The following is a 72,089-nucleotide window of genomic DNA, read 5'->3' as shown; positions in this document are numbered from 1 at the left end:
TGCCACGTTTTGTTTTTAAAATGTACATTTATAAATCAATAAAATATGTTTAACTGTACTATTAATAATTAACAGTTTTATATAAATAGAAAAATAGCATTTGTTTGTAACACAATTTCAACTTATCAATAAAAATATTAAAGCTTCAAGTACAAGGTTTAACCCTTTAGAACCGGTCGGAGCGGGCACGCTCTGTTTTGCGTAACTATTTTTAAATCCCGGTAGCTCTGCAACCACGTAAGCTAGCGCAATAATTTTTTTTGCATATGAAACCGGAGGAGTTGTACTTACATCTTATACCATCAGCTTGTCCTAGGTTACAGTTTCCTTCCACATATAGCTTTGCAAAAACTGCATAAAAAGCGCTTGCTTTTAACAGCATACTAAGTTTTCATGCCTTTCCGACCCATTCTGACTTGAGAAGACAATGGCTGGTAAACATACGGCGGGATCATTTCACGATTACCTCTCACACCAGAGTCTGCTGCAGACACTTTGCCAGTGATCAACTCATAGAGCCAACAACCCTCGACGGTCGAAGGCGGCTTATTAAAGGTGCTGTACCAACACTTTTTGAGTGGAATGGCTATAAAGTTGAACCACCGCGGCGTAGTGTTTGGGAGAGAACGGAGCGACGCCCTGAAGGAGTTCCTCCTGACGATCAAGAAGAGCACAGTCTTACAAGAGATCATGACTACTGCTCAGTCCCTGAGCCATCTGCATTGGACATATCTGCATCAGCTGCAGAAGACCTGTCCAAAGACGTGGAGACTCTAAAGAAGGAAATACAGGAGTTATGTGTCCAGCGAGAATTTGGGTTACAGCGTTTTGCTGGCTCCGACAGTGACATCCGATTCTATACCAGGTACACCTCAGTTCTATTCAAGCTAACTGTTTAAAATATACCAAGGTCACCATCAGTTAAATATTCGAAAGTTTTTCCAGTCTTAATGAAAACAAAATAGACATTTACTTTTTCTCTGCTGATTGTATGTTTCATGTAGATGCTTTAGTATTTAAACGATATCCTAATGCTACAGGTAAAATACAACACCAAATAGACTCTTAATCAGACTATTTTATACAGCATACCATTAGCATATTTGTCACAGTTCACATTATTTTTATGTCAGTGTGTAATGTTAATTAATGATTGACACATGTATGTCTCTCTCGTGAATAGATTTCCAAACTATGATCATTTGATGGCATTTTGGTTTTCGTAGTTAAACTAGTCGTAGTTGTGTATATATGATGCAGCACATAACTTAAATCCTTTATCTAATTTGCTGGCGGGGGTAGTCGTCACTCTGCAAATCCGATGAACATCAGTGATGTTTAATTTTGGGAGCTCTTGTAGGCAGCGAGTGTAGAACGTCGCCATGGTTTAACCGCACCGGAAGCACTGGGGCAGGACTACATAGAACGCGGAAGTGATTGTGCAAGTAGTCCATAGACGTCAGCACGAACTTTTGCATGTCCGCCATTACCTGCCCGAAACCAGAAGTGACGTCATTTTTGCGGAAATGTAGTCTTTTTTTTACCATCAGGGCCTCAGGGCCTATACTGGTCTTTTTAAAAGTTATGTTTGACTTTATGACTTTCTGTGTCGTTTCTGGGATGCTTAGGACTCATATTGCACTGCTGGAAATAGTTTATTTTGATGCATATGCTGCTTTTTTGCAAATTTGTAGTATAATATTTATTTTCGTTTTTCCTGCAGTGTATAAAAATTGGTGTATTTCAAAAATAAAACTATGAAGACACTCAAAATAAATTTCCTGTGGTAGGAAACTACTTTGTGCAATTTTTTTGTATTTACAGTTTTGAGGGATAAGCCTCTTAAATTTCTCTAACTAGAAATATATGTTAAAAAAGCAAAAACGATTTTCAATTTTTTTGTAGTTTATTGCACTTTTTTACATTTTATGTAATTACTATGTATTTAATACATACATATTATTAAAATTTAGGCTGTAATGGTTGTATTGATGTATAGCAACTTGAAATGCTCCCAAAAATGGCTCTACAGCATGTAAAAATATAATATAAGCTCTGGCGGACTTGGTTCTATGGTAGGGCTTAAAGGGTTAAGGCTCTAAATGAACACGCGTCTGAACTCACAGATACAGTCTGGCAGTTTTTATGAGATCAGACAATAAAGCAACAGATCACTGTGGAACACAAACACCACTTATTCTGTAAGAAAAAAACCCCATATCTTTCTGACTTCCATTATTAGATGAGTAGAAATCCTGTTTTCTATTCAGACAGTAAATGAATGAAAAGCAGCACAGAAGCAGCAGAGCTGCTGTCAGTCCACAGTAGAGGCTGATCTTTCCTGCACTTGATGTCTCAGGTTTTCTCTCAGGTTCAGAACAATCCCTCACTGCTGTCTGTCTGCCGTGCATGCTGGTGCCGAAATCCAGGAGGGGAGGCATGGCAGACCCAGGATTGGGCCAGCAGAGGGAGGAGGTGGTGAGAATGGTGGCCGAGCTGGCGGCCATGCAGTGAGAGCAGGTGGCGGTGGCACGCCGTCAGCAGGAAGAACTGCGGAATCAGACCGAGCACCAACTAAGAAGAATGTCGGAGATGTCTATTGTCGCGTTGTAACGTGCGGTGGAGATGAAGCCAGCCGTGGAGGTGTGCAGGTGGATAGCGAATGAGCAACAGCTTCTGACTTTCCAAAAGTACTCATTTATTTACAATATCAAGCTGAGGCTGAGGCTGGACCAGGCGAAGCTGAAGCTGAGGCTGAGGCTGGACAATATCAAAAATAAAAGTGCTACCTCTACCACACATTACACGAGAGCACACTAGTCCGCGTACACACGGGAGCATCCATTACAGGAGGAGTGCGAAGAAGAACAAAAAGGGGGTGACACACCAGTCATGAGACAGGAGGCGCTGCCATGTGGTCGTACACTGCATTACAACAGCAACTGTTACATAGTCCCCCCTGGTGATAAAAAGGCTGTCCTCAGCCGTACACAGCTGAAAAAGCACACACCACACCTAACAGTACCCTATACATAGAGGTTACAGCTAAGATTGGTGCACACACACAGGGCAAAAGACCATTTAAAAATGAAATTGGTGAAAATAAGACAAATATATACAGTGGAAAATCAGTTTTCCTAGTTTTTTCACTTTTTTTTTTTAAGTAAATGCCAAGAATGAACCTTAACGCACTACAGAGCCACAAAACTGGATTAAGTGGAGCAAACAGAAACATCTACATATCACGACTCAAAATAGCAATGCAACAAGACAGCATCAAACAGGTTTAGCCAAAACATTTCACTTCAGATCAAGCCTGGTTGTGTGAAAATCATTAGTCCATCTTTTGTTGCTCCAGCCAGACGTAACTCTTGGGCAACGTCTGGGCCTGAGATTGTAATGTCCACCAGCAGCTTGGTGCTGGACAGATCTGGGTGAAAGACTGTCTGAAACAGCGCCCACACCAGAAGAAGAGTCAATGTCCGGTAAATCAAAGGGGAATGGCTCAGAGTCAATGTCAGTGTCTGCAGGGGGGCCAGGGTGGGCCTGAGAGTCAGAGTTCAGATCCTCTGCGGTCTCTCTCCCAGCAGGCGATGAAACAGAATGTTCTTTGGAAGTGAGAGAGTCCCAGGTATGGACTGCATGTTCACAACATGATAAACACCTGCATCCACCCAAGTGAGCCTGTAATTAACATCACTGAGTCTTTGAGATACACGCAATGGTCCCTCAAACAGTGGTGCAAGTTTAGCAGTAAAGTTAGACTGAGCGTCTGACCTGGGGTGCGTCTTAACTTTCACAAGGTCACCAACACGAAACGTGGCATGTCGATGTCTCAAGTCATAGTAATGTTTTTGTCTGTCATGGCTATAGTCCAAAGCTGCTCTGGCGTGGTCGTGAGCTTCCTGCAGGGAGGCTCTCAGAGTCTCAGGGTAAGGCACACCCGGTTCATCAACACCTGCTGTAGAAGGCTGAGTGATAAGGTCAAGCGGGGTGTCTAACTCACGACCATAAAGCATCATGGCAGGAGTCATACCTGTACTGTCATGGGGGGAGGTACGCAGAGCAAAGCAAATCTGAGGGAGAAACTTGTCCCATGATGTGTGCTTATCACCTACATAAGCTTGGATTGCAGTTTTCAGAGTCCGGTTGACGCGTTCAGTAGCATTTGTCTGAGGGTGATATGCCGTAGTGAGTCTGTGCACCGAGCCTAAGGCAGAAACAACATGTTCAAAAAGCTCACTCACAAAAGGAGACCCTCTGTCAGAAATCAGGTAAGTGGGTGTACCATGTCTAGCAAAAATGTCAGTGACGAATTTATCAGCTGCTACCTGAGAGGTAGCTTCTTTGACAGCACTGGCTTCAACCCACTTAGTCAAATAGTCAACAAACACGATCAAATATGCATTACCAGTGGGGGTGCAGGGAAGTGGCCCAACAAAATCCACACCCACATACTCCCAGGGTTTCTGAGGGACAATGGGAACCATAAGACCAGCTGCTTTTTTCTGACTTGGCTTGGTGAGTTGGCACACTGAGCATGACGTGGACTTGGGTTCTCTGTGATACAAAAGAGAGTCATACACAACATACTGTAACAAGGTGGCATTGTCCCAGCTGTTCAGAGAGTCTGCTTCAATGTCTCTGAGGAGTGGACCTGTGACATGATCGTCTAACTGCAGCTGTCTCAATTGTGAACGATCAGCCAGAATGACGGGGGGTAGAGTACGAATGTCCAGGCTGCCCATGACAGCATGATCTGGTAAAAGATCAGTCAGCCTGTCACAGGTCAGAGGCAAAGGGTTTGTCATGGTCCTGGGCCATGTTGGCCCAGTGTTCTTAGTTTCCTTGTATGTTTGTATTTTGTTCCTTGCTTAGGCCATGTTTTCTGAGTTGCCCTGTTGTGTTGTTCCCTAAGTGTTTTCCCTTCATGGCTTTTACCCCCTGTGTGCCCCTCTATGTATCTGTGAGCCCTCGTCTCTCCTTATGTTTTATTCCATGTTTCCCCTGCCCATTATGTCTAAGTTCTCCCCGTGCTCTCTCTTCCCCCTGTGTGCCCTCTATGTATTTATGAGCCCTCGTCTCCCTTTGTGGTTGTTTCATGTTTCCCCAGCCCGTTATGTCTGTGTTTTCCCCGTGCTCTCTCTCCTCCTGTCTGAACCTCTGTGCACTTCCTGTTTACTTTGTGACTCTCACGCCCGTACATGTCATGTTCAGTTCACCCCGCCCTGTCTCGTTATGATTATCAGTGTCACCTGTGTTCCCCGTGTGTTCCCACTTTCCTCGTTAACCCTCTGTGTATTTCTGTCTGCGTCTCCCTCTGTTCAGCGTGACGTCGTCCCTCATGCTGTGTGTGGATCTCCCTGTGTCTCGCTGTAGTTCTTAGTTTGTGGCTTCCCAGTTTAGTTTAGTTTGTATGTTTGTTTTACCAGCAAATAAAGCTGTGTTTTGAGTTCATTCCCTCGAGTCTGTGAGTCCTGCATTTTGGGTCCAACTCCCGCCTGCCACACAGCGATTCATGACAGGGTTGTGTGACAGTGCATCGGGAACTTTGTTTCGTGCACCAGGTTTGTGCACTATTGTGAAATCAAAGTACTGCAAACGAAGTGACCAGCGGGCGAGTCGGCCCGTTGGGTTTGACGAGATATGAGCCACCTGAGACTGTTGTGGTCAGTGAAGATGGTAACATGAACACCTTCAACATATGGGCGGAAGTGTTCCAGAGCCCATATCACAGCAAGGCACTCCTTCTCTGAAGTGCAGTAGGGGAGTTCAGCTTTGTGAAGGGAGCAACTAGCAAAAGTCATAACATACTCACGACCCTTGTCATCCTTTTGCATCAACACTGCCCAAGACCAATGTCACATGCATCGGCGTGAATGGAAAAGGAACGGTTGAAGTCTGGAAATGACAGGATCAGGGCTGATGTGACATGGTCCTCACAGAGTTCGTGAGTCTCTGAAAAGTTGCAGGTGCGTTGCAGAGTGAGAGATGAAGGCAGTTTTAGGCTTCGAGTCCTCTGCTACAGCAACCTGCCAATAGCCTCGCGCTAAGTCCAATGTGGGGACAAACTTTCCCCGTGCCAGAAAGTCCAAAGACTCATCTACACGAGGCAGGGGATAAGAGTCTTTTCGGGTAACTTGGTTGAGCCCTCGAAAGTCCACACAAAACCTTGGTTCTGCGGCCGCTCTATTTACAATGACTACAGGAGCTGCCCATGTAGACTGTTCTAGTGGGAATGTGAATAGAAACAGAAGCTCTTGCCATAAAATCCATTCCCAGAATGAAAGGAGAGGACAAATCCGGTATTATTGCAAAATGCCGGTAAAAGCTCTTGTTCATGAATCCAATATTGAGCCAAATAACACCCTCAGGGATACAGGGAGCATTATTGGTGAGGTTAACTGCAGGACCATTCCACTCACTTGTGTTTCTAGGGTAAGAGTCATTTACTTGAATGAGATCTGTTCGTACAGCCGAGAGGGAAGCACCCGTGTCGAGGGTAGCATCCACAGATGAAGCATTGAAGTTCACTTTTGTTCTTAGTGGGGTATTCCAGTGGACTTGTGAAAAATTGTCTTCCAAGTGTCCAAGACTGTGTCCACCCTGTGGTGAATCAGGCGTGTGAGGCTCCAATAGTAACTGGGGGAAGGTTGGCCTCTGTGAAATGTCCTCCCCCCCCCTGTAGTTTCCCGACTGCCTGTATTGTGGCTGGGATGTGGTGCTGCTTAATTCCACCTTTTCATGGCCAGGGTCAGAGGGGCCAGGTGCCGGCAATGGCTGGACTGGGTCATGCCTAGTGGTGTTTGAGGCTCGTTGTGGCAAATGAGGTTGGGTGTTACAGTTTGGGCAGGTGCGTGTAGTGACTGAGAGCATTTGAAGCAGTACGGTTCAGGCTTATAGTTGTCTTTGCCACATAAAGCAGGCTGTGGTCTTTGTGGTCTAAGCACTGAGTGAAGCTCATGAGCACGTAGCAGCAGGTCCATTACAGAAGTGACATTAGCGCCATACAGGGCAACTCTGTATTTTTCAAGAGCATGTTTACTAATTAGGTCGATTCTGTCTTTTTCAGGTGGAGGACTCTTCAGTTTGTCAAACTCACTCAACATGTGGGCAACAAAGGTTGGGAGCGGTTCGTCCTGAGCCTGAACACGATCCAAAATTCCTCTCAGGATGCGTTCTTGGCTGTCGGAGGGCAGAAAAACGGTCTTAAACAGTTGACAGAATTGAGCCCATGATGTGATGTGGGAGCTCAATGCCTTGAACCATTTCCCGGGCTCTTTTGCAAGAAAGTGTGGCAGTTCGTTTAGCAATTGCCCATCGGTTAGGTTCAATGAGGCTTTGTATGTGTAACGGAGCAGAAAGGCTGATTTTATTTCCAAGGTGGTTTGTGTTTTTTTAAAAGGAAGGAAACCTTCCTTAAAGCGGGCAGAGCAGTGGAGCCGCCAAGGGAAAGCACACGATAAAAAAAACTGTAGAATTAAAAATATAATTTATTATATTTAAATAGTTAAAAATGTAAAATGAATTAAAACAACCTTGGCCAAGGGATAACACAATAAAAATCAATAAAACACAACATTAAAAGTCCAGTGGGATCCACCACGGCATAAAAGTCCCAGGGAGTGAAGAAATCCAGCGAAGTAAAAGGGAAACCCAGCAGAGTCCTCTCCTTCCTTTCCGCATTCGCGTCTTGATATGCTAGAGAAAGGGAGGAGCGGCAGTCACTATTCTTCCGGCAGTTTTTATTCAATAAAAGGGGATAAGTCGAAGACTTACCCCGGGTGGGCAGAGCTCTCAACTCCGCCCGCCGCTTCTTTAAAACTGCAAAGCCACACAGCCGTCCCGTGCCTTCCGCTGGTGCTGTCTCCGCTCTCCCCGCTGGTACTGTCACTCTCTGCACTGGTGCCCTGTGCGCTGGTCCTCTGCGCGCTGGTGTTCTGTCCTCCCCTAACGCCCAGCTCCACCAGCCCCTTCGGCTTGCAGGCGCTGCCGCCTGACACCACTTACTCCTGGCCGTCTCTCTAGCCTCTCGGTCGAACTGCTTCCTGTGGTCTGTCAGGCCCTCTTATTGGCCTCTCTGGGATCTCTCGCAGGTGTGATCAGTTTATTATCAGGTAGGGGCGGAGTCTTTCCAGGACAAGTCACCAAATAAATACCATTAAAACATGCAGTAAAACTCAAAAATAAGCCAGTGTACAATATTAAAATATTAAAAAGGTAAAACACAGCAAAACATGCATAGTAGAAAAACTTAGATAACTTGTCCCTTTCCACCCTGTGACATCTGTGCAAACTGCATTTAACCAGTCCTCAGGTTGCACTTTGCCGTCCCCAGCATACACAGGAGGCTCCAGTTTGGCGTGATGTAAAGCTGCCGCAATCACTCTGGAAGTGCTGCTGAGCTCGAGTGAGTGAGATGGGAGGAAAGGATTTGTAGGTTGAAATAGGTTGCTGGGCAGGAATGGATTGGTACTGTTGGTGGGTTCAGTTTTGTCCCTAGCAGGAACATGAGGTGTCGATGTGGCCATTGGGAAAACAGGAGACTGTGGGACTGCAGGAGGGGGAGAGGTCCCCGTTGTGAGTTGGTCCCACTGCTTTATTAAACTCTGCTGTATGTTCAGTGAGTCATGTAAACAATCACTAAGCTTATTCACCTCAGTTCTTAACTCCACCACTTGTTGGCTAAGGCTAGGAGTCACATTTTCAACTATCTGGCACATAGGTAGCGAGTTAAGTTCCATGTCTGAGTCAGAGTCGTCTGGGTAGTGTGCCATTGCGATTTCAAAAAAAAATTAAGCCGCTTCAGGGCACAGCGCAGTTATTGATATAGCAGTAAAAGAGTCAGTTAGGTCAGACTAGAAAGACAAAACTGCAAAAATGCCATTCAAGATTAAATTTAGAAAAACCACAAATAAAATTTCGCCCAACAACTGAAATTAGACTGGAGTGATCACAACCATGTTATTACAATAGCATGTCTGCAACACTAGAGCTCAATCCAAGATTAGTTCTAAATCGTTTCGTTATACTGAGCCGAAGACCAGCACCATAAGTTGTAGTCGGCCAAGTTATCACTCACATGTGCTACAGTCAGTCTAGTCTCAGCAGAGGGAAAGGGGAATGAAAAGCCAGCAGAAATGTTCATGTCCAGGCTCTCCACAGAAGAATTAATCCTTAGAAGAAGAAACCAACAACACGTAAAAACAACAGATCCACAGAGTCCATTCGCGTCGCAGAGTCAGCTTCTCTCTTTTTCTTTCTCCCAAGTGGAGCAGCGGCACACACCGCGGTATCCAGAAATAGTCGGCTGAGGAGCGGCCGGGCCAGCGGGCGCGGAAACCCCTGGCTGAGGAGCGGGAGAGCTCGCAGCTGGCTCTGGATGCTGTGGCTGCAGGTCAGGGAACTGAACAGGATGGTGAATGAGTAACTGGACTACAGAAGACTGGACTACAGACGGCGGGAGAATGGGCGACTGAGCTACAGGTGGCCGGACGGGAGGCGACTGGACTGACTGGACGGGAGCAGACTGGACAGGGGCAGACTGGACTGACTGGACTGACTGGACAGGGGCAGACTGGACTGACTGGACAGGGGACTGGAGGACAGAAGACTGAACTGGAGGGGACTGGAGGACAGGAGACTGAACTAGAGTAGACTGGAGGACAGGAGGAGACTGACCTACAGGGGACTGGAGGGCAGGAGACTGGACTACAGGGGACTGGAGTGAAGGCTGAACAGCAGGGGAGTGAACTGACTGGACTGAGGAGACTAATGGATAAACAGAGGTCGGTGAGGCTAATGGCTGAGCTGAGGTTGGTACGGCTAATGGCTGAGCTAAAGACTGAGCTAGTGAGGGGGATAAAGCTGCAGCTTGGGCTAGTAAGGCTGGTGCCTGAGCAGGGGACAGGTCAGCTAGCCTAACTAGAGATAGTGCTAGGGCATGGAAAGCTGAGTGAGGAGATGGATGGGCTGGCGAATTAGCAGGTGGACAGGTTAGCTCTTCCGTGCCTCCGGAGCGTGAGGGCGCTGGCTGGAGAGCCTCAGCCGAGCCTCTAGGGGGGTCAGGTCAGATCCTGGCCGCCCTCAGCCTGGGCGCTGGGACAGGTGCGGGAGGTGGCTGGACACCAGTCACCCCCACCCGAGAAACAGGAACGGGTGTGGAGGTAGACTGGGTCGCAGCTGCCCTCCTCCTGGGAGCTGGCACTGGTGTGGGTATAGGCTGACTGACGGGAGTGGAGATAATGACTGGGTGAGTGATACTGACAGGTTTGGGTGCATGAGTATTTTCAACAGTGGCCGGAACTGATGAAACCGGAACAGGCTGACAGGTGGACGAAGGAGCAGGCTCGGATAAAACGGTCCTAGAGTAAGCAGGCCTAGGGTTTGCATACACACGGACTGTAACAGATTTATCGGAGATTGCTCTGGCCTTTCTGCCATCACCATTTACAGTCTTTAGTTGAACTGTCTCCGGAGGTGTTGAAGTGCGGGGGTTGTCCTTAATGAATCCCAGCTCAGAGGGAGCAGAGCAGAAAAAGTCTTCCCAGTCCACATCGTCCTCTAGGAAGGAAACTCCCCATGAATCAGAAGTGAGTGTACTGTGCGTTTTAAGGGAGTAATCAGACGAAGGGTGTGGAAAACAGTCACTGGCACTCACCACCAGGAGTTGCTGAAAATGGTCCATATTATGGCGGCGTGTGCACCGCTTTCTCTGGGAAGAGGAAGCAGCCGGGGTAAACAGCTGAGCCTCTGGCGCGGTTGCCTCCGTTGAGCCGAGGTGGGAGGCGTAGCCGCTGTGCCGTGGCGAAGGTGGAGGTCCGGCGAATGAGGCGGCGGGTGTGTGAGCGAGGAGCGGAGCGGCGAGAGAGGGAGCAGCCGAAGCGCGGCGTGAAACGTCCACTCTCCGCGGCAAATGTTCCGGTGCAGGTGAGGCAGCAGGTGGGGGAACGCGGCGTCTCCGAGGCCCGCCCAGAGCCAGGAGAGTCCCTCGAAGACGTGCTCTCTCTCCGCGAAGAGCCGCTGTTTTCCCCTGAGCTCCTCTGCCCAACGGGAAAGCGCTGCCTCCTGCCGCTCGTAGAGGTCCGAGTCCGCTGGGTTCCAATCGTGTCTTCGTGGCACGGGTCGTGTCATTCTGTCAGGCGTTGTGTGGAGGCGAGGAAGAAGGAACCCAAACGCAGGACTCGCAGGTAGGTGAAGACTGGTGAAGGTTTATTATAAGGAGAGGATGAACAGAGGGTGAACGGACACTGACTGGCTGGATCACTGAATGACTGACTGAACTGAGAGAACACACGGGAAGGACAACATCACACGAACATCAACATCAATGACACGACAAAGAACTGGTGAACCCGAGGAACTTAAATACACATGTTGAATGATGGCAATGATTGGAAACAGGTGAGTACAGGGCTGAACATAATCTGACTAATGACACAAGAGACAAGCTGACACAGGGAAAAAACAGGAAGTGAGAACATTGATGTGGCAACATAACCTAAATGTGACAAAACTGAAAACACTGGGTCACCAACCCAGGAACCCTGACATAATAAAAGCATATAAACAAATAAAAGATAATAATGAATAACCTGGTTATTCAAATAGCATAATCCAAACGGCTCCTCAAAATAACAACCAAAAAATGTACACTTTACAGAGGAAACAAAGACATTTTAGAAGTATACTTCCTGACTTATTCTGAGTCATCTGTTACCAAGCAAACTCAAACGCAGCAGGTTGCTGAATACACTCAGGCCTTTGCTCAGCTACTATTTTTACTGTAGGATTAACCTTCTAAGCTCCACGTCTCTTACACTCTGCTTAGTTTCACTTTCTGGGTGCAAAAGCACGCTCTGCAAAAGCATGTTGTTTCCTGTCAGGACTTTTTGGCACAGAGTGTACTCAGAGTTGGGCCTTTCTTATAAAGTAATATAATCAGTATATAAGCATTTAAGATTATAAATTTAAACTCAACAGTTTAAAGGGGTTATTGTCACGGACCCGGTTCCGGGGACTCGGGGTTCGTGAACAGTGTGGACCTTTATTGTTATTAGTGTATTGGATGTATGTTTGCTGCACTGTGTTCTTGTGTTCAATGCTGGTGTGTGTATGTGTGTGAGGCTGGAGGATGAAGGACAGCCACCTGCAGGCCTGATGGGTGTGGCCCTGCCAGCTGCTGGTCACGCCTAGCTTACCACACACCTGCTTCTGATCAGGATCGTCGGGGGAGCTACTTAACAGAGCGATGGAGCTTCCTCCGGCGCAGGATCGTTGAGTTAGACTCCATGTCAGTGTTTGTAGTGCTGGTCAGTGTATGCCTGCTGGAGTTGGTGCCATAACGGCTGTGTCTGTGTTTTTTCCTCAGGAGAGTGGAACACAGGACTGCAAGACACACGGGGTGTGTGAAGGCACAGGGGCAGAGAGCACGGGATACCAGCACTTGGGAGAAGACACGTCACGGGAGTCGAGGGAGCACTTTTGGAGATTCAATGTGTGGTGTACATTTACCTCACTGTAAATAAACCCACTGTTCATTTCATTAAGTCCAGCGTTTGGGTCCTTTCTCCAACATCCCCCACGGTCTGCCCCCCAGACCGTGACAGTTATAAATGCACCTGTAATAAAGGCTAATTGGGTGCCAATATGTTTAAACATGTGAATGAAATATCAATGCTGTAGATTATGAATAGTAGCAGTAAAATATTTGGCTCATATCAACACTCCCTCTCTTGGTGACCCTCCACACTTTACTAGTGTCATCGCTCTGACCCTCTCTAGCCATCCTCTAGCTCAGGGAATCAGACAACCAACTCATGTCGTCTAGTTGGTCCAGTAATAAAACGCCAGCTCCCACTTGAGAACGCTCCATGCTTGAGGTTGGTCACACCAAATGTATCAGTGAGCCTAAAGTTGGTCAGTGAACTTGTCAATCTCTAGTGGTCTGTCCTTTTTCTCAGTCCCTCTCTAGTGGCTCCCTTCGGTCTCCAGCCTCCAGGATCCTCGCCACCCCTGTGGTCGCTTTGGTCCCGACATCTCCTGCAAAGGAAACAAAACACCTTTTCCTACCACGCCTCAACCTATGGTTGGGACTCCCTAATCAAAAGCATGAACCTAATTATGTTTTTTGACTTTTATTTATATAATGTTAAGGTTCAAATATTGGGGAAGGAGAGTACAAACAACCATGGTCCAGAACTTGGTCAAACAATTGATTTTAATGAATACACGCGTGGGAAGATCACTCTGTACGCAGACAGGAATTGATCTTCGACTTAATCAAAGAACAAACAATTATTTTATAGCATCAGGGTTTGAATTAATGACACCCCTTCATACGTCACAGATACATTTCATACATAGGTCAGATCAAAACCACAATGACTTTTAACACAGTTCGAAAGAACATTGTCTTCTATCTTCATGGCCGGTATTTCCTGTCAACCTTTTGACTTCCCGTTCAAGCCACTCATCCTGTCAGACACCATTCCTCATTTTCAGAGACAACAAGAAACGGTTCCTCTTTTGCAGAGCCAATTTCGCAGTTACAACCAGACATGACTAACCTCTCACCTATAAATGAGTCTAACTAATGTGTGTGTGTGTGTGTGTGTACATGTCATGACCTCACTCGGCCTCTATGTCACCTCTCGCCTACTAACGCTCACTAACTGTATGTGTGTCTCGTCCTTAAATGCTCTCTCATCTCACCCGTTGCACTTCTGACCTTTCACCAGAACAGAGGCTCATCCTTATGTGTAATAACTGAAACTATATGTACTATGTTGAATAAATGTTTTAATCAAGAACCTCTACTAAAAGCTTAATAAAAGAATATAAAAGTATAACAGACAATTTGAATACCCTAGTTATTCACATAGCCTCGTCTAACCAGCTCCTCAGAATAACCTGCACTTAGATTCTGCTTTCGGTTTCACTTCTGCAAGTCTCTGCAAGCCTGCAGTTTCCTGTCACTCTGACTCTGTACAGGGTGTACTCAAATTCAACAGAATCAGCACATACACACTTAAGATTATAACAAGCATTCAAAAGCATTTAAGATTATAGATTCAACTCAACAGTTTAAAGTGGTTATAACTGCACCTGTAATAAAGGCTAATTGGGTACCAAAATGTTTAAACATCTGAATGCAATTATATTATTAATGCAATGGTAATGATGATGATTGTTAACAATAACAGCAAAATATCTCTCCACTCTCAATACTCCCTCTCTCGACCTCTGGAACACCAGAGGTCGCAATACATTGTGTCCTCGCTCTGACCCTCTCTAGCCGTCCTTTTGGCTCAGCGAATCAGAGAACAACCTCATGTCATCTAAGTGGTCCAGTAATAAACACCAGCTCCCATTTGAGAACACCCATGCATAAGATTAGGTTTTTCTCAGTCCCTCTATTGTGGTCCACCAGGCCTCGGGCCTCCAGCATCCTCACCCCCCTGTGGTCGCCAAGATCTTCTGCAAAGGAAACAAAACACCTTTTCCTGCACCTCCCTAACTTATCATGTTTGGGACTCTTTAATCAAAAGCATGATCCTAATTATGTTCCTGACTTTTTACTTCTAGTTATATATATATTCTTCAACGTGACTCATCGTTTTAAAAACTCTTAAAGCTCTGCTTTCATGTCCGGTTGCTCGCTCTATTTTTCCTTATCTGATCATCAACATCCTGTACACAAACTGTCGCTGCTGCAAGTGCCTTAACTCTGACCTAAAGTCACCTTTCACAAGAAAATCATTATAAGCGCCTTTTCTACTAAAAGATCCAATACAAAATAAACATTTTATTCAATTAAGTTTAAGCATATAAGCAATTACGTATTCGTAAATTTTATCATAGCTAAAAGCTACCTAGAAACAACACCTGTGTGTTAACACTAATTTCATTTAAAAACTCACATTTCCTGTGTTATAACATGTTCTTGATATAGCATATTTTGATTTCATTTTGCTCCTCTTAATGTAATGGTACATTCTAATTATACTTTATCAGACTTAGCCAAAATATATATGCTTTCCTCACTTTGCTCCTGCTTTAAAGCAAGAAACCTTGGTCACTTAGATAAGCGTTCGTTATTCTATAACTGCATTTTATTTTATTTTAAGTCTAGCAATCTCCGATGTGACTCATAAATATTACTTTTGTTTTAGTTATTTTTCTCTATAAATTTTAATTGACTTCTAGAGTGGCCTGCTTTGGTTAATGGTAACATGAGTAACGTCAAAATTTTCTCCCCTTTAGCATTTGGCATTTTCCCAACACTATAATCTAGTACCATAATCTAAACCCAGTCAATAACACAGAGTTTATTTAAAGCCAACACCAGTAACCCAAAATCAGCATCCCCAAAAGTAAGTCTCCCGCTCCTCCTGCTCATGGCAAAAGCAAAGCAAAGCAAAGCATCCCCTTTCTCTTGCCGGCATGGTAAATTGTTTGTCCACATTTATTCATCCTAACCTTGGTCCAGTCACACACATTCACACCAGATACATTGACACGAGATATTGCTGATAGTGGAGACTCCAGCAAAAATAATTTGATTCTCCACCCTTAGCAACATGAGCTCATTCATTTATTTTATTTTGTTTTGTAGGACAATAGTTCTTTATGCTCTTGGACTGGATTGGCTCGCGGCAATCCTTTTAGACAGGGACTTACAACCTGATCAGGTCCCCACAGGTAGCCTTTCCTCCACCCATTGTAATCTGGAAAGCTCACCTTATGTTTGTTCTCCCAGAAATTTTTACAGCGCTGTTAATTCACTCACTTCCAGGCCTGCTTAGAACAAAAATTAGAAAAAGAGAGCTAATTATTAGCTCATCAAAGTACAAAACAAAATCACTTGACAGGTTTTCTAAGTGCACTGTTACAAAAATAATGGGCCCCTCTAATACATGTCCATGTTTAATAAAACTCCCTCTATTAAAATAAGAAAACAACCCAAACCTAACCGACAGAATCAAGGTAGGCTATGTCAGTTTGAGCTCATACTTCTGTCAGTTTTGCAAAGTGTGTGTTACAAAATTGCAAACTGAGTGCAAAGCAGTTTTTGTGCTTTTAGTTTTGTAAACTGTAAGCTCTCCTTAGTATGGCTGGCTCCGTTTCTCCAAAAGCGCACTCACAGGCAGCAGCTGCCCCGCCCCCTCGCTCAGTCGCTTAGTGCCTGAGCTCGGATCATACCAATATCAGAGGGGGATTCACGCACAGTCGTAAATTCCCACAGTGTGCACTATGTGCTTCGAATATTGTGTGTACTTTTTCTTTTATACAGTTGTCAGCCAGGCATCTAACTATGAAAAAATTACACTCCAAAAGACCCCGGGCTTCTGACAAAACAACCCGGGCTTAAGCCCAGTAAGCCACCCCCACGCTCCGCCCCTGGTCTTGAGCGATCTCGCGCAACAGGCGCTGGAAGGGCAGCTTGCGGATCAGCAGCTCGGTGGATTTCTGGTAACGGATTTCTGGTAATTCACTCTGTTAATCACACAGAGGCAGTCCATCAAATCCTGCAGCACTTAAAGGATTTTATTCAGCACAGATGCTGGAAAATCACCCTCCACTCCATCAACCTGTACACGAAGCAACTGGTAACAGAGATGTTTTATATGAAAGTTTCTACTTCATACAAACCCTCCTTTATTATGCAGACTCAGCACAGAGTCATGAGTGGAGAATAGATTTGTAGTCCGTCACATCAATGTAGTGTCACCATCCTGTTCAACCATCTTTATAGTGAATCCTGTAAAATGCTGCCATTCATATCAGTGCGCTCTGTTTATCCACTGGTGGGCCCATTTTACATGTGCTCTTTAAATGACTGTAACTCCGTCATTGTGTATGTTAGAGACATAATATGAACGGTTTTTAAAAGAAGAAAAGCTGCACTTTACGGCGATATTTGGTGTATTATGGTAGCACAAACTGTTCACAAGCTACTGCTGTCTGGAAAAAGAAAAGTCAATTCCTCTTAGGTGTTACCATGGGTGATTTGTACCACTGTAGCTCCTCGACCAGTTGGGCAAGAGAGACATTTCAGACGGTTACTGGAAGATGAGAAGATGTGCTTTACGAAACTTTACGGTGCATCACTAGAAAGCACGAGTAACAATGGTCCAATCACAAGTAAGAATTGATGACGCACGGAGCAGAGACGCAGGTGTGGAGAAGTGGCAATGCCCCCCAAAAAGGCCTGGAGATTTAAAAACCTGAGTGGCCCAGGCTAAAAAACGTTTTTGTACGTATTTATTATAATGCATATTTAACGTTGATGTCGTGTTACATTTTGTTCCTGCTGAATATCAGTTTCTACTTAACTAAATATCTGAAAAAACAGAGAGAATTAAAAGTTTCTGGGATGAAGAGGACAGGAAGGGAATCCACAGCTGCCCTCAGTGCAGGAAGACTTTCACACCGAGGCCTGTCCTGGAGAAAAACGTCATGTTAGCAGCTTTAGTGGAGCAGCTGAAGAAGACTGGACTCCAAGCTGCTCCAGCTGATCACTGCTATGCTGGACCTGAAGATGTGGCCTGTGATGTCTGCACTGGGAGGAAGCTGAAAGCCATCAAGTCCTGTTTAGTCTGTCTGGCCTCTTACTGTGAGAAACACCTCCAACCTCACTATGAATCTCAAGCTTTTAAAAAGCATACGCTGGTTAAAACTTCTTTGAAGCTCCAGGAGAACATCTGCTCTCGTCATGATGAGGTGATGAAGATTTTCTGTCGTACTGATCAGCAGAGTATCTGTTATCTCTGCACAATGGATGAACATAAAGGCCATGAAACAGTCCCAGCTGCAGCAGAAAGGACTGAGAAGCAGAAGGAGCTCGAGGTGAGACGACTAAACATCCAGCAGAGAATCCAGGAGCGAGAGAAAGATGTGAAGCTGCTTCAACAGGAGGTGGAGGCCATCAATGGCTCTGCTGATAAAGCAGTGGAGGACAGTGAGAAGATGTTCACCGAGCTGATCCGTCTCCTCCAGAAAAGAAGCTCTGATGTGAAGCAGCAGGTCAGATCCCAGCAGGAAACTGAAGTGAGTCGAGTCAAAGAGCTTCAGGAGAAGCTGGAGCAGGAGATCGCTGAGCTGAAGAGGAAAGACGGCGAGCTGGAGCAGCTCTCACACACAGAGGATCACAACCAGTTTCTACACAACTACCCCTCACTGTCAGCACTCAGTGAGTCTACACACTCATCCAGCATCAATATTCGTCCTCTGAGCTACTTTGAGGATGTGACAGCAGCTGTGTCAGAGACCAGAGATAAACTACAGGACATTCTGAGAGAGGAATGGACAAACATCTCACTGACAGTCACTGAAGTGGATGTTTTACTGTCACCACCTGAGCCAAAGACCAGAGCTGGATTCTTAAAATATTCACGTGAAATCACACTGGATCCAAACACAGCAAACACACGTCTGTTATTATCTGAGGGGAACAGAAAAGTAACATTTATGAAACAACAACAATTTTATTCTGATCATCCAGACAGATTCACTGCATGGTGTCAGGTCCTGAGTAGAGAGAGTCTGACTGGACGTTGTTACTGGGAGGTGGAGTGGAGAGGGGGAGGAGTTTGTGTAGCAGTCGCATACAAGAATATCAGCAGAACAGCGTGGGGCAATGAATGTTTATTTGGAAACAATGACAAATCTTGGGCATTACGTTGGTATCTAGGAAGTTTTACATTTTTTCACAACGATGTCCAAACTGTCCTCTCAGGTCCTCGGTCCTCCAGAGTAGGAGTGTACCTGGATCACAGAGCAGGTATTCTGTCTTTCTACAGCGTCTCTGAAACCATGACTCTCCTCCACAGAGTCCAGACCACATTCACTCAGCTGCTCTATGCTGGACTTTGTCTATATGAATTTGGAGCCACTGCAGAGTTGATTAAAGTCAAACAGAGAAGACAGGTTCATGTTGATCCCTGACCATTATATGTACTTGTGTAGTTTCTAAATGAGGCTTTACATTTTAGAAGCTGAGAAGTTCAGTGGTCCATTGATGTGTGAAAATAATATTGCAGTGATTCAAACTGTACTTACATTTATATACCTTACATCAATATAAATCTGAATTTGTTCTTATGGCTGATAATCATGTGAGTTTAAATGATACTACTCTTCATATTCAGCATGTTTGAAATCTGTCATCAGTCTGGTTAGTGCTTTTATTCTGTAGTTGCTGTAGTGGGTTGTCAAATGCAACAATATATTGGAGCTGCAGTGATTCATCAGTTAGTCAATGATTAGAGAATTGATTGTTTTATCATTATTTTAGTCACATTTAAAGCTGCTTCCAGTTTCTGAAATGTGAAGATTGTTGATTTTCTTGATCATATATGACTGTAAACTTAATGTGTTTGAGGTTTGAACCTTTAAAATGTAAAAAAAAATTAAATACGTAATGTTTGACTTTTAATATTATTTTTAATATTTGATCATTTATACATTTAAATACAGACAATAAACGATACAGGCCTGTATATTGTGGAGTATGGACATGTTTCTTTGCCCTGAGCTGTGTCTGGCAGGCAGAGCGTCTCAACAAATCTGATGCTTTTGATTTGGAGAAAATGATCTGAGGGCGACATCTGGTGGACAAACACAGACATGACAGGAAGAAAGACTAAAGTGCAGAGTGGAGACAAACAGCTGGAAATACTTGTTGGAAAGGATTGTCATGCTTCAGAAAAACACACAGCACACACTCTAACAGTCCTTTATTTGCACTGAAGGAGACACGTGAAGAAACCAAATCACACAAAAATGAAGTGAACACATTCATAGTCAGAGTCGGTGTCAATGACAGATGCAGGAATTTCTCTGTCCTGCATGTGGAGAAATCTGCTGTTAAATCAGAACATTAACAGGTTTCAGGTTGTATTCAAACACACATTACTGTGTATCATGTGTCAGCAGGCATGTGTTAACAGGGATTATAAGACACTTTAGTGGCTTTAGAATAGAATAGCCTTTATTGTCATTGTACAGAGTACAACGAAATTGGAGTGCCACTCCCTTGGTGCAAGTTTCAATAATAAATATAAATGTAAAATATAAACAGTACAAAAAAACAATCGTAAGTACTCAAACAATAGTATGTACAATGTATACAGGATAGCAGCATTAATATAATGACAGTATGAATAGCAAATTCAAATTCAAATTTTATTTGTCACGTACACAGTCATACACAGTACGATATGCAGTGAAATGCTTGGACAACTGCTCATGACCTAAAGAAAACAAAAAAGGAAAAGGCTATGAATAAGATAGGAAATAAATATGAAAAATTAAAAAGGGTAGATTTAACTAGGAAGGAATAAAATATAAATTAAGGTTAAAAATGAAACAACTGTACAACACAAATTAGAATGAAGGGTAACTTTAACTGGGAAAGAATAAGATAAAATATATAAATTAAAGTTGAAAATAATAACTGTACAACAAAATACACAATATAGAACTATATAAGAATGTATGACAAAATATAAATAAATATATACACAATAACAGCAGCTGTACAAGTATTAACTGGAAATGAAGAATATAATGTCCAGTGTTGTGCAATCCACATTATGTCTTCTGCAGTGCAAATATGCTTAAAGTGATTTAAGCATAATATAATGACAGTGACGGTATGGAATAGGTTCAATTGTTTTTGTGCTTATTCACTACGGTGATAGCTCTGGGAAAGAAGCTATCCCTGAATCTGTTTGTCCTGGTTTTATGTGACCTGTACCGTCGGCCTGACGGTAATAGTTCAAACAGTTGGTTGCTGGGGTGAGAGTGGTCCTTGATGATATTGCCAGCTCTGCTGAGGTACCGAGAGTTTGCAGTGACCTCCAGGCTGGGCAGAGAGCAGCCAGTGATCTTCTGGGCTGTGTTGATGACCCTCTGCAGTACTTTCCTGTCTGCAGCTGAGCACCCTGCATACCATGATGTTATGCCGTACGTTAGGATGCTCTCTATGGTGGCTCTGTAAAATGTCACCAGCAGCCTCTCCTCCAGGTTGTTCCTCCTGAGCACTCTCAGAAAGTGGAGACGCTGCTGGGCCTTTTTAACCACCGCTGTAGTATTTGCAGTCCAGGAGAGGTCATCAGATATCTGCACGCCCAGAAACCTCATGGAGTGTACCCTCTCCACACAGTTCCCGTGAATGTAAAGTGGGGCCGGGTCTGCTCTGCCCTTCCTGAAGTCCAAGATAAGTTCTTTAGTTTTCGTGGTGTTCAGTTGGAGGTTGTTAACTGAACACCACTCAGTCAGTCTGTTGACCTCATCTCTGTAGTCCGACTCATCCCCCCTTGAGATGAGTCCAACCACTGTGGTGTCATCCGCGAACTTTATGATGGTGTTTGAGAGATGGGTAGGGGAGCAGTCGGATGTGTAGAGCGTAAACAGGAGGGGACTCAAAACACATCCTTGTGGAGACCCGGTGCTGAGTGTGATGGTGCTGGACCGGTGGGGGCCGAGTCTGACAGACTGTGGTCTATTTGTCAGGAAGTCCTTGATCCAGAGGCAGATGGGGGTGGAGAGTCCCAGGTGAGACAGTTTCTGGACCAGGATCTCCGGGATGATATGATTGAATGCTGAGCTGAAGTCCAGAAAGAGCATTCTCACATAGCTTCCTCAGTGCTCCAGGTGACTTAGCGCAGTGTGGAGCGCTATGGTGATAGCGTCCTCGGTGGAACGATTTGTCCTGTAGGCAAATTGGTGGGGGTCAAGAGTGGGAGGCAGACCGGCCCTGATGTGCTGACAGAGCAGTCTCTCAAAGCACTTCATCACTACAGGCGTAAGTGCAACAGGCCTGTAGTCATTTGGGCTGGCCACAGCTGTCTTCTTGGCGATGGGGATGATGGTGGAGGTTTTGAGGCAGGGCGGGACGGTGTTTGATGACAAGGAAAGGTTGAAGATTTTAGTACATTAATTTTTTAATTTAGTACTTTAACCCTTTAAGACCTACCATAGAACCAAGTCCGCCAGAGCTTATATTATATTTTTACATGCTGTGGAGCCATTTTTTGGAGTATTTCAAGTTGCTATACATCAATACAACCATTATAGCCCAAATTTTAATAATATGTATGCATTAAGTGCATAGTAATTACATAAATTGCAAAAAAAGTGCAATAAACTACAAAAAAATTGAAAATCGTTTTTTGTTTTTTTTACATATATTTCTAGTTAGAGAAATTTAAGAGGCTTATCCCTCAAAACTGTAAATACAAAAAAGTTGCAAAAACTAGTTTCCCACCAAAGGAAATTTATTTTAAGTGTCTTCATAGTTTTATTTTTGAGATACACCAATTTTCATATACTGCAGGAAAAACGAAAAAATATATTATAGTGCAAATTTGCAAAATAACAGCATATGCATCAAAATAAACTATTTCCAGCAGTGCAATATGAGTCCTAAGCATCCCAGAAACGACACAGAAAGTCATAAAGTCAAAGATAACTTTTAAAAACACAAGTATAGGCTCATGAGGCCACGATGGTTAAAAACTACATTTCTGCAAAATGACGTCACTTCCGGTTTCGGGCAGGTCATGCGGTCATGTGATAGTTCACGCTGATGGACGTAGGAAGTGTTACGAACAGCTGATCGGATCGGCAAAGCGTGTTTCTGGAATATTATATTTTTGTTGCTGCTTTTTAATGCAGTTTTTGCAAAGCTATATGTGGAAGAAAACTGTGACCTAGGACAAGCTGATGGCATAAGATGTAAGTACAACTCCTCTGGTTTCATATGCAAAAAAATTATTGCGCTAGCTCACGTGGTTGCAGAGCTACCGGGATTTAAAAATAGTTACGCAAAATGGAGCGTGTCCGCCCCGACCGGCTTTAAAGGGTTAATACATATTTATATGTTTAACACAGTCAGGTGCACAGGTTCTTTATGCTAAAAAGAGGCAGATGTGCTTCCAAGATTTAAAGTTGGTTTTTATTAAAAAAAAAACAACAACAAAAAACAAATAAAAAAACCCCTACAAATTCAACCATACAGGGAAGAGGAGTTCAGGACTGAGGCTTACCAGCAGGTGAGAATGGTCGACACAAGGGGAAGGCGGATCCATCAAATAAATAAATAAGTAAATAAAAAATAGATCAACTCAGGCACTTTTGAACGTGGAGTAATCCTGATACATCAAGTGAGTGAAAAACCTGGAAATATTGGCCCCATCTCAATATGCGTACTCGTGTTCTCGTGTACTCGTAATACGTCATCAATCGGAGACCAAGCACTGTTCCAATTCAAAGCACGCATCAAGCTGAGGACGCAACAAAATTTCCGGATGTGTTCTCGCTCCGCCTGTTTCATGGAGGATGCGTTGGTGGTGATTTTTGTGTTTTTGGTGCAGCTAAATATCCCAGAATACATTTCGTCCAAAACTCAAATGCAGCAATGGTGGAGGAGCGCGGCTAAACACTTTTAAATATTAAATATTACTCTTTCTGGGTCACAAAATGAACTTTATTTTCAGGCAAGAATGTATCTCTGTAAACTTTAAATATCTGCTCGATTTATCAGGATATTTCCAAAAGTGCTCTGATGTTTTCGAAGACGTCTGTTACCCACCAGCTTGATAGCAGACCAAGAGGTCAAGGATCACTAGAGCCCGGCGAGAAGAGCGGATTCAAAACCCCGCGGTCTTTCATTACTCAAGTTAAACATGATATATACGTCTCTTAGATAACTTTGAAATGTTAATGTTTGGTTTGTTTCAAACATTAACATTTCGAACAGTGTTTTAAACACTGATTTCCTTTCCAATACGATACCAAGTAAAATTCAGGGTGGTATCGACGATACTGATCCATAACTGACACTCTGTACAAACACGTAATGTTTCATTGTTTTTCAAAATCCAATATATAATTGTATTATGTAATTGTAATAATAATATAATAATATAGCTTCATAATGATTACAAGACATCAGACTACTTGTTCTTATTGCTTAATAATGCAGAATTATCATATATAAATAAAAAAACCTCAAGCGACTCCGCGAGAGACGTCTGTCTCGCCCTAGCAGCACCTGTCCCTCTCCTCCTCTTCAGTTCGCCTCAACATAAGCTCATCATTTTCTACGACAAGGTTAGTGGTGTTGCCACAACAACTCACTGTCTTGCCACATGTATCGCAAACAGTTTCTTGGCTGTTTGTGGAGGTAAAATACGTCCACACGTGACTCCATTTACGCTCAGCCATTGTTGTGAGTGCGCACGCCAGGGGGCTGCAACACATTTATACAGCTGTATTTCTCATATGACTATGAAAGGCGTAAGAGGAAGTAATTCCTTCCAATTTAGACGATCCGAATGACACAGTTTCTTTCCACTGTGTTCTGATTACAGTTTTTTCTGAATGCTTAAACCCTAACTGTGATTCCTGTAGCACAATCTCTAAAACTATTCAGACTTATAGCAAAACCACTCACTGAGTTTGCAAAACTAAAAGCACAAAAACTGCTTTGCACTCAGTTTGCAATTTTGTAACACACACTTTGCAAAACTGCAGGCACAATTCACTGCACAACACTCAATTACCAAATTTCCAACACACTCCTAGCAAAAGTATACACATGTATGGCTATCATTAACACTAATTTGCCAACTGTCTGGCACACTTTCACATGTGAAAACTTTTTTAGATAATTAGTTCACTTTGCAATCAGCCTAAGCACTATAATACAGGTAAGCTGTGTGTGCGGAGTACAATGGAGGGAGCAGAAAGAGTGAGAAGTAGAGGAGGCCGAGGAAGAGGACGTGGAGGTGAAGAAGTAGGATGAAGAGGACGACAAGGACAAGGAGGAGCAAGAGGAAGATGAGGAGGGGGGAGAGGAAGATGAGGAGGGGGGAGAGGAAGGGTAGGAAGAGTAAGAAATAGAATTGCTGATGACATCAGAGCTACAATAGTGGACCATGTAATCAACCGTGGAATGACCCTGAGGGTAGCTGGCCAACGGGTCCAGCCTAACTCGAGCCGCTACACTGTAGCAAGCATCATAAGGACATCTTGAAATGAGAATCGGTTAGTACAGTCACTTCGCACAAAGATTTGTAGCACTGCCATTTGCCAATGAGAAACACACCAATACCATTGATGTAAAAATACTGAAATTGTTACTTTACAGAATTGCTAGATGACCAGATGCTGGGGCAGAGGAAGCATGTTCACTGCAGACCAAGTAACCCATATAGTCATTATGGCGATTGCAAATAATCCTATACTTGGAAATAAACACTTGTGTTTGTTTTGATGTGTTTGAATAAACACCAGTACTTGAAGTTTGGATCCCTCTATGCTTATGGATCTATGACAGAAGTATGAGCTCAAACTGACATAGCCTACCTTGTGCACAGAGAAAGCAAAAGCCAGATGTGTTTTGTATTCATACCATCAGTGTGCAGTTGGCCCATTGTGTGCTTAGTAGATGATGGCTTGTGTGTACTGTTTGATACGGAAACACCATTTTTACGAAGGTGTGAAGAGTTAATCTACCTGTGTTTGCTTTTGCAAGAGAACTACAATGTTTTGATTATTGGGTGACAGGTTTTCTTATTTGTGTGAAGAGTTTTGCAAAATTAGCCAATAGTTACAAAAAATGTGCTTAAGCAATCAGAAAAAACTGTAATTAAAAACTACAAATTTACCCAAAGTACTAAAATGTTGAAATTTAAATATGAGAATCAATTCTATAACATAAATTACTGGTATCGAAAGAATCGATATTTCAGTATCGATCTGCACACCACTAATGTTAACAGTGTTTTATTTGTTCCTGAGAAAATCGGTTTGGCTGAGATTAGCTGACTCTGGATTAAACCTAACATTAAAAATATTTTCATTCAGCAGGAAACAGTTTAACCGGGAACAAAAACAGCTGTTAATACGTAGTTTACTCTTAGTTAACTATGCTAACCAAGAGTAAACAAACAATTATGTGTTCCTGGTTATGGAGGAATTGTGTAACGGGCTGAATATGGATGTTCACTTACTCCCTTCAAATGTGTTTACTAGTTCTATGACCTGTGACCCTGGCACTCTCCTCGTCTTCACACCAGACAATTTCTATCATTATGTTATCAACAAGGCCTTGAATTATACTGGACACGATCTGAAGGCCATATACAGGTTCAGTGAAGGTGGTGTTGAAGGTGTGCAGGTGGATCAGTTTGTCAGAGGAGACACTGTAGGAGGACACAATCCCTGCAGAACAGTCCACATACACTGCTACACTGCCACACTCACCGCTGAGGGGAGCAGAGGGATGGCTCTTGCTATGTAATCATGGTCTCCATAGTAACCAACACCATCATGACAGTAGAGACTCCAGGACTGAGAAGTCCTTACAAACCTGCTGTCATCACTGTGTGGTTTATTCTGCAGCTCACTTACTGGTTTTTCTCTTGATGTTGATAATTTGATGTTAGTAATTTATTAACATCAAGAATAATATCTGGCAAAGTTGTATTTTACTCTATTGTATATAGTATTTGTATTCTATTTTATTCTATTGTTTATAGTATTTAATTTTATTCTATTCTACTGTGTATAGTATCTTATTCTTATCCTGTTCCAGAGTTTTTCTAATGTTTTGCTATGTAACTTTGCACTGTCCACTTTCTGCTGTAACAAAAGCAATTTGCTCAGCTCTTTCTGGGACAGTGGCTCGGCTGCCCCTCTGTTGGTCTTCCTTGGTCTCTTGTGTTCTGAGGGCCTCTGGATGTCTGGAGCCTGGATCTCCTCCATACCTGCTTCATGCCCTGGAGGACGGGGCTGTGGCCCCCACACCCTCTAGCAGATCATTACATGAAGGAACCTGTTAAATACAAGCGCGCTCATGCTCACAGGTGTACACACGGGTGCTCACACACACAAACTAAACCCTTTTTGGCTCCTACCTCGAAGCACACTGTGCGCTGTCAATCTTACGTGCTGCACAATAATATTTAATAGTTAGTATTTACTGTTATATTCACATAGATCGTTGCGATGATGTTTTGCTATATTTCTGTCTTTTTTTGCTTGTTTTCTCTTCTTTCTTTCTCAACAGGTGATCCATGTGATTGATACATGTATTTATTGTCTGTTTGTTTTGTTGGTTTTTGTTTATTGCCCTTTATCACCGTTCCTCTTCCCCACTGTTTTTCTTTCCCTCTTTCTTTCCCCCAGTCAAGTCCGTCCCGTATTTAGCAAAGTGAAAATAAAATAAAATAAAATAAACAATAAAAGGTGAATCCAATACAGCAAGGCTAGGATGGTCCATTTGGTAAAGTCAGTCCGTTGGGCATCTTTCTTTGCCTTTAGACAATAATTCTGATGGCAAAACAACAACAACAACAATTTCCCACGTGCGGGACTAATAAAGGTTCTGTTATCCTAAAGGCACTTACTGTACTGTGATTTTACTTGCACTGACACGCCTACGCTGTCCGACTGGTTCAATAAATTTATAGCCTCACTGCTGTTGTTATAACAGAATTTTCTGCCGCTGGCTGTTGAATTTCTTATCAAGTGAAATGTTTGAAGTCCAAAATATTAATGATTCAGTTACATAAACGATGTGCAGCATTTTAATCCATCTATAATCCATACATCATCATCATCATCAAATCAGCATGAATACTTCGTTACAAACTGTCTTTCAAAATCAAACTGAATCACTGACAGAAAACCAAATAAAACCAAACATCTCAGATCAGCTTCACGTTCTCTGTGAGGCTGATGAACTCATTTTGTTTCATTTCCATAATCATAGAGATTATTTCATCATGTTATCAGGGACAGGTTGATAAAGTTTCCCTTCAAAATAATGTAAACTTGAAGAAAGTTTCCTCCATTGAGTTTATGATTATAGCTCATTATTCTGTCCATGTTATTAAAGTGAACACCAATCGTCTCATTTACAGTGTTGATCAAACTGTTTCTACTGATGATCTGATTGAGTTTTCTGACATCCATTAATAGAAGAGTAGAAATCCTGTTTTCTATTCTGACAGTAAATAAATGAGAAGCAGCAGAGCTTCAGAAAAAACTGTAATCCTGTGTCTTATTCAGCACACAGGATGTTGGTTTTTTCTTCTTTTAAGTTTCCACCTTCAACCTCGTTCTTTCTTTCCAGCTGAGATGGATTTTAGGCGGAAATGAGACAAACTGTTCATGAGCTGCCAGCACGTTACAGTTTTTCTCGATTGCTAAGACACATTCCTGGAAAGCTGATCTCCTTTTCCCCACACTGTGAACACAAAACCCAGTTTTCAAGCTGCATTCACAAAACATCTGACTCTTCTTGCAAAACCAAACTTTGACCCCAAAACAGTTCAAAACTGAACTATGCCATCAAATCATGCTTCAAGTCAATCTAAATTACAGTTTTTTCTGAATGCTTAAACCCTAACTGTGATTCCTGTAGCACAATCTCTAAAACTATTCAGACTTATAGCAAAACCACTCACTGAGTTTGCAAAACTAAAAGCACAAAAACTGCTTTGCACTCAGTTTGCAATTTTGTAACACACACTTTGCAAAACTGTAGGCACAATTCACTGCACAACACTCAATTACCAATAATGTCTTGAAAGGTGCTTCTAAATAAAATGTATTATTAAAATTATTAGTTATGTTGCTGTATCATCGCCACCACCACTATCATCATCATCATCATCATCATCATCACCATCTTCATCATACACATTACATGAACTGGAGATTTCCAACTGCTGCTAGAGTAAAATACAAATAATTATAAGCTTAGAATAAATTGTGAGTAAAAAAAGATAATTAGATTATTTCCAGAAATTCAGAAGCTTGATAACACATCCAAAGCTTTCAAATTACATGAAAACATTTCCCATTGCTTCTTATAACAAAATTTAACACCACATTTATTTAATATAGCTGAACTGATGACACTGAAAACATTCTGCAGTTTTTTTTTCACTTGCAGTAGAGAAGAGAAGCAAACTTGTCTTTCTGACACTCAGTGAGATATCTTTAAACTGACACATGGGAATGAACCATGTACATCTACAGGTCGGACAGTTTGGTCGATCTGCTGTGTGCAGCAGGCAGTAACAGCACTTGGTGCCTGCTTACTAGTGATGGGCAAAGCAAGGCTTCGTGAAACACTGAAGCATTTGTGCAGGAATTATATTGAAGTGTCAAAACAATCTGAAACCATCTCCACAGTGACACCTGCTGGCCTCTGGCTATGAATACATCTTGATGACACTTTTCTGTGATACAATGACAAAGACAAGTCCTGCACAACTCCAAACAAAACTACTTTTTATACCAGACTGTCAGTAATCATGATCATCGCATGATTTGGGGAAATTCGCACACAAACAAGAAAAGAAAAACACTGAGACTGTTAAAGACAACAAGCTGTGACTGTAATGATCAGTGTGCCAAAACAAAATTTGCCCCCTGTTCAAATTTGTGTTGCTCACAATAAATCACTTTATGAAAAAAAAATAAATAAAGAGAAAAGACCGCTGTGTTTACTGTAATAACCACACAGGGTTGCAGCTGATTTTGGGCTCAGTCAGATTCGTTTTTTTTACTCCCAGCCTCAAAATTTGGATGTGTTTGGCTGACTTTAACTTTTCATCAGGTTTGTTCTACACACTGTCAAACTAAGCTAGAAGCTGGCACAGCAAAAGGTTTTATTTTTTTATTAATTTTAAATATATCTATATATAAACAAAAAACAATTTGATCAAATGTAATCTTTATAAAAAGTTCAAGCTTCTTGTTTTAATTCTGACCAATGATAACATTTAAATCATCCTCTGCAGAGCGACCTTTGAACTATGAATGGACTTTCTTTAACTTTCCACTGCTGTGGAGTTTGTATCCTGTAACACTGACATGATGTTTTACTGAGTCTGGAGTTTGGGTAATAGTGAACCTGCTGCCTGTTGTTTATGAGATATTCACACCTGAAGCATCAGTGACAATAAAAAAGGGAAAAGAAAAAACTCATCACAACCTGGATGAACATTTCTTTTGACAGTATAACTGTCCGAAAGTCTCCTTATATTTCAGTCGCATAGTTATAACTGCACTGGTAATGTCTGCCGATAAGTTCCACTTTGTTCTTAATGCTCAACACGTCCTCACTCCCAACTCGTCAAACGTGTGACGCATGGTCAGGCTCCCTCTGCTGCACTTATGGACGCGCAGGGTACCCCCCTCGCGTCGGGAATTGACGTGAAGGGTCCTCCGATTGAAGAGATTGCCGCGGAAGAGCCTTTTGTCGGTATATTTAGACATTTTCCAAATCACATTGTAGTGACGTATACAGAACACAATAAATTATATAATGTAAACAACTACCTGAAAAACAGGTAGAACGATACTTTTGTATCATTTATTGCATTTATGGAGGGAGTGATGTATGCTGGGTAATGGCACAGCTAGCTACTGGGTGACTTTATTCACCCGCTTCGGCTGTTATCAGTCCATACAATGGGCGTTATTAGCACAAATCAGTCCCATAGATATGGGCCATCTCCTGCTAGATTGTTCAGAAGGTTGTTCTCATCCATCCAGATGGAGGATCACTAACAGGAGCGTGGAAGACTCCAGAATCCACTCTGGCTGGAATCCGGTGGATATGCAGTGTGTACAGGTAAGACCATTTAAACGGACAGCATTTATAGAATGACTATTAAAAGTCATTAATCAAAATCATAGCCTGACGATGCGTCACACGTTTGAGAGTTGGGAGTGAGAACGTGTTGAAATGACAGGATCTAATGGTTCAACCTCACTCAAAAAATTGTTAATAGCGTCGCTGTTTGTAGCTATGGATGAAAACATTTCCGAACAATAATCTCTAATCACTTGTCTTTTCCCCTCTTCTTCAAAAACTGACTTTCCATGTTTATCCTTAATTGAGACAATAAAATCATTTCGACATTTCTTTTGATTATTAAAAATCATATAATCACTGTTCCCGTGAAAGTCAGTACGTCTCAACATATTAAATAAAACTTCTCTATTGACTCGATCAATGTCCTCTTTAAGAGACATCATTTGATTTTCCTCCTCCTCTTCCTTCTCCTTCTTATTTCTTAAATATATATATCTACTCACATCTTCATTATATTTTACATTCTTTGCATGGTTTAATTCTCTCGCTTTAAATTTAAAAAATTGACACATACGTCGTTTAAGAAGCTCCCAAAGTTCTGAGAAAGAGGTAGTAAAAATCTTAAGATGTAATATTTTCTTAATTTCAGATTTAACTTCGAACCTAAGTAACTCGTTTGCTAACAAGGATGTATTCAATTTCCAATAGTTCAAAAATTCATGGGGGCAACACGACACTGTTGCCATAACCACCATATGATCTGAAAAGTCTGTTAAAAGAGTGTCATATTTCAGACCTTGAACATTATGTGATATGTAGAATCTATCAATCCTTGTTTTAGTTAATGAATCGAATCTAGTGTAATGGACGGTATGTGGATGCAAGTGCCTGTATAAATCACGAAGTGCTGCTTCCTTACAAACCTTAACCAACAATTTGCTTTCTCGCAGTTCTCTAAATCTCAACCTTGGATAGTCTGTCAGTAGCTTCAGTAACAATGTTAAAATCTCCACACAAAATTATATTAAAACCAATCTCTAATAAATACTTCAGTTTTTTCAGCAATTGTATCTTTTTCGTTCGTTCGGGTGCATTATAAACATTAATAATACGCAACCTTTGCCCGTAATAACAGCAATCAACAAGGAGGAGTCGTCCCGGTATTATGTCTCTTCTTTTGATTATATTCACCGCATCTTTTTTAAAGAAAATACCCACTCCATCAGAGCTGTCTTCCCCTATCGATATTATTGAATGGGCAGTGTTCCACATTTTATTTAATTCGCATATATCTACGTGTGTTTTTAATCTCATCTCTTGAAGGCACAAAATATCATAATCAAGTTTTTTTTAAAAATCAACCTTCCTTTTCCTGCTCTTATCTGATTGAAGGCCTCTGACATTAAATGTAATTATTTTGATGTTACTCATAGGTTGACTAAAGGAGAGACCATCTCAGAAATATTACTCACGGAGGACTTGGTCTATTATCCTTCCGCTTATCTCTTCCAGAGCTAGAAGCAGAAACGCTCCTTTTTCTGCTTCCTCTCGTATCCTCGTTGACGAGCTCGTCGAGGGCCGGGTGACTTCCACTAAAGAAGGTCTTACGTTTTACTCTCGTTTCCCCGGGTAGCGAAGCAAGAGCCAGAGATGCCGCCTCTGAGAGAGGAAAGGATCCATGGTCCTCGCTATCTCCGTCGTCATCAGGTGTCTGCTCGCTGTCAATTTCTTCGTCATCACTATCGCTTTTATTCTCACCATCCGATGTCTCTATGATTAGGTTACCATCTAGCTCTTCATCACTCTCGTCACTTTTTTTACTTGACTGAGACAGTGGAGATGGTAACTCATTTTGAACAGGGTTAGGCTGGTTATCCTGATCATCCACTTGTGGATTATCCAATCCAAGCGAAACTGGGAGTGATAGTGAGGCAGCCGTCGGAGGAAGGGGAGGGGGAGGAGAGGGAGGGGGCTCTCTCACCTGGTCATTCACGGGGGGATCCATAACTTGAGAAGGATCCTCCAAGGAAGGGAAATCCATGGTGTCAGAAGGTCGAGGTTGTTGGGAAGATTTAAGTATATTCACAAAAGACTTGGGGCATTTAAAGAAAGTGTGCCCTTTCGCACCACAGAGGGAGCACTCACGTTCGTTTTGGCAAATTTTAGCCTTGTGGCCCAACTCACCACATTTCCAACATTTGACAGTGGGGCATTCTCACGCCTGGTGGTCTGGACCTTGGCAGATGAAGCACCTCGCCGATTGGCCAGGATAAATAATCCTGCCATTATAGGGGCCCAACGAGATGGAATTAGGGATAGAGATTATATGCCCAGCTTCATCTCTACGCATCCGAACTTTGTATTTTCGGACTCCATACCAGAATCCGAATTTATCCACTGGCTTGACTGGGGGTTGAAGAATCTCGCAGTGCCTTTTAAGATATAACTCGATATCTTGGTCTGGAATCCTTCCAGTCCAGAACTTAACAACAAGAGTCACTACCTCTACCTGGACAGAAGACTCCACTTGCCAGTCTTTCCATTTCGGATGCGATGCGTTGGAAAAAGAGATCTCTAAGAAGCGACGTAAGGGCGCCTCTTGGGTAAAACACAGCTCAAAATCCCGTTTATTGGGGAGAGCAATGAAAGAGTATATGTCCTGCACATTCAGCCATGATGTTTGCAATAACAGCTCTTCAGCAACATAATCACGGGTCGGGGGTCCCCGTCTCCGATGTACTTAAGTCTCACCCATAAGTTGCTGAAGTTTGAAGCAAACGGTAATGGGGCATACGGGGGCATGATTACATAAGTTGCTGAAGTTTGAAGCAAACGGTAATGGGGCATACGGGGGCATGATTACATAAGTTGCTGAAGTTTGAAGCAAACGGTAATGGGGCATACGGGGCATGATTACATAACTAATAACCAACTACACCTCCAGTCTTGCTTTTTTTTTTTTTTTAGTTTACACAACACATTTGTTAATATTTACATGTACAAAATAACACATGCAAGTACAGTAGTTTTACTTTAAATTGTTACAGGTTAAATGTGGGACAGAATGTAACAAATGCTGATTCTAATAGTCTTTTTATTTATTTTTTATTATTGTGAAACAAGTAAAAAAGCTCCTGGTTTTGATATTTTACTAAGTAAACACACTGGTCAAGCAAACGTAGGTTCACAAATGCGAGGATAAGCTCTTCACTTATTTTATATCCTTTTAAAGTGAATACTGTTAGGCTACCACATTACTCCCAATTTCAATATGGCTTTGCTTTAGGCAAACTGTCACGGCTATGCTCATTATTTTATGACATTATGCAGTGAAAAATTATTAATATATTCAACGTAAAAAAATAGAAAATTATTCAATTTTGATCACAGCTATTGGAAATTCTATCAATAACTTTAACTCTACAGTAAACATGAAGCCAACAAATGTAAAAAAAAAAAAAGAATTCCTTTTTTGTAAATGTATCCAAATTTGTGCTTAATTAGGTTAGTGGAACTTTGAATTTGAATATTAGTTGCGCAGTTAAGAAATAAACACTGACAACAGCATGAACAGTTCTGTCAAGCATATGTGCTAACAAAAAAAAAAAAAAAAAAAAAGATTTTATAATGTGAAAAGGGTCACTGAGGGGCCAGCCTTAATCAGAAACTATCCTGTTTATCCCACTGGAGAGTGACTGAGAGGGCACTGAGTGACGCAGGTGAGAGGCAGGCGTCACCCAGCCCCTAGACCGCACCTCTCTTATCTGCCTATGGAACGGAGGAGGAAGGAGTGACAAAGGCCAGGGCCTGAGCGTGATAAGGAAGGGCCTTATGTCCTGCTTCGGCCCTGGCTTGCACCGTAGCCTCCAGTGCAAGAGGCCATCCAAGGGCCAGGTGTTGACCACGACCAGAATAGCCTCCCAGATCATGTATTTCCATTTACAGGTATGACTATGAGTGACGTCAGATATATAGAGAATGCTGGTGTGCATTTACATGCGGCCGCTTTGGAGCAGTGAATGAGAGGAAGAAAGGGAGAGAGAGAGCGAGAGAGAGAGAATGAGGGTCAGGTGAAGTTCAGGGCAGATTTTTTGCCAGTAGTCTCACACTGCAGGAAAGCCAAATTGCTTCCGGATCTAGGTATCCACCCCTGCATAGCTCAGTGTTCGTTCCCTTCCCACCTCCTTGTTGTCATCCCTCTTTCCTCCCATTCATTCTTTCATCTGTACTTTGGTTTTATTCTTGCTTCTGATCTTTTCTCATTCTTTGTCTTTATTCTGGCTCTCAGGTGATCGGTCTTGTTGCGTGGCATGGCACAGGGTGACAATGTCTGTAGGGAAGCAGTCTTTGAGTAGGATACCTCTGTCTCTCTGGCAGTCCAGGTCTCCAATAAAGCCATACCAGTAGATCACAAGGCCTGGACCAAACCTGTTCCAGTAGCTCCAGAATTGTTCATTGAGATAGGTTTGATGGCTTTGATCATCTCCAAAAGAGGCTTTGCTCTCAATCCAGTGTACAATGTGTCCTTCCACAGCAACTGGAACCTCCAGGATGATATCAGGTGTTTTGTCATAGCCCATAGTTCTCAGATGGTTTTCATCCAGGAAGGAAAGGTTCTTCTCCTTCAGTTTTTCCCGGAGCAGCACTTCATGCTCATGGCCTATGGCGTGTTTGATGCAGTCTACCAGCGGTCCATAACAGCAGTCATTTATTGTGCATTGGTAGACATTACTGGCCCAAAATTTGGTCTGGAATTAAAGATGGCTCCTTCAGCATGCTGTTGAGGACTGATTTAGATTGCATTCCACCATCCTGGCCCTGAAGGAACCTGTCCAGGATGATACGAGCCATCAGCGCAGGAGACAGATCCACCTCATTGGCCAATTCAAGCAGGACAGGAGCAGTAGGCTGTGCCTTGGCTTCACTCAGATACCTTTGGTAGTAGCTTTCAATAACATCCGGCACATGGTGTCTTGAGAATGTCCTTTTGATCCATTTCTGGTACTCCAGGGAGAAGATGCTCAGAAGAGTGGACTGTGAGTGACTTGGAAACTTGTCCTTCAGTATCTTCATGCATCAGCGTGTAGGTCTCAGTTTTTCAGTCCATCGCACTCTCTCTTTATATTCTGCTCGGGACAGTCTCATCATGAGAAAGGGATCTTTACTCTTAATTCCTGCAGTCCTAGTACCGTCCCCGATAGCCTCCAGTCTTGCTTTTTTTTTTTTCCATGTGGACAGAAAACACTTTATTACAAACAGAAATCATATAAAATACACATCCTCCCATTTAAAAAAAATGGAGCAGCTTGGTGCAAACACAAACAAGATAAAACAGAATAGTCAACACCCCCCTCCCCCAGAGAACTCACACGAGTGGCTTTGAAGCCAGTGAAATGTCAGAATCGGAGAACCGCACTTTAGAAGTAGCAACAACAAATCACTCTTGTTGTGTAGGCAGAGGCAGCCATGCAGGAACGCTCCCAAATCTGAACACAGGGAGGGGAGGGAAGGGGAGTGTAGGGTAATTTCCAATAAACCAAGTTCAAAAAAGGGGAGTCTATGGCTGACGCGTGTTCCTGGTTTCCAAAAGAAATGCTTCCAGTTGCATTATGGTTTGAAGACTGTTTTATTTATTACAAACTGAGGATGTAACAATGAACTCCTTCCAAAAAAAAAGGCATGAAAATTCCAAAAAATAGCAGTTATCCAATACTAGCTGTGTACACGGTCAGAAAACCGTGAGACTCCTAACATCTCTGTCCATGCTCCTCCCCTTCCCTCTCACACAGGGTTTCATGCTACTACTGCACTTATGTAATGAATCTATGAATAATAAAACAAACATGAACTCAATCGCAAATAAAATATAAAGCAGACGTCTGGCGCTTACAGGGAGGACGGGGAGGACAATGTTTTTTGTGGTTAAACTAAGTTGACAGGCATAAGAGGAGCTACTGCAGCATGAAACATCACCGAGCCAGAGGGTAAACAAAAAGAGATTAGGAGGAAACACAGGCGCAGGCTGTTTGAATACACTTGCATCACCTGTGGGGGCAAATTTACTGCAACTCTGACCCTCAGCTCACGCTGCTTCTCACTTTTTAGCGCCGAACCAACAGGATGTTTTGGGGGACTAAGTGCTGGTGTTTCATGCCATAAATTAAAAACCAATTTATGCAGTAGGGTAAACCTCGATGAGGTGTTTCGTACTGCCGCAGCCAGAGGTTTGTAATCTGGAGCAGCAGCCAACAGGTCGGGGGATGTTCGTGTTTGGCCGAGCAGAAGTTTTGTTTTCTTCCTTGAAATAACTTCAAACTTCCTAAACCTGTTAGTTCTACATCAGCAGCTCGCAGAGGGATCAGAGCATGGATCTTCTCCAGATCAAACTGTTTACGGCGTCATAGCTTAAGCGGGATCACAGGCCAGTACTTGGGCTGCTTCAGGTCACAGTTTCTTTCAAAATTGAGTTGCATCGCTGCCTCCATGGCCATGATCTTGGCCGCATCCCCGCCGTACAGCTTCTTCATCTCGGCCGTGCGTCTTTCGCCGGGTCTCTCCAAGGGAGGGGCGACACTGCTCCGCAACGAGAAGCTGTGTAGGTCCTGATCGGCCGGCATGTAGCTGCCCTGCTGCGCCGCCTCCATCTGCTGCTGCTTCTTGAGCTCCTCCCTGTGTCGCTCAGTCCGGGCGAAGTACTGCCGGGTTGCTCACATCGCACTCAATCTCGCTTTCCGAGCTACTTGCCTCTGCATCGTCCTCGTCTTCCCTGTTGCTCTCTGCAGAGCTCCAGTCAGCATAGCGAGGCCGGTCACAGGGCCCCTCCTCCTGGTAGCAGCAGGGGCCGTAGGCAGCCTCCAAGGCCTTTCTGTAGGCGGGCCTGTGCCTCTGAGGCCACGCCATGGCCTGCCAATAGTGCTGCCAGTATCGGCTGTACACCGGGCGGGAAAACCAGGACATCACAGTGCTTATGTCCTCCATGACTGCAGACAGCTGCAACTTCTGAGATGTTCCTCTTTGTTAATGTTTCGTCATCGGTAAACCTCTGTGGAGCCAGCTAGTTTAGCATCTCATCTTACTTCCTCGGAGAAAATTTCCCAGCAGTCTTGCTTTTTTCTTTTAGTGCTACATGCTTGTGGAAGTTTGCGCCATTGTAGCGATTAAACACAAAATATTACATCAATATTTTATACTTAGAACATGCAAATGCAAAGTACCCATCCTCAATTATCCAAATCTTATTTTTATGATTACACACGAATCTTTGAAACCTTCAGCCTTTCAGTGATTTATTTTAACACGACAAACAGAATCAGAACTTCAGATGAAGACTGTTAAAGTCTAGAGTCTATTTTATTTGGAAAAAAAAAAAAAAAAAAAAAAAAAAACACCCACACAACTCCCCCTCCAACAACAACAAAAAAGCAAAGCAAGACAATCTGAAACACTTTATTTAAAACTGCACTATAACAGTGATGACTCTTTAAAGTGATGGCAAATTTAAACACTGCGCTTTAAAAGCACATTAGAAATGACCTCCACAGTGGCTGTGTCTTGCTGGAATGACCTGACCCAGAAACAACCGGTCTTAAGTTGGTTCTTTTGGAGTTGCAAGCTTTAGCGAGATATTTAAAAAAGACAAAAAAAAAAAAAAAAAAAAAAAAAAAAAAAAAAAACGCAACAGAAAATTAATATACTCAACACGGCCCCTCTTGGTGTATTATCATTTTTCCACGGTTTTTCTCCGCTATAATGGCAACTCAGGGTGATGGATGGGAAAATGACAGATTATTTTACATGAAGGCGACTCCAAAAAGATAATGTTGCGTCAAGGTTCTGACAGAAAAATCACAAGTCCAAAAATACAAGTAAGGGTTAGCCAGAACATCCTCTACATCCACAGTGGGTGCATTCAATGATCCTTCCAACTTCCAGCTTGCTCTTGGGGACTCTGCAGATGCAGTTGGTTCCAAAGTTGGTGTCTCGTGTTTGGATGCAACGCAGGCAGCACAGGTTCTCGTAGCCCTGCTTCTTCCACTTGGCAATGAGGTTCTTGTCTGCGTAGCCGTCCTTTATACAGTACTCGTATAGCTCTCTACTGATGGCTTTTCTTTTGTAGAATAGGTCATAGATGTATCGACTCCGCTGATGATGCAGCCTGAAAATGGGCCAGAGGGACTCCACCTTTCGCTTCCCCTCGTGGGGTTCAGTTTCAGCTTCTCTCATTTTCTGATCCAGCTCGTCCAAAGTGGGCTCAATGAGCTCCCAGCCCTCTGGGGAAGGCTTTCGACTCCTCTTTACTTTTGGCATTTTGTCTCTGTTTAGCTAAAAATGCAACAAAACGCTCTAAGTATTTTCCTGTTTGTCTTATGAGCCCCTCTCAGGCGCGTGTCCTCCAGATTTCTTCGTAGCATCGAGAGTAAGAGAAAATGTGGCCCGATCAGCTCAAAGCCTCGCTTATATTTCCGCAGAGCGCGGGCGGATTCGTCACGCACCAATCGCAGAGAGGCTTGCGGCAGCGCGCAAATTCAATGCACTTTTCTCCAATGAGCAGCACACACCGAGGCGGGGCGATGCTCCACGTGGAGCCCGTCACCAATCACGAGCCGGAGCGGCACCGCGTCACAGCCAGTCACACACTTTAAGAGCAGCGAGTCTCCTCTGTTCGCTACATTTTCTGCTCTTATCACAGGGAAAGGAACGTGAGAAAGAATAGGCGGTATAGGCCCGGTACCGTGGCTCTGCGCGAGATCCGCCGTTACCAGAAATCCGTTACCAGAAATCCACCGAGCTGCTGATCCGCAAGCTGCCCTTCCAGCGCCTGTTGCGCGAGATCGCTCAAGACCAGGGGCGGAGCGTGGGGGTGGCTTACTGGGCTTAAGCCCGGGTTGTTTTGTCAGAAGCCCGGGGTCTTTTGGAGTGTAATTTTTTCATAGTTAGATGCCTGGCTGACAACTGTATAAAAGAAAAAGTACACACAATATTCGAAGCACATAGTGCACACTGTGGGAATTTACGACTGTGCGTGAATCCCCCTCTGATATTGGTATGATCCGAGCTCAGGCACTAAGCGACTGAGCGAGGGGGCGGGGCAGCTGCTGCCTGTGAGTGCGCTTTTGGAGAAACGGAGCCAGCCATACTAAGGAGAGCTAAAGTTTGACCAGGTACCAAAGCAAATCATTCATACCGTACAAATAATGTAAATATGACGGTGCATCACGAAAGATTGATATCAAACTGATCACTTGACTAATATTACGTTACTTGCTCTTCAAGTGAATCAACAAAAGGCGAAATGAAAAGCCGAACAAATGCTATTTTTTTAGAGAGTCTTAGCTTACGTGTGTTTATTTCATATTTTCAGTTCTTACCCTCCCCGACTAAATCAGTTTCAGTTATGTACTGAAATATAAGAATGGACATTAGAGGCTTCTTTCAAAGAAAAAACTCAGGTAAATGTTATTTTATATATTATGCTTTGTATGTTGTTCAGTATATTTCTATGCAAAACAAGAGGGATTTCAGTACACAGCAGGATATTCACATTTGTAACCAGATATTTACATACACTTTAGGGAGAAAACATTTTTACTGTACAACATCAATTTAGAGTAAACTTTTGTTTTAAAAAAATATTGAAATATATTTTGAATTAGTTAAATGTCAGAATAAAGAGAGACAGAGCTTCTATTTATTATCACTTTCATTAAATTTAGGAGTACATATACACTAAGTTTATTGTTAATTAATAAGAAAACTCCAGACGATTCCATTCTGAGCTGAAGAAGCTTCTGACAGGTTAGTAGAGTCCATGTGAGTAAACTGGTGGCACAGCTGTGGATGCATATAAGGCAAAACACAGAGCCTGTTTCTGTGACATGGGAAAATCAAGAGATGTCAACCAAAACACCAGGAAAAGAATTGTGGAGCTCCATAAGTGTGGCTCAATTTTGAATACAATTTGGTGCCATTTACAATTAAGAAATACAGATAGTTTCTCTCTTTACTCTTAAAGTTAACAAATATGTTTTTTATATTTATCAATCTAAAAAAATAAACATTTAGTCTGATTTGATGTTACAATTAAAAAAGTGTTTGTGTTTTGATCTGAAGAGTTTGTAAATATCTGTATATTTGATGATTGTCAGCACAAAGAGAGAGAGAGAGAGAGGAACAGAGAGGGAGATGGAGAATGAGGACAGAACAGAGATGAACAAGAGCAGGTGAGACACACATGTTAGTCAAATGGTTGTTTACCAAAAGTATCACCGTATCATAGGTCCTCATGTATCTCGTACCTAGTGTTTCTTTTTAGGTTTGTTATTTTTCAAATTCTACATTTATTAAGTTTTGCAGGCTTGTTTGCACAACGAGGCTAAATAATTATATAAACTTTTCTAAATCTAAATAGTGGACTTTGGTAGAATTAAAAAAATAAGTGTAGTGCAGGTCTATGATGATTTTTAGTGCTACTATCATCTAGTTCTGATTGTGGTTCTGTCTTGGTTAAATCCTAAGTAGTCCTGATTTTGAACTGTTGTAGTCCTGTTTTAATTCCGGATCAGTTCTGGGTCTGGTTGAATTGGGGTTTAGTCCTCGTGTCTTGATACAGCCCCGACTTTGTTCTGCCTTGCTGTTTAATTAAAAAACTAGTTTAAGGTGTCCTGCATATGTGATATATATTTTTCCCTATATGAAGTCATTCTTTTTTGAACAAAGCTCAAGACAGAGCCAATTAATCTTTCAGTCATTTCTACCCCCCCCTCCCAAAAAAAAAAAAAAAAATCCCACATGCATACTACCCTTTTGGGCTAAGCCCCGGGTGTCTCAAATGTCTGGCTCCGCCTCTGCTCAAGACTTCAAGACCGACCTGCGCTTCCAGAGACATCCAGCTGGCTCGCCGCATCCGCGGAGAGAGATCTTAAGCTGCACGCTCTCCTACCAACAACGGCTATTTTCAGCGCCACCTCACTCACACCAAGAGCACCAAGTATTTTCCTGTTTGTCTTACTTTTTTTTTAAAAAAATCTTTATTTAAAGTAAACAAATTTACATATAAAATGTACATACACATACAATTACATATACAAAACCATGAACACATACAAAAAGGGAGAAACAAGGAGGAAAGTTTAGCATCTGAGTCCACACAACGCTCACAAAATTTACAATTTCAATACATTCCGGGGGAAAACTTTCCCAAGTTTCAGGTCCACTGTTCGTCTTCTCCGCAGGTCTGTAATTATATGTTTACTCACCACATCACTACTTATCATCTTTTGTTCAAGTACTCCTTTGGCACGGGTTTTCCAAATATGTGTGTTTATTACACACATTACTAACCAAAAAGAGTCTCCTTTTGTCTTCACACATTTTTTTCTTTAAACAAACCATATTTAACTGCTTTAATATTAACATCCACATCATAGCCAATCTCTGTCATCTTCTGTCTTATCTCAGTTGTCCTATAACAATCCAATAGAAGATGTTCTAGGGTCTCATCTTCATCACAGCCTGTCATAGGACATTTCATGGTGGTAACGAAACAACTCCATTGTACCACCGCTCTCACAGGGAGGCGCCCGAGCGAGATGAGCCACACCACGTCTCTCATGCTTTCGGATAATAGTTGGTCTTGTATATTTTTAACTATTAAAGGATTTTCATCTTCATTTGCATACTTATATTGAATTAAACCTTCATTTTTGATTCCATTAATTTTTTTTATAAATATTTTTTGTATTATCTTGGAGAATATTTAAACTATAATGTTCCCATTGACTTAATAAATCACCAAACATAAGTCTGTGGTATGGAACGCCCGCTCTGGCCCTGCCTCTTTTCTTTTGCCACAATTCTTCTTTCCCTCGAACCCACGGGGCACCCCGAGAAATTGCACTTTGAGTAATTTTAATAAAAGGAATTCGCAAGACAATCTCTAAGTCTGGGGCTCCCAAACCCCCGTGTTTCCTACTCTTGTACATACATTTTCTCTTAGTCACTTCTCGATTGGATCCCCAGATAAATGTAATGCACATCTTACTTATTTTCATTACAGTTGTTCTCGGAGGAGGAAAAATTGCGGCAAGGAACAGGAGTTTTGAAATTATGTGTGTTTTTACAATATTAATACGTGTTTTATAATTTGTATCTTTGTTCTCCCATTTCATAATTTCCATTTTTATTTCATTTTCTTTCTTATTCCAATTTAGTAAACTAGAGTCAGTATTATCAATCCATATACACAAAATTTCAATCTCCCTACAAAGAGAGATCATCATGTTAGGTTGTCTGGTCTGATGTCCAAGCCACACCCCTTCAGTTTTGTCTTGGTTAAGCTTGGCACCTAATGCCTGTTCGTAGTGGTGTAATATCTCCATAACTGAAGACAGTTCGTTTTGGTTTCTGATTATCACCGTCATGTCATCTGCATACGCCAAAGCTGCGATTTTATGGGATTTGTCAAGGACGTATCCCTTGATTCGTTTATCATCATTTATCCTTTTCAATAAGGGATTAATTGCAAGGACATATAACGCAGCACTCAAAGGACATCCTTGTTTAACCCCACACTCAGCACTAAAAGGGGATGAGAGCTTTCCATTTACCTTAACTCGCACTAGGGACTTTTTATAACTCAATTGAATAATGGAAATAAATTGGTCTGGGAAATTATAAGCTTTCATAACTTTCCATAAATAGGAGTGGGAAACAGAATCAAAAGCTCTCCTTTGATCTAATCCTAAAATGCAGAGTTCTGAATCCTTTCCATTATAAATAATTTCTCTTAACATACTTAAGTTATCCCACATCAATCGTCCCTTAATTGCGCATGTTTGTTCCTTTTCAATGATAATATCTAATACACCCTCTAGTCTGGACATAATTATTTTAGCAAAAATCTTATAATCTACATTCATTATTGTCCGTTGCCTATAATTGTTAATGTCTTCTCTATCACCTTTCTTATATAATAAACACATAACTCCCTCATAAAACGATTTACCCATTGTTTCTCTTTCTATTCCTTCATTGAAATACTGAGTTAATAATTCAGACAGTTCTTTACCCATAAGTTTGTAAAATTCAGAGGGGAGTCCATCCAGACCAGGTGTTTTATCGGTACTAAGTTGGTTAATTACTGACTCCACTTCCTCTCTTTTAATTTTTCCAATCAAAGTTTCATAAATGACAGGATCTAATGGTTCAACCTCACTCAAAAAATTGTTAATAGCGTCGCTGTTTGTAGCTATGGATGAAAACATTTCCGAACAATAGTCTCTAATTACTTGTCTTTTTCCCTCTTCTTTAAAAAACTGACTTTCCATGTTTATCTTTAATTGAGACGATAAAATCATTTCGACTTTTCTTTTGATTATTAAGAATCATATAATCGCTGTTCCCGTGAAAGTCAGTACGTCGCAACATATTAAATAAAGCTTCTCTATTGACTCGATCAATGTCCTCTTTAAGAGACATCATTTGATTTTCCTCCTCCTCTTCCCTCTCCTTCTTATTTCTTAAATATATATATCTACTCACATCTTCATTATATTTTACATTCTTTGCATGGTTTAATTCTCTCGCTTTAAATTTAAAAAATTGACACATACGTCGTTTAAGAAGCTCCCAAAGTTCCGAGAAAGAGGTAGTAAAAATCTTAAGATGTAATATTTTCCTAATTTCAGATTTAACTTCGGACACAAGCAACTCGTCTGCTAACAAGGATGTATTCAATTTCCAATAGTTCAAAAATTCACGGGGGCAACACGAAACTGTTGCCATAACCACCATCAGAAAAGTCTGTTAAAAGAGTGTCATATTTCAGACCTTGAACATTATGTGATATGTAGAATCTATCAATCCTTGTTTTAGTTAAATGACATTGTAATAGGAGCGATAATAAATGCTGTTACTGTAACCTGTATGCTTGTATTTATTTCCATGACATAGGATAGAACACAGCAATTTAGTAATATAGTATATAAAGAATATAAAAAATATTACTACAGAGAAATAAAAATGAAATATTATTACGCACAAGTGTGTTATTATTAAACTAAGTTAAATATTGTTACACATTTAAATATTTTTACACATTTCGTTGTTAATTTTGACACCAAATTGAGAGGAATTAACACTAAAAAGTTAACACTGGCCATAGAGTAAATTTTACTCTAATTTTGAGTGGGAACAAATGTTATCTGAAACAGAAATAAAATCAAGTCTTTTTTTTGTTTTTTTGTTTTTTTTTACTGTGTACGGTCACTTGACCACATCATCATAGCCCCTCTAGGAGTTCAGAGTTAAGAGGTCAAGAGTTAATGTTTCCATTTTAACACCTCCAGATTTGACAGAGAAACACTCATTTTTAACACTCGATTTTAACTACTATCATTTTACGCCTCAGAGTTACATTAAAAGAATGTGACTCTGCTTAGAGTAAAATTAACTCTACTTTTGCAAGGAGACTATTAACACCAAAAAATTTAACACTTTTGAATTTGCTGTGTATTAATGTAGGGTTTTTATCTTACAATAGCACCTTGAGACAACTGTTGTAATTTGGAGCAATATAAATAAAATTGATTTGAAATTTGCATTTCTAATTTGTTTAATTACAAACAGAGGAAATCATGCCTTTACTCTGACAGCTAACACATTTTCTGTAGGTAGATTACAGATGATTCTGCATAGGTATGACATGTATTCTTGCAACTGTAAATTTTATTGTTAATAAAGCACCTGAAAAATACCATCACACATAATATTGCCACAATGGAAATATAATGTCTGTGTGGTTTTTAGTTCGGCCCAGTGTGAGAATTAAGTCCAAGACTCCGCTTTCTGGTCAACATCCTGCTATGTTGGTCTGCAGCGTCTACAACTTCTTTCCCAGGAAGATCAAAGTAAGCTGGCTCAGAGATGGACAAAAGGTCACCTCTGATGTCACTTCCACTCAAGAGATGCCAAATGGCGATTGGTACTACCAGACCCATTCCCAACTGGAGTACACACCCAGGTGAGTCCACATCGGAACCAGATTCAGATCCAGGTCCACTTCTGTGAGTGGTCTGTGAGTTAGTAATGTTTGTGTTGAAAGGTCTGGAGAGAACATCTCCTGTGTGGTGGAGCATGCCAGCCTGAAGGAACCTCTGATCACTGACTGGGGTAAATACCTGTCTGTCTGTCTGTCTGTCTGTCTGTAAACAGAAATATGCAACTGACTGCTCACCTGTCTGTTGTCCTGTTACCCTCTGTCTGTTCACCCCCTCAGATAAATCAACACCTGACTCAAGCATGCTGATTGCTATTGGAGCCTCTATACTGACCCTGGGTCTGATCTTACTTCTGGCTGGATTTTTTCTCTACTGGTGGAAGGCCCGAGGTTAGACTAGGACTCACATTCACAGACCAGTTGACATTACTTTATATCAGCCTTTTTATTTGACTATTTGTGTTCTATATTCACTTTCAGCTAGTGAATTTAGTTTCTCAGAAGTTCAGACATTTTAAGTCCATGTTCAGACCAGAGTCTAATTTCACTGCTGCAGTCAGATGTGATAGATCCCAGCTATCCCTGTATAAGAGGTCAGGATTGGCTCTCCATCTAAAGGGCCTGAGTCTGAGCTTTAATTACATTTGTTAATTCTAATATTGCATTTGAAGCTAATTACGATTACCACAATCACATGTGTATTTTTCTGAACTCTATACTTTATCTGCTGTCCTCTGATTAGATATTAGTCTCTTATTTAGACAGCCTCAGATGCTTCAGGCCTCAGGCATCTCCTTCTCAGAGTTGAGGGATTTCACACCAGTTCAGACCAGTTTTTCAGAGCAGACATTGTCCATGCTTTTACACTGGGGACTTCACTGAAATCATTCTTGTTGATGTTTGATCGAGACCAGTTGTCCTGATGTGGATAATGAGTTTCTTATTGGCTCTGTGTGTCTTTTTCCAGATCATACTCTGTTTTCCAATGAATAAGGCAGGATCCTGATCCTAATCCTGGTTCTTTCTCATTGAATAAGAATCCGCTGCTTCATGTGCTTTTCAGCAGACTCGTGATCTCTGGAATGGGCGACTCTAAACATGATCCATGACTAAACACATGTATAGATTTTTAATGGATGCCTTCAAACCACAATAAATATAAAATTTCACCTGTGTGTTTATTTACATGCATCAACACGTCGATGTCACGTTACACCAGTTTAAATACTGACCATGAAACCACTGTCCTGCAGCACGAAAAGGTGTTTCTCTAGATCACTTTTTTGTTAATTTCTTGATGAACAAGTAACTGTGTCAGAAATATTTTTTTCTTTTGTTTGTTTGTTTTTGTTTTACTGAGAAATTAAAGTGTTTGAGTAAGGTAAACCAGCCCAGGTTAGAAGTCTTGTTATTCTGTTATTTAAAAAAATTATCTATATTTTTAATATTCATGATTCTTGTTTATTTTGGTTATTTACATCACTGCTGATCCTCAAATCTAACATGAAAGAGCTGACCTAATGGTAGACCACCGCTGATAAATAAACCAGCCATTTGAACTTATACTCCCACCCAACAATATTACCTTTAACTGCAGTTCCCAGTCAAAATTGTAATTTATATCTTTTCTCATTCTGTTTGTGTAAACAAAAACAAAATTCAATGATTTGTATTCAGGCAGCAAAAGGCTAGAAAAGTCAGTGGTACTAAAGAAAATCAGCTGGAGGAACATTTAGAGGTTAATTGGCAGTAAGTCAGTAACATGACTGACCTACTGAGTATAAACTGTGTATAAAAAGAGGACTTTGGAGAGAGTTTCTCAGAATTAAAGACTTTAAAGAATTTTATGGAATGCCAGGACTGACATAATGAATTAATTAAATGCACCATTAAATAAACAATTTAAATGTATAATTAATTAATGAAATGAATATTTATGACACATTTAATTAATTGATTATTGACACATTTAATTAATGATTTAATTACTTAATTATTTAATTCAAAGACCGCTAAGAACAGAAGCTTGTGAAATGGGACGGTCTAGCCTCCGTCGCGCTGCTCAGGTTGCCTAGCAACCATGATACTAACAGCTGGAAACGTGTCATACAGCTTTGTTTGACAGAAATGAAGGAGAACATCTTTTGTTCATTTGTTTGTTTGTTTCTACATGAGCTTTGATCATTCTCTGTAAGATTAAGGTCAGCTATTGAATATTTTAAAGTAAAGGCTTTAAAACCAAGTTAGTACAAACAACACTAATGTCACATAACTTTGCCGACATGTGACCAACAGTAATGTTTTAATGTTCTTCGTTATTAAACATTTGCACATAAATAAGTGACATAATATTCAGTACTTACTTAAAGTTTACTCTTCGGGCGCCCCTCATCCGCCGTTTTATTTTTCGGCAAAATTATCCACACTCACCGCCGCGCTATGCATTCTGGGATATGTTGGGCCACGAAGTCTACACTGCCACGTCCTTAAAATTCAGGGAAATGAAGGACGCATTTGAGGGCCGCATTTCGAGCAGCCTTCGAATTGGGACAGCCTTCGTCTGTTAGGGTCCCTGGGTCGTTGACCCAGTGTTTTGTGTTTTTGGTTCTTTGATTTTGTTATTTCATTATATTCTAGCTTTGGTTTATGGGTTTTAGGATTATTCTTAGGTTAGGTTCTCTGGGTGGGGTTTGGTTGGAGTTTTAGTGTTCTGGTTTTCTGTCTGTGTTCCATAGTTGCTGTCTCCCCTGTCTGCTGTATCCCCATGTCCAGTCAGTGTCTGTGTCTGCCCTGGTCCCACGTCTCTGTTCCCTTTGTTATAGTGCCTGCCTGTGAGTCTGTGTTATGTTTCCGGTTTTACTTTGAAAGTCCATGTCTGATGTTAATGTGTCTGGTTTTGCTTCCCCTTGTCACGTTAGGCCTGATTTGCCCCAGCTGTGTTTCCCTCCTGTTACCCATTCCCTGATTGCTCCCTCTGTGTATTTAAGCCCTGTGTGTCTTTGTGTCTGTGTTGTGATCTACTCTCATTTATGCGGTATGGTCCGTCTGCCTGGTCATGTAAATGTATTTGGATTTTTGTTTTGTTTTGCCATCCAGCAATAAAAGCTGAGTTTTGAGTTACTTTCCTTGAGTTTATGTGACCAAGTGGTCGGCGGGGTTATGCACAAAATAAATAAACTTAACAACGCCACCTAGGGGAATTACACCCCCAGGAAATATATTTAAGAAAAATAAATAAAAGGAATAAAAGAAGACCGCACAGGTTCAAGGATGCACACTGAGGCAGGTTGGCTTCCAATATTAAAACAGTTTTATTTATAGGAATAAATAAAATATTATAAATAATATTTTATAAATAAAATATTAAAAGTCAAGATGTAGCGTCATTATTGACAGTGTCCTACAGTAAAAATAAACAATCGTGGAACTTGGACTTACCAGCAGCCGTGGAACCAAAAGAAAATCACACCAAAAGAATCACTGCAGACCACCCAGTGCTGTACAAAAGAAAGTGTGAAAACGACCCACCACCTGAGGTCCCAGGGCCACTGGCTCGTCCTCCTTCACTGAAATAAAACACAGAAAAGTATGTTAAAAGAATAAAAGGACACTGAGCGTCAGGCTCGCTACAAATCATAAAAAGACTAAAACACACGTTAATAACTTTAATAAAAGAAATCTCACACACACACACACACACACACACACACACACAGGAAAGGCTTATTCCCCACGGGTCAAACTACCACTCGTGCTGGTAATAATTATTCTCAGGCGTAGGCCGGTCTGGCTCCCCACCGGCTGAGACCGGCCACCCAGGCGATTTAGAGTCCCAGCACGACACTCGGGCAGAGAATCACTTCAGCCCGATCACAGAAGTGTGGGTACGAGCAACAGTCCAGGGTAAAATAGAACACCAGGCGAACCCAAAAAAAAGGTAAGCCTACTTAATAAAAACAAGATAAGACAAAACAAGACAAGACAGCAGACTCCACCAAGGAGGAGTTCACAACAGCAACTGAGAAGGCAGTCCACTCTTCCAATTTAGGTTGGACAATTTACCATGGAGAGGTGAGTACAGCAGTGAACCCTGAAACAGATAAGTGTAACCTTAAACTCCTATAGCTATGAATGCTAATAAAAGTAGTTCTAACAGCTTACCCCAGGACCGGAGGCACTATACTCTCATTGGTGGAGATACCACGAACACCTCTCTCCGCAATGGCAGAATTAAACAGACTGCTGCGCTGTAGCTGTCGTATAATCGGCTCTTGCTGATCAATCCGTCGCAGTACGCCAGCATTTACTGCTGTATCGTACCAGAAGCTCGGGAGGAAAAATCCAACAAGACATCGGCTTAGCTTTATACAGGCTAGCGCCACCCTGCAATCAATGTGCAGGTGGGTTCCCAATTAACCCGATCACCTGATACAAGGAGCGAGTGCAGTGGAAAGAGAGCGAGGGTGGTAGAGCGAGCGAGAGAGAGAGAGAATGAGAGAAGAAAAACAACGGAAGGCGAGTAGCCCATCTGGCTACATCTACCCCCCTTTTTTGTATTGGCGCCCCGACAATAACTCAAGGAACCTAACACCATGGCCTGAATATGGCAAGCTGAGCATTAGCAACTGACGCAGATTCAACAGGACGTGGCAAGTGATAAACATTTGAGTGATGACCAGCTGTTGAACGTGCTGTTCTCCGCAAATGTGGCCCACTCACCTCAGACTGTTCAACAGAGCCTGAGGAAGAACCTGGGGGAGCAGAGGTCGAGGGTGCTACAATCACACTGGGAGTAGACCTGAGCTCCACCGATGGAACTCTAGAGGCATCGGGAAGTGACACCACAGGTGCGACAGGGTGTGAGGGTACCTCAGGGACAAGGAGCCACAACTCGTCGTCACTCAGAGAGGTCTGCTCTGAGTCAGCGGGTACAGGTGGGGGTGGAACCGGTGGACCAGGTGTAGGTGGCCCTAGGCTGACCTGTGCCTTTAACATGTCACGATGGACATGTCGAACCTTCTCCAAGTCTCCCACGGGGGCAATGGTATAAACAGCCCCGTTCTCTTGGGGTGCCCTCAACACCTGATAGACCACAGAGCTCCAAAGGTCCTGGATCTTGTGCCGGCCCCGGGTGCTATGATCTCGAAGATACACCAGCTGACCGACCTTTAAAGGAACAGGGTGGACTCTCTGGTCATGCCGTTCCTTACGGCGGTCAGCGGCCAGCGACAACCGTGCCCGAGCTCCCTCAAAAGCCACCATTAACCTGGCTTGGTGCTCGGCCACCCAGTCCTGTACCTCTCCAGGCACTGGGTCCTGAACGCGGCCTAGAAGGAAATCAATAGGCAGCCTAGGATCCCTGCCAAACATCAAGAGAAACGGTGACTCTCCGGTGCCCTGATGTGGCGTGCTATTATAGCAAAAGAGCACATGCGGTAAGCATGCAGCCCAGTCGCGTTTCTGAGATGATGGCAGAGTCCGGAGGAGGTTATGGAGGGTTCGGTTAAACCGTTCGCACTGCCCATTACCCGCTGGGTGGTAAGGGGTTGTACGGGACTTGGCTACCCGATACAATTCGCATAACTGTTGCATCACCAAACTCTCAAAATTTCTACCCTGGTCAGAGTGGAGGCGGCTTGGAACGCCAAACTTAAAAAACCACTCTGTTAACAGGGCCTGGGCCACAGTAGAGGCCCGCTGGTCCCGAGTAGGGACTGCAACAGTGTATTTGCTAAAAACGTCAGTCATAACCAAAACGTTTTCAACTCCACTACGGGAAGGTTCCAACACCGTGAAGTCTATGGCCAGGATTTCATTTGGCCTAGACGCCAACAGGTGACCCATATAACTATGAGGCCCCAACCCTGAGTCCTTTGCGACCTGACAGCGTTCACAACGCTGAACCCATTGCTTGATGTCAGAGGACATCCCGGGCCAATAGCAACGCTGCCTGACCAGTTCAGTGGTGCGCTCAATACCTTGGTGCCCATGGTCCTGGTGCAGCTGCCTCAAGGTCTCAGGCTTCAGAGCCTCTGGGAGAACAAGTTGGAGGGCTTCCTCACCTCCACCTGGACGCAAAATACGGCGATAAAGGATGCCATCCTTCTCCACCAGACGATCCCACTGACGCAGCAGAACCATGACTGGTTTGGGGAGCTGATTCCTTTCCTCCGAAGAGGGCAGGGTGTGCCTCCTCCAGTGTACCAAGAAATCCTTGAGGAGGGGGTCAGCCTCCTGCAAAGCACGAATATCCTCCAGGGAGTGAGATGGAAAGGCCCCAATCTCCAACTGAGTAACGGAGGGCAAAACGGCTGGACACTGAGCCTGCCGAAGTGAAGTCGGGACACAAGTCCCAGGCAACACACCCTCGGCCAAGCTGGAGCTCGTCTCATACTGTCGAGAGAGAGCATCAGCATTCCTGTTACTGCGGCCTGAGCGATACTTGATCTCAAAATCGAATGCCGCCAGCTGGGAGGCCCACCTCTGCTCGGTGGCACCCAGCTTAGCTGAAGAGAGGTAACTGAGTGGATTGTTATCGGTGTAAACCACACACTTCTGCCCCAGCAGGTACTCCCGGAACTTCTCGGCCATGGCCCACTTGAGTGCAAGAAACTCCAGCTTCATGGAGCTGTAATTGTCCATATTGCGCTCATGTGGCCGAAGACCTCGACTAGCATAAGCCACTGGCCTAACGACACCTTCTACATCTTGGGAGAGAACTGCACCTAAACCACTGTGGCTGGCGTCAATCTCCAAGATAAATGGGCGCGTAAAGTCAGCATATGCTAGCACAGGTGCAGACACAAGCTTTGCTTTCAGGGCCTCAAAGCTCTCCTCACACTGAGGGGTCCACATAGCACTCAAACTCTGTCCCGAGCCCTTCTTTGTCTTTGTGCCAGCCGATTTAGCCACCACTTGATGCAGGGGAGCCGCCAATGCGGCAAACCCCTCCACAAAGCGCCGGTAATAGCTGGCGAAACCCAAAAAGGATCGCAACTCTGACACGGAACGAGGACACTGCCATTTGGCTACTGCGTCAACCTTGGCTGGATCGGTCGAGACACCCTCACAGGAGATTACATGGCCCAAGTAGTTAACCTTCTGCTGGAAAAAGGCACACTTTTCTAACTTAGCCTTGAGCCCCTGTTGCTGCAGCCTTGCCATCACCATCTCTAGCCGTTGCAGGTGCTGAGAGACAGACGAGGAGAACACAATGATGTCGTCTAGGTACAGCAGTAATGACTGGCACTGCTGATCCCCGAACATCCTCTGCATTAGGCGCTGAAAGGTACCAGGAGCATTGCACAGCCCGAATGGCATACGATTCCACTCGAACAGGCCAAACGGCGTGCAAAAAGCGGTCTTGGGCTTATCCTGCTCAGAAACTGGCACCTGGTTGTACCCGCTGGCCAGGTCGATGGTAGAAAACCAGCGTGCGCCAGCTAGGGCATCCAGACTTTCCTCGATGCGAGGTAAGGGGAAGGCGTCCTTCCTTGTTTTGCTATTCAGCAAACGATAGTCAACGCACAGCCGAAGGCTTCCATCCTTCTTGCGGACCAACACGATGGGAGAGGCATAAGGGCTGCTACTTTCCCTAATTACCTGGGCCTCCAATAGCTGGTTGATATGAGCCCTGACAGCCTCATAATCAGAAGGAGGAATTCGCCTGTACCTCTGCCGGACAGGTGCGTCATCGAGTAGCGGTATGTCGTGCGAAATGAGGTTTGTGCAGCCCAAGTCTCCCTCATAAGTGGAGAAAACAGAGCGGTACTTCCGCAAAAGTAACCGTACCTCGTGTTGCTCTGACTCAGCGAGAGCAGACAGGTCAATCGTATCCACCATCTCTTGAGCAGGGCTGCTGGTTGTATGGGAGGAAACGGTAACGGGAAAAGAGTGTTCCTCGCTAACACCGGCAGGGAGGCTAACAACAGTAGCTTTGCTTATCACTCCCAAACGGATCCGCGGGTGGAGAACAGCTTCCGCTGTCCCTACATTGGTGACTGGGATGTAGGCAACGCCCTTATCCACCTGAACCAAACATGGAGAGGCCAGCAACCCAACTGGCAACCCGGACTCCGAAGGTTCAAAAAGCACAGCCTGACCTGACAACTGCTGAGAACAAGTAGCGGCCACCAGCTGCATAACACCACCAGGTATCCGCACGGCCCGCGGGCCCTGTACCTTAACGGTACCGACAGGGTCCTCTGGGGCTTGGGCTGCAGACTGGTGACACTGATGTAAGGCCTCCAAAACTGGTCTCGGTGCCTGTGACACAGAAGGAGAATTAAACAAGGAGCCACCGAAAGCCCCAAACAGTTCTTGATAACAGCGGCGGATTACGTTCATTCCTAAGATGCCAGGGACAGAGGGCGTAGCCCCAGGAGGGTCCTTCACTATAAGGATTCCACAAGAGGGCATTTCCTTGCCACACAGGAGTACACTGAGCTCCAAATAGCCAATGTAAGGGATGGCAAGCCCATTGGCAGCCCGAAGCTGTAGCCAATGACATGACTGAAGGCGTTCTTGTCCCCAAGGGGCAAAATGTGCCAAAAAGAAACTTTCTGTGATGGTGGAAACCATGGACCCAGTATCCACCAAACAAGGGACAGTTACCCCACTAATAAGCACATCCATCTTTGGACACGATGAAATTAGCCTGCCAATCCTATCTTTCTGTGAGCCAGTGAACTCCCCACCTGAACTGTGACTCTGCAGCACAGATGGCGTTAGTTTTCCAACTGGGTAGCGGGAAGATGATTGCCAACTGCGGCGTAAGGAGGGCCTGAATCAGAACCTGCTCTAGGGCGGCGTGAAGCCCGCTCCCCAGTGCACTCCCTAGCAAAGTGTCCTGGCTGCTGACACCGGCGACAAATCACCGAGCCAGCCCGTGAAGGCCGAACACTTCTTCGGGGGTTCTGTAAAGAAGCCACTGTCTCAGTGAGCTGATTTAACTGCTCTTGTTGGCGCTTTAGGAGTTCCTTTAGCTCACGCCACTCTGACTCGGGTGTACCAACAGGAGCGAACCTAGGGCTAGTGTGCACTCCACACTGAAAACCATATGCCGATGGTTGAGAATAGCCACGGTCGCGAACACCGCCTGAAAACCCTTCTCTTTCCCATCTAATTGCTTCCCCGCGCACCTCTAACAAGGTGGCAGTGGGCACACGGCGAACGTATTGTTTAAGCTCTCTGCGGAGACCACTATCAACAACATGTTCTACAAATTGGTCTCGGAGCAGCACCTCTGCGTTACGCATACCATCAGGTGCACTTTGTTTTACTTGCGCCATCAGAGCCATTAGCGCTAAGGAAAACTCCTGCAAAGTCTCTTCCTCCCGTTGTCTCCTCGAAAAGAAAGCCTGCTGCAGAGTGACATAGGACTGCGCATTGCCATACAGTTCCTTTAAAATGGTCAACACCCGAGCAGGATCCCCTCGCTCTAAATTAGGGCGAAATTTGATCTCCTCCCTTGCTTCTCCCTCTAAATGGTCAAAAATAAAGAAAGCTTGATCAGCAACAGACAGGTGCCGGGCCCGCATGCATGCTTGAACCTCTTCGACCCATTCAGCTATATTGATGCCTGTTCTACCATTGAACATGGGACATTTACGGTCCCTAGGCACCACCACCAGACGCTCTGTAACGGCGGCCTGGCTACCAACATTTGGTATGCAACCAGCTGGTACGAAAGAGGACGACGCGGCCCCGCCACCAGACTCGAGCACAGCGCCCCCATCCCGGCGCAATTGCTCATTATCTGCCCTTAACTGCGCTACCAAGTCTCTAAGTTGCTGCAATTCTTCCTCCATAATAAATTTTGACCCCAAAAAAAGAGAAAATTAAATCAGCAAGGTGCTAAAATCCTATTACTCTTCCTTCTACCTGGATACTGCTGTCTTGTCTATAATCACACTCTAAAACAAATAGAGCCTTCAAACAGGTGAACTAGACTCGTTGCAAAAAAATAAAACAATTTACAAAACCAAACATCTACCTCAAACGTGCATCCTGTCGACAACGCCAAGTATGTGACCAAGTGGTCGGCGGGGTTATGCACAAAATAAATAAACTTAACAACGCCACCTAGGGGAATTACACCCCCAGGAAATATATTTAAGAAAAATAAATAAAAGGAATAAAAGAAGACCGCACAGGTTCAAGGATGCACACTGAGGCAGGTTGGCTTCCAATATTAAAACAGTTTTATTTATAGGAATAAATAAAATATTATAAATAATATTTTATAAATAAAATATTAAAAGTCAAGATGTAGCGTCATTATTGACAGTGTCCTACAGTAAAAATAAACAATCGTGGAACTTGGACTTACCAGCAGCCGTGGAACCAAAAGAAAATCACACCAAAAGAATCACTGCAGACCACCCAGTGCTGTACAAAAGAAAGTGTGAAAACGACCCACCACCTGAGGTCCCAGGGCCACTGGCTCGTCCTCCTTCACTGAAATAAAACACAGAAAAGTATGTTAAAAGAATAAAAGGACACTGAGCGTCAGGCTCGCTACAAATCATAAAAAGACTAAAACACACGTTAATAACTTTAATAAAAGAAATCTCACACACACACACACACACACACACACACACACAGGAAAGGCTTATTCCCCACGGGTCAAACTACCACTCGTGCTGGTAATAATTATTCTCAGGCGTAGGCCGGTCTGGCTCCCCACCGGCTGAGACCGGCCACCCAGGCGATTTAGAGTCCCAGCACGACACTCGGGCAGAGAATCACTTCAGCCCGATCACAGAAGTGTGGGTACGAGCAACAGTCCAGGGTAAAATAGAACACCAGGCGAACCCAAAAAAAAGGTAAGCCTACTTAATAAAAACAAGATAAGACAAAACAAGACAAGACAGCAGACTCCACCAAGGAGGAGTTCACAACAGCAACTGAGAAGGCAGTCCACTCTTCCAATTTAGGTTGGACAATTTACCATGGAGAGGTGAGTACAGCAGTGAACCCTGAAACAGATAAGTGTAACCTTAAACTCCTATAGCTATGAATGCTAATAAAAGTAGTTCTAACAGCTTACCCCAGGACCGGAGGCACTATACTCTCATTGGTGGAGATACCACGAACACCTCTCTCCGCAATGGCAGAATTAAACAGACTGCTGCGCTGTAGCTGTCGTATAATCGGCTCTTGCTGATCAATCCGTCGCAGTACGCCAGCATTTACTGCTGTATCGTACCAGAAGCTCGGGAGGAAAAATCCAACAAGACATCGGCTTAGCTTTATACAGGCTAGCGCCACCCTGCAATCAATGTGCAGGTGGGTTCCCAATTAACCCGATCACCTGATACAAGGAGCGAGTGCAGTGGAAAGAGAGCGAGGGTGGTAGAGCGAGCGAGAGAGAGAGAGAATGAGAGAAGAAAAACAACGGAAGGCGAGTAGCCCATCTGGCTACATTTACTTCGCTGTTTTATTTACAACTGAGCAAATCGGTTTGGCTGAGATTAAAGTTAGGTTTCAGAACTGCATAGTTTTACTGAAGTTTAATGGTTCACTGGCGCATGTGTTAGACTGAACCATTCGCTGAGCGGCTGGATCGATGCAGGTCAGACAACAATTTTACATATATGATATTAAAAGAGGACACAACCACTGTACGTGCTGGCCTCGTAGCAAATGTGTACGTAGACTGAGTCTGTTTGTTTTATATCTAATCTTCGCTCTCAAACGTTTAAACAGCAGAGAGTCTGCAGCGGAAGGAACACAAACTCAAATTGTCGGAGCAGGTTTGATCACTATTTCCGTGTATTAATTTGGGGATTTATTGTATAAATGTTGTTCTAATCTGCTGCTCAATCACTTATGCTGATGAAAATGCAGATAACCAGTGTTGGGACTAACGCGTTATTAAGTAACGCGTTACAGTAACTACGTTATTATTGTGGTAACGAGCACGGTAACTAGTTATTATGCCAAAATCAGGAACGCGTTAGTCGTTACTGGGATTTAGATAGACTCGTTACTTCGTGTGGTGGCTATCGCGGAGATTCCACAGATTCAGTAACATTAGCAAGTGGTGGAGGCCAGCAGGTGGATGAAGGAAAGGGGACGCAGAAGGAAAAGAGACCCGAGGCGGCCGCCGGTCCAAGTGTGAACTGAACTTCAGGTAAGAAGTTATGACCTGCAGTCTCTCTGGGTCAGATATGAACCAAGTTTAGGTGGAGTTTATTTTCGTTATTCTAACTTTTTCCGTACTGCGTGCTAGCTAGCATGACGGAGTTTCTATACAGCTGGGTGGGTGCTATGAAGTTAATGATGTTGAACTTTATTTTGTTCATAAGTTATTAGAGTTGCCAGCCGTCCCGTCTGGTATTCAGAGAAAATATTACGCGTTTCTTATTGAGGTGAAAAGGAACAGTTTGTCCCGTAATTCAGCTACAATGAAAAAGGCACAAAGCTGGAGTTATTCTGTGTCTTTGCTGCACAGCTGCCTCTTCTTCTCTCATTCTCCCCCCTCCCTCTCCCGTTTCTACTTCAATCATGAAAACTGATCAATGATCAGCTGATTGGCTCTCTTGTTTGTTTATCGCTCACTTTGCGCCGAAAGAGGAAACCAGCCGATGTCGCGCTAAACAACAGCAGCACGTTTAAGCTTGATCAGCTGTTGTTAGAATTTATTTAATATAAATTTCTAGTATCAGCTGATGTTTGCTGGAGCCACAGCTGCAAAAAAGCTGCTGGTCATGATATGGTTTGGATATCTGGTGAGAGGGAAACATGAAGATGAAACCAGGAGATGTCCTTACTGGATCATCAGAGCTGAACAGGTGATGGAGAAACAGGTTTACCTTTTAGGTGACATGAATGAGTTGAAGGGAAGTTAGGAACTGTTTCTGAGAGACAAATAACCCCAGGATCCTTTTCTAAGTAGCTGACAGCTGGTAACTGTGCAGGGGCAGATCTAGCAAAGTGTTGCCAGGGGTCCATGTAGGGCATTAACAGGGAGAGGTGGGCACAAAGAAATACTTTTCTTTCTTATTCTCATTTAAAATGTCTAGCTTTTAAAAAATAATTATCTGAATCTTACAACAAACGATTGATTGATGCATATATACCATCAGAACAGTGTACATCACTGTCACAACAGCGTTTGTTTTCATTCAAAGGCTTTATGATTTTTCCTATAATGGTGGGCCGGTCTCTAGTCAAAATGCCCGGGACGATTTATTTGTCCCAGTCCAGCCCTGTATGCAGCTCATCTGCAGTCTGGTGTTACCTACATCTTATTCAGAAGGCAGAATTTCCGAGTTCTGAGTACAATCAAAAGCACCACGACTGCAGTTTTTGTGTTGGATGTAAAAGGCGCACATGACGCTGTGACGTAGGCTAGAATCATGGCAGCAGTCAATGACGGTCCAGGCGTGGGATTTCTCTCGTGGAAATATGCACATTATCTTTTCCTTTCTATTGGTAGGTGCCACAGTGCTCTTGTGGCAAGTAAGCAAGCTAGAAGACTGGCAAAGTTATGGAAGCAACACATTAACAAGAGAATTCTGAGTAAAACCAAAGTTACTTTCCCTAGTAACTAGTTACTTTGAAAGTAATGAGTAACTTGAAGTAACTGAGTTACTTTGGAGAGAAGTAACTACTAATGTAACTATCAATCAATCAATCAAAGCTTTATTCGTCACATGCAGGTTGCCCTGCAGTGAAATAGGACCCCCCCCCCCGACCTTACACATATAGCACAAACATTACATGGGGATACAGGTCAGAGATTGGTAGAATCAGAAAAAAACATTGAAATGTACACTACACTGGGGAAAGTACAAGAGGAAAAAAAGAGACCCCTGCTCATGCTATGCTTCCATGGTAGGACAGCATGAGAACAGGAAACAAAAAAAAAAAAAAAAAAAAAAAAAAAAAACTCCTCTGCACAAGAAGCACATAAATGTCCACAGCACAACATTGTGAAGACATGACAAGCCACAGGGGTGGGTGGGGGTTGAGGAGTAATCCGAAGCGAACACAGCAGCCGCCCCGCACAGCGCTACCATTCCAGCGTGGCACACAGACCCGCCGTGCTGCCCCTTCAGGAAACAAGCATCGAAGGCGTTTGGAAGGGAGGGGGGATGAGTGTGTGCTTATCAGTGTAAGTGTATGTGTGTGCGTGTCCAGAGTTCAGCGGAGACAGTGTCCTTCGCTCTATCAGGCTAAGTAAACAGTCTGCCAGCCAACCCAGGTGGCCTTCATGGGACGGGAAGAATAGTCATCACACAGTCGTTATCAGGGAGTTGTTTTGGTGGGCTCCAGCCTTGGGCCTGAGCAGCTGGCGCCGTGGTGTCCAAATGTTGAATATTGTTAATTTCTGTTTTGTGAGCAGCTCGAATTTTAGCACTCTGAGACAGGTCCCTCAACTTCGCGTTGAAGAGCTGCGAGCCTCCCCATGATGGTATCAAACTTCAGTTCCAAGGTGTTGTCAGTCTTTTGATTCTGAGACTTCACAACTGCAGTGATCCGTTCCGCGATGTTTTCCAACTGTCGCTCAAGGGTGTCATTTTGAGCAGGCCTTTCTCTGATGTTTCCCCTCATACGCTCAATGGTGTTGTTTTGAGCCTTCACAGCAGCTGTAAGCGTCTCCAAGGTGTTGACCATATTACGTTCGTTGTGAGAGGTCGCACCTCGTCCCCGCGCTTCGAATCCAGCGGGCAGCCATGTGGGGGTTTGAACAGCCGGTTCCGCTCTCTTATTTCTCCGATAAAGCAGGGCTAGGCCAACGCCGATCAGCATGAACCCTGTTATCATGGTTCCGAATAGGTAGATATCTTCAGCGTCCTCGATCGACAGTCCCGCCAGGCACACGGTCCTCCAGTTCTGCCACCCGTCCATCGTGTAACCGGCAGGGAAAGTCCCTCCAGGGCACTCAGGCTCTCCCGAGCCCCGACTTCTCGTTGAGAAAAGGGTGTCAATAGCACTCAGGGACCAGTTGATCAAATCCATAATTCTCTTTTAGGTTTAGAGAACGACAGTGAGAGGCTGTTCCAGGGAAAGTAATGCACGCAAGACAGGACAAGGACACAAGAGGCTAAGCAGGGAAGATAAGGGTGAGGAGGAGAGGAGAAAGTGCGACCGCCTTCGCTGAGAGCTGAGAGAGTTACTAAGAGAGTTGGGTAAGTTACTATTTTAAAGTAACTTACCCAACACTGCAGATAACACAGATCATGAACGGTGACAAACTGAAGCGTTCATCTTTTACTACTGGAGGATGTTGCGTTAGACTGCTATATTTTTGTGTTCTTTATGCTGTAGATTTTCACGTCTCTGGAATTTTTGGCAGTAATAAGGATGATTTTCTGTTAAATAATATTGATATGACCTGTGAATTAGATTTGTAGATGACCTTTATTAGTTTGATGCTGCCGACACTTTCATGTGACCCAGCTGGGAAACTCTGTGTTAACTCTGTGTTAACTCGGAGAGCTGAAGATGTCGTGGATATGCTGACCTCGCTCCATGGTGTACAGGACCGTTTACCCTCATGATTAATATTCATGATAAAAATATTAGCTGAACATCATGAAGACTGTATTTTTTTTTCATAGTGTATAACAAGCTTGGTACAGTTAAACCTAACAGGTACTACATGATAGAAGCACCAACATTATCTATTTTAATAAAGTTTATGGGTTTATGCACAGGTCACGCTTATTATTGAACAAAACCCCCAAATATCAGATGTTAATTGGTATTATTTGCGCTCTCTCCTCAAACATGTTTTTAATATTAGTAATAATTCAGAATTGGCGACTAAAACATGTATGACACATACAAACATCAAGAAATAAAGACCTGATAGATATAACCTCATAAAGTCAGTGTACAGTCAGCGGGGGTTATGACAGTTCTGTACCCGGATGTGAGTTTTGTCTGCGGTTTAACTGCTCGATTGCTTGCGAGGCAAGTGGGTCTATCACACGCTTTGCCGTGAGACTGGGCTGGGCAGACATCTCCAAAATCATCGAAGCACTTTTGCAAAGATGCTCTATCTTGACAAACCGACCAGATATCTGAAGATTAAACCACTACATTCTCAAGTAAAAAATATTAAGTGTATTTGGTGACACACAAACAGGGTTTTTTAAAGTACAGTTCAGTTAGCTTCCACATGCCGGTTGTTGGTGTGCAGAAACGCCTTCTAAAAACAATGGCCACAAGGCCAAAGCAATGGTTTTGACTCGATCAGCGTTAACCCCGCCCCCTGAGTTTGATGGGTGAGGCTGACAGATTAAATTATTTCAGGACGAGAGCTGAAGGAGTAAACTCTGCCAAAATGAATGAATTAAATAGACCATTAAATAATTAAATGTGTCAAAAATGAATTAAGATGTGAAATAAATAATCAATTAATTAAATGTGTCATAAATATCTATTTAATTATTTCCAATTTTTAATTAATTACTTTTTAATTAGTACTTTTAATTAATTACTGCCACATTTTAATTTATTATTTAATGGTGTATTTAACTCAATATGTCAGTTCTTGCATTCCATAGAAGTTACCAATCCATCCAAAAGTGCAATTACAAACTGTGGAGGCCAATGACTGAGACTGTGTAACGTTGGAAGCCAGCTGGGGGGACTGAGGAATTATGGTGGCATGGCTAAAGTCTGACATTGGTGGTGATGACTTACTGGCTCGGATGGAGCAGGACCGGGTAGTTCAGAAAACTCTGGCTGCTGAGTCACACCATAGAGTGTGACTCGCACTACTCCACGGTCTGCCTCCGCAGACCCTGAAACATAGTATTCCTGGGAACTTTCGGAAAGATCAGGTGGTGGAGTTTTAGCAGATGAAGGTTCAAAGGATCCTGTGTGGAAAGTTGAAGTGAAATAGTTGGCGAAAAAGAATAAGCTCCAGCTCGTGATTTTGTGCCCTGACCAGTCAATAATTGATTGATGTGTTTGTCTTCTAGAGTAAATTACAACTCTATGTTCAGAAATGCTGATGAAAAGTGTGGTTTAAACACTCTGGCTAAGTGAGTTTATGTAATGATTGAATTAATGTTTTCTATGCCACTGCTTCCGTTTATTGCAAGCAGATACACGGGCATCCCTTTTTTTTTTTTTTTTTTTTTTGGATGAATTGTGCTATCACTTCCTTTCTTGATAAAGCTGTTCCACTGTTGCTGGTTAAAGAATTGATTAAATGGTTAAACGTAGACATTCTACACCTGCTGCCTGCACAAGCTCTCAAAATTGAACATTACTGATGTTCATCAGATTTTCAGGGTGATGACAACTCCAGCAAGCAAATTGGATAAAGGATTTAAATTATATGCTGCATAATTTAGCAGGTAAAGTAAGTACTGCCAATAGAACAAGTCCTATTGGCATGTAATTCAAATTCTCACCAGATGTTGGTAATAACTCATCCAATCCACATACAAAAAATCCAATCATAAATGATGTATAATAAAATGGAATGATACAGGGCAAGTTTTCAACACCCTTACTGAAATTTATTTAATACTTTTTTTTTTCTCTCTCATTAGAGTTCAAGCATCACTGTGATCTGTCAATATCCAAATATTTTAAACCTTTTAGATAAACTCATTCAAATGAGTGTTCTGAGGAACTCTTCATACTCTCTGTGAGTTAGCATGAAGACAGGAAGTGACGTAAAGGATTTTTTAAATTATTTTTTTTTTTATGTGAAAATTGAAACTTGTTTTTATCGTGAACATGAACTAGCCTTGTTGTTTTAGTTACACTGCATTCTTTTAGTTTCATAACAAAGTCGACTATTATGGCAACAAACTGTCATGGTCCCTGTGTCTGCCCGGCCGGCCCTGCAAGACTATGTGTGTGTGTGTGTGTGTGTGTGTGTGTTTTGATTTTGATTTTGGTTTTTTTTTTTTTTTTTTTTTTCCTCTCTCTCATCGCTTTGCCTGGGCGGAGCTCACTGCGAACTTCCGCTTTTGGCCCATGCACCTATTTCCAATCACACATCATGTTCCTATGCCACTTCTTAAGGCCAGGGTTCTGAGTTTCTCATCACTGGATGATTGTGCCACACACATTCCCCAGACCCGTCCTCAAACCCTGAGCATGAGTTGTTTGCCATGGCTGTGTGAGGATTACCCCCCCGAGAGCAGCGGGCGAGTGTGGAAGAAGCGTGTGTGGAAGAGAAGTACTCCATCGTCATCGTCAGACTTGCAATTCTCTCTAGGTGACGCTCCGTCTGGACCCGCAGCTCGCCCAGCTGGCAGTACACCTCCGCCACCTGCTACCGCTGGATGGGCGCCATGTTGGCCGCAATCTGGGCCAGCTCCTTCCTTTCATGGCCCTGTTGTGGACCCACCAGGCCGCGTCCTGGTATTCGGCACCAGTGTGGTGCGAATGAGACACGGCAAGTCCACGGATCAAGGTTGTTTATTTTATGTTGTGCTTTTTGTTTTTTATTCTTCATTTTATTGTTCTTCATTTTGTCATTGTTCTATTATGCATTTTATTCTATTTTAGTGACCAGATAGACCAGACTCTAGTGTCTTTAGGTGTCTTGAAAGGTGCTTTTAAATAAAATTTATTATTATTATTATTAGTTATGATGTTGTATCATCGCCACCATCATCACCATCTTCATCACACACATCGCATGGACTGGAGATTTCCAACTGCTGTGTTTGTCTTCATTTCAAAAGATTGTCCCCTCTTGGCAGGGCCACAAAACAACAACACAGAATATTACTTAAACCAAAAACAACCAGTGCAAAACCATAAACAGTGGGTCACATAGCCCAGACCTTGACATCATTTAAAATGAATAAAAAGGCCTATCTCCCCTCACCACACTCCCTGCCAGTAACTGATGCCCTCAGGGGTCGGTGAGTTTGTGGTTCTTGGTGTCCGGGGCTGGGCGCTCAGGTATGTCCCAGCTCACTCCCGGTGACTACTTGGCGGGGCCTGGTGCCTGTTGCTCGGTCAGGCCTCTTCCAGGATGAGCCGGCAGCCACGCCACTGCAGCCCCCTCTGGTTTCTGCTCCGTGGCTACTGGGTGACCCCTCATGTGGGGCTCTCCTCAGCTCTTCCCGGGAGGGTGGCACGGATGCCCCTCCGGTGGTCCTCCTTGGGCTCTCGCACTCTGAGGCCTCTGGATGTCTGGGGCCTGGATCTCCTCCATGCCGGCTTCATGCCCTGGGGGACAGGGATATGGCTCTCTACACCCTCTAGCAGACCATTACATGGGAAAACCTTTTGAATACAAGCGGGCTGATCCACACAGGTGTTCACTATTCATAGACATAAACTACACCTCTATCGGCTGCTATTTCCAAACACATTCCTATCCCAGTCATGTCTGTCCCGTCTGTAACAACTGAAAATAAAATAAAATAAATGACAACAACAAAGGTCGATCAAATGGACCAATATGGCAAGGACGTGATGATCCATTTGGCAAAGTAAATCCATTGGGTATCCTTGTTGGTCTTCAGACAACAATTCTGACGGCTAAAGAACCAAATGGGACAGGCAAAAAAAAAAAGAATAAAATCACGTTTTCAATTTTAGAGTAGAATACAAATGATTATAAGCTTAAAATAAATTGTAAGTAAAAATGAAAATGAAATTATTTCCAGCAATTTTGAAATGTGATAACACATCCAAAGCTTTCAAATTACATGAAAACATTTCCCATTGCTTCTTATAACAAAATTTAACACCACATTGATTTAATATAGCTGAACTGATGACACTGAAAACATTCTGCAGTTTTTTTTTTCACTTGCAGTAGAGAAGAGAAGCAAACTTGTCTTTCTGACACTCAGTGAGATATCTTTAAACTGACACATGGGAATGAACCATGTACATCTACAGGTCGGACAGTTTGGTCGATCTGCTGTGTGCAGCAGGCAGTAACAGCACTTGGTGCCTGCTTACTAGCGATGGGCAAAGCAAGGCTTCGTGAAACACTGAAGCATTTGTGCAGGAATTATATTGAAGTGTCAAAACAATCTGAAACCATCTCCACAGTGACACCTGCTGGCCTCTGGCTATGAATACATCTTGATGACACTTTTCTGTGATACAATGACAAAGACAAGTCCTGCACAACTCCAAACAAAACTACTTTTTATACCAGACTGTCAGTAATCATGATCATCGCATGATTTGGGGAAATTCGCACACAAACAAGAAAAGAAAAACACTGAGACTGTTAAAGACAACAAGCTGTGACTGTAATGATCAGTGTGCCAAAACAAAATTTGCCCCCTGTTCAAATTTGTGTTGCTCACAATAAATCACTTTATGAAAAAAAAATAAATAAAGAGAAAAGACCGCTGTGTTTACTGTAATAACCACACAGGGTTGCAGCTGATTTTGGGCTCAGTTGGATTCGTGTTTTTTACTCCCAGCCTCAAAATTTGGATGTGTTTGGCTGACTTTAACTTTTCATCAGGTTTGTACACACTGTCAAACTAAGCTAGAAGCTGGCACAGCAATAGGTTTTATTTTTTATTAATTTTAAATATATCTACATACAAATGAAAACAATTAATCAAATGTAATCTTTATAAAAGATCAAATTTTCCACTGGTGTGGGGTTTGTATCCTGTAACACTGACATGATGTTTTACTGCGTCTGGAGTTTGGGTCATAGTGAACCTGCTGCCTGTTGTTTATGAGATATTCACACCTGAAGCATCAGTGAGAATAAAAAAGGGAAAAGAAAAAAACTCATCAAAACCCAGATGTGTTTTTCTATCATTTCTTTTAATAGCGGTGCAGTATTAGAGCAGCAGGTTACAGAGATGTTAATGTCACCTGATGCTGCAAATCACATTTTCGTTTGAAAGTAGAAAAATTACAAAACAGAGGAAGTCTGAGCTAAAAAACTCCTCGAGGTTTACTTCCTCCTTGCTTGCCAAAGTGTGTTAAAATATCTTGATGCATCATTTAAAATGACCACCTTATCATGACCGGATGCCATATCTCTATATCACTATCATAGTTAACTGTACACTGAATGTCCCTTATACATTTTATTTTTATATTTGTTTGTTGTTGTTTGTTTGTTTTTTGTTGTTTTGTAGGGGTTTCTTTGGTTTGTTTGTTTGTTTTCCTTCTCTATTTTTGTTATCTTTTGGGGTATTGTAAATACTGAACAGCAAACTACTGTATGTTCAATGTTTTGTTGTTAACATGCTGCTGTGACTGAAAATAAAATTTTTATATAAAAAAAATGTCTTGATGCATGCTCAATCATCCAGGTATTAAATCTTCAAAAGTTGATTCTGTTCATCTTTATGTAGCGATTAACTCTCTGTGAATGGTACTCATGGCCATTGATTAATGGGTTTTGATCAGTGGTCCTGAGAATTTGAATAATCATGATGGAGTAATTAACCTCCCAGCCCATTGTTCTTTCAGTCGGCTGGTTTCAGTCATTATGCAAATGTACTGTTTATAAGACTGGGGAAACCTGCAGTCAGCTGAGACTGAAGAAGTCACCTGGATGAGTGAAGAAACCTTTCTCCCACAAAACGCTACGTCCAGATGAACAGAATCAACTTTTGGAGGTTCCTTGGGGGTTTTTATTGAGACATTTTAAGGAGGTCACAGCTCAGTGTGCAGCTCTAACTCTACTGATATGAGTGAAAGGAGCGCATCCACCAGCCTGTGTCTCTCCCTTTCTCTCATTAGATATTAATATATGATTTACATATTTATATCACATTTATTTAATTACACTTTAGGTTCCTGTCATGGTCCTGAGTCTGCCGACTAAGTGTTTTGTGTTTCTTTATGCTTTTGTTTATTCTGAGTATGTATTCTGTTATGATTTGCCATTTGTTAGGTTTCTGTTCTGTGCCTGCCCTGCTCCCACTTCTGTGTTCTGTCTGTCTATGGTGTCACACTGTCTGTTTGTGAATATGTCTGTTTAGTTCAGTGTCTTGTCTGGTTCTCTGTGTCTGAGTTTCCTGTTTTATTCTGAAGGTCCCCGTCTCATGTGAGACGTTTACATTTCCCCTGTCCCGTCAGCTCTGATTTCTCCCAGCTGTGTTGCCCTCCTGTCTCTCATCCCCTGATTACTGCTGTGTGTATTTAAGCCCTGTGTGTTCTCCTGCCTGTTGCTAGCTTGTCTGTGTTCCAGGCTGCTGTTTGCATCTCTCACGCACCCGGCTTCTTATTATTTTAGGTTTGTCATTTAGTTTTCCCACTTTAGGTTTTCCTGTCATTTCCTCACTGCCTCTTCTGTAAATAAATGTCACTCTCATCACCAGTCAGCTGCCTGCATTTTGGGTCCTTTTCCTCCTTCACCACACGGCTCGCCCCGGCAGCCTTGACAGTTCCAGTGTTTAAGTGACTGGATAGTGTAGAGTGGTCGACATCATGATGATGATGCTGATAATACTGAGTGAGGTTTTCGTAAATAGAAACGGTATAAGCTAAAATGATTTCTCCTTTATCGCACAAACATGTGGTCATAAGTATAAGGACGTTGAGTAGATGATGCAGAAAGCTGCATCTGGTATGACAGAAAAATACATCAGCTTAGAAGAGTGGATTTGCAGCACTTTAAGAGGTTTTTACGTCCTCTTTCTGCAACTTAAATCACTGAACTGCATTATGTGGTTTTTTTTGTTTGTTTCGTTTTTTAAAAAAAAAAAGCAATGAAGGGTTAAAGGAAACACACATATATCCAGTAAATGTATAAATCCATGAAGCCTATACAAACACACAGTTACAGGGAGCTTTGAAGTCTCCAGTTCTGTTAAATAATGGAGATCTAGACTGTCAACTTCTGCTTCAAAGATTCAGAGCAGCATGAATATAAAGCTGCAGACATCCAATCTGTCACGGCTGCGGCAGCAGTCGTGTGGTGTTGTGAAGAAGGGCCCAAAATGCTGGCACTGGCTGTGATGTGAGTGAGTTTTATTGCAGAATTTGAACACAACATAAGCGAGGGCAGAGCTAAAACATAACCCAAACTTGGGAAACACTAAAGAACAAACCTGAAACCATACAAACACGGGATGAAGAGCAGATATGGCACAGCTGAACTCAATTAGACACAAGAGACACAGACCTTCAAAGTAAAACAGGAAATTCACAAACACAAACTCAGGGACATGAACAGAGCACTGGGGGAGGACACAGGTAGGTATAACAACATTAAGTTTATCAGGAGTTTATCACTGATGAAGAGTTCACAGAGGATGTTGAGAGTTTTGTTGGATCTGTCAGCTTTGGTGGTGAACGTCCACTCCAGTGTGATGTTGTGGTTCTCCTCTGCCTGATAGCAGGTCTGTGTCACATTGACTACAAATGATCCTGTTGAGGAGACAGAGAGGGAAAGAGAGGAGCAGACACACTGAGAACTGGAACAAATCTGTTGTTGAGCTTTATTTGGAGTTCATAAAGTGAAGCTGTAAACTAACCAGAGACACATGAGGTGAGGATGATGAGCAGCAGGATCCTGCAGATCATCTTCTCCCTGTGAGAGGAGACAGAGGTGAAGAGTCATCAACACATGAGGTCAAAGGTCAGTCCGTACAGCTAGAAGAAGGAAAATCTACAGTCTGACTTCATTCACTCATTACAGCATCTGATCCTGTTTGTGATCCCCACCACAACTACATGAACTAAAACCACTACAAGGGAAGCAACCAGAAGAAAAGCCTGCACTTTGATTTACTCTGAAAATATTTTAGATTTTTCAAATTTTTCAAATTTTCAGACAAATTGAAATGTTTTTAATTTGACACAAGGTGGCGCCATGTGTCAAATGATAAGGAAATTATGAATACTTAATTATGAATACTTATGAATACTTAAACATTTTTTTACTGAACTTCTCCTACGAAAAGTAACATGTGTTAATGTTCATGTAAAGAGCATTAGTCCAGGGAAAAGTGAAGTCTGTAATTTGTAAATTTCACTCTCATATAATTTTCACATCTTCAGCAACATTTCAAATGAAGCAGCGTCTCTGACAGATCACTGACAGTAAAACAGAATGAACAGACTGAAAAAGTGCCATTAACTGCTGTCCTTCCCAAAAAGGTGACCTCATGCCTGACATACATGCTGAAGATGTAACACAATTTTTACATTATTTATCACAAAGTCTAAATTTTTATATTCTAAAATTTACAATTGTCTCCCTGTCTGTTTGTTCGTAGTCCAGTGTCCACTGGTATCATTTTCAAATGTTGTGTGATGGCAGAAACCAAGAACAGCTCAGCTGATTTAATTTTGGTGCAAATCAGGTCAAGGTCACCTCAAATATGTAAATCAATAAAACTTTATATTACCCATAATTTTTCAAGAAACTTTAAAACTTTGTTTTAAAGTTTAGAGTAAAATGTCAGTCATAAATATTTCATCTTCTGGGTATTTAAACTGAGCTATTTCTTATATTTTGTAAACTTTGTAACATATTGTGTTACTTAATTTAGTTCAGTCTGTTACTGTTTGTATTTCATAACAGCTGTGTGAGGCAGGCACGAATGGACCCAAAATGCAGAATTCAAAGACACTAAAACTAAACCACAAAAGTAGCTTTTTTTTTGCTACAATTAAAGATTACAAAATAAAACTGGGAGACACCAGAAACTAAACAGACTGGAAGAACACACAGAAGTGAGGGAGATGCAGACATTAAATACACACAAGAGCAAACGAGGGAACAGACCTCAGGTGGGAACACAGCAGAGCATGATCTAACTAATGAGACGAGCAAACAAAACACAACATGCTGCACACAAGACAAGTGACTATCAAAGTAAAACAGGAAGTACGCAATACGCACACAGAGACGCAGATGGACTCAGTACAGGTAACAGAGGGAGCGAGACAGGTGATAACACAACATGACCGACTAATTCAAAGGACTAATTAACACGGAGACAAGACTGAGGTCAAAGACAGGTCCTACCACAGGAACTAGACACAAGAGGACAGGCAACGAGAAGAGAAAACCTGAGGCTAGATAAAACAAAAGAGACACCAGGAGACAAACAGATCAAAACTATAATAAAATTCCTCAGGCATTAATAAAGTATTGTGACTATAAAAACAGCAGTAATATGGATGAACCTGCTTTTATCAAAGATGTTTTTAACAAACGTGACATAAAAATAAAGAAGACATAAATAAAGCAGCAGGAAGTAGAAATAGAGTCAAATGACAAAGCACATACATGATGCTGTTGTCTCCTCTTCTTTAGTTGATGGTTTGTTTTCTTCAGCCAGCTGTTTCATCAGGCCTCTCTCTCTCTCTCTCCTTTGACGTGACATCGGCAGTTTTTTTGTTTTAATAATAAAATATTTTGGAAGAGTTGATCATTCACGATCAGCTCAGCAGACAAAAACCAACACGTTCTCACTCCCAACTTGTCAAATGTGTGAAGCATGGTCAGGCTCCCTCTGCTCCACTTATCGACGCGCAGGGTACCCCTCTCGCTTCGAGAATTGACGCGCAGGGTCCTCTCATTGAATACTATAGAGCTCCCTAAACGTTACTTATTGACGACAAGAGATTGCCGCGGAAGAGCCTGTTGTCCATATATTTATACATTTCTGAAATCACATTGTAGTGACGTATATAGAATACAATAAATTATATAATGTAAACAACTACCCGAGAAACAGCATATACAGCAGATAAATTAATTATAGGCTGTTACTTTTGTATCGTTTATTGCATTTATGGAGGGAGTGATGTATGCTGGGTAATGGCACAGCTAGCGACTGGGTGACTTTATTCACCCGCTTCGGATGACTGATAACAGACTCCAGAATCCACTCTGGCTGGAATCCGGTGGATATGCAGTGTGTACAGGTAAGACCATTTAATATAACAGCTTTAAGATGCATTTGTAGATATTATTACGTGTTTTACCGTCTTTATGGTGCTAGCTTAAAGTTGCGGTGTAAAATTATTGAGAAATTTAAAGCAGGCTTAGGCTACAAAAAGATTTCCCAAGCCTTGAACATCCCACGGAGCACTGTTTAAGCAATTATTCAGAAATGGAAGGAGTATGGTACAACTGTAAACCTACCAAGACAAGGCTGTCCACCTAAACTCACAGGCCGAACAAGGAGAGCGCTGATCAGAAGAGCAGCCAAGAGGCCCATGGTGACTCAGGACGAGCTGCAGAGATCTACAGCTCAGGTGGGGGAATCTGTCCATAGGACAACTATTAGTCGTGCACTGCACAAAGTTGGCCTTTATGGAAGAGTGGCAAGAAGAAAGTTGTTAACAGAAAACCAAAAGAAGTCCCGTTTGCAGTTTGCCACAAGCCATGTGGGGGACACAGCAAACATGTGGAAGAAGGTGCTCTGGTCAGATGAGACCAACATGGAACTTTTTGGCCGAAATGCAAAAGACTGTGTGGCAGAAAACTAACACTGCACATCACTCTGAACACACCATCCCCACTGTCAAATATGGTGGTGGCAGCATCATGCTCTGGGGGTGCTTCTCTTC

The 72,089-nt window shown here is 42.7% G+C and overlaps 2 protein-coding genes, 1 long non-coding RNA gene and 3 pseudogenes across 3 annotated transcripts; 2 read left to right on the top strand and 4 right to left on the bottom strand.

The window, feature by feature from the left end:
- The first annotated feature begins 17,130 nt into the window (after positions 1–17,130).
- Positions 17,131–19,326, top strand: LOC146579468 (tripartite motif-containing protein 16-like protein). Its single transcript, XM_085267958.1, has 3 exons — positions 17,131–17,179; positions 17,357–17,545; positions 17,780–19,326. Exons 1-3 carry the CDS (start codon positions 17,131–17,133, stop codon positions 18,946–18,948), a joined length of 1,407 nt encoding a protein of 468 aa, XP_085124084.1. The 3' UTR covers positions 18,949–19,326.
- A 15,048-nt stretch (positions 19,327–34,374) lies between these two features.
- On the bottom strand, positions 34,375–35,776 carry LOC146579467 (CDAN1-interacting nuclease 1 pseudogene; annotated as a pseudogene).
- Positions 35,777–37,026: 1,250 nt separating this feature from the next.
- Positions 37,027–37,784, bottom strand: LOC146579466 (gem-associated protein 8 pseudogene; annotated as a pseudogene).
- A 113-nt stretch (positions 37,785–37,897) lies between these two features.
- On the bottom strand, positions 37,898–39,060 carry LOC146579465 (protein BUD31 homolog pseudogene; annotated as a pseudogene).
- Positions 39,061–45,414: 6,354 nt separating this feature from the next.
- LOC146579464 (class II histocompatibility antigen, M beta 1 chain-like) lies at positions 45,415–46,652 on the top strand. Its single transcript, XM_085267957.1, has 4 exons — positions 45,415–45,647; positions 45,729–45,796; positions 45,903–46,013; positions 46,591–46,652. The coding sequence occupies exons 1-4, from the start codon at positions 45,415–45,417 to the stop codon at positions 46,614–46,616; spliced, it is 438 nt and encodes a 145-aa protein (XP_085124083.1). The 3' UTR covers positions 46,617–46,652.
- A 2,129-nt stretch (positions 46,653–48,781) lies between these two features.
- On the bottom strand, positions 48,782–56,837 carry LOC146579463 (uncharacterized). Its single transcript, XR_014891606.1, has 3 exons — positions 56,677–56,837; positions 55,954–56,081; positions 48,782–49,189 (listed from the first exon to the last, which is right to left on the bottom strand). It is a non-coding gene; the product is annotated as an uncharacterized LOC146579463 (long non-coding RNA).
- Positions 56,838–72,089: the final 15,252 nt, after the last annotated feature.

This window comes from Mchenga conophoros, linkage group LG3, assembly GCF_057382185.1.
Source record: "Mchenga conophoros isolate Kocher_MC1m ecotype Shallow Benthic linkage group LG3, M_conophoros_male_GT1.1, whole genome shotgun sequence".
Taxonomy (NCBI): Eukaryota; Metazoa; Chordata; class Actinopteri; order Cichliformes; family Cichlidae; genus Mchenga; species Mchenga conophoros.
Note: the sequence above shows the minus strand (reverse complement) of the source record. Positions and strands in the feature narration are given on the sequence as shown.

Coding starts and splice junctions, on each gene's coding strand:
- LOC146579468 (XM_085267958.1), top strand. CDS start 17,131: ATGGTCCAATCACAAGTAAGAATTGATGACGCACGGAGCAGAGACGCA. Junction 17,180..17,356: donor CGCACGGAGCAGAGACGCAG/GTGTGGAGAAGT, acceptor CTGAAAAAACAG/AGAGAATTAAAAGTTTCTGG. Junction 17,546..17,779: donor CTATGCTGGACCTGAAGATG/TGGCCTGTGATG, acceptor ATCTCTGCACAA/TGGATGAACATAAAGGCCAT.
- LOC146579464 (XM_085267957.1), top strand. CDS start 45,415: ATGTCTGTGTGGTTTTTAGTTCGGCCCAGTGTGAGAATTAAGTCCAAG. Junction 45,648..45,728: donor CAACTGGAGTACACACCCAG/GTGAGTCCACAT, acceptor TTGTGTTGAAAG/GTCTGGAGAGAACATCTCCT. Junction 45,797..45,902: donor ACCTCTGATCACTGACTGGG/GTAAATACCTGT, acceptor TCACCCCCTCAG/ATAAATCAACACCTGACTCA.